The following is a 72,089-nucleotide window of genomic DNA, read 5'->3' as shown; positions in this document are numbered from 1 at the left end:
CCGAAAGGCAGAAGAACATGTGTTGTCAATGTGAAGGTTCCAAGGAAAATTATTAGTGAAGGTTATGCCAAAGTACTTGTAACTCTCAACTTGCTTTAATGGAACAGATCCCATTTGATACGCGTACTCCAGGGGGTTCTTTTTATGCGTTATGCGAAGAGAGACAGTTTTATCTGTTTGCAGCCATGCCCCCCCCCCCCCTTTCTTCCCACCACAAAATATATTATTCAAGCTAGAGTTAGGTTGCTTCTGATCATCCACGGACTAAATAGTACGAAATACAATACAGTCATCTGCAAACAGTCTTATTTGTGTTCCAGGTTTCACGACGGTAACAATATCATTATTATATAAAATAAAAAGCACTGGACCCAGGACAATGCCCTGGGGAACACCTGAAGTGACTGGTAGATATCCTGAGTTGTGATCGTCAACTGAAACATACTGTTGGCGATTATCCAGATAGTCTGTAATCCGGGTAATTATGATGTCCGGAAGGTTAATGTTTCTTAATTTTAGAATTAACTTTTTGTGAATTACCCTACCGAAGGCGTTACTGAAGTCCAAAAACACAGCATCAATTTGACTGTTGGCATCCAAAGCTTTGGCTATTAAATCAATTATTGTTGCTAATTTTGTGGTAGTGGAACAGCCTTTTCTGAAGCCATGTTGAGCTATTGTTAGCATGGAGTGTTCATCTAAGAATTCATTAATGCGGGTTGCGATTATGTGCTCGAAAAGTTTGCAGCAAGATGACGTTAATGATACCCGCCGGGGTGGCTTAGTCAGCTAAGGCGTTGCGCTGCTGAGCCCGAGGTCGCGGGATCGAATCCCGGCCCCGGCGGCCTCATTTCGATGGAGGCGAAATGCAAAAACGCCCGTGTGCTTGCGTTGTAGTGCACGTTAAAGAACCCCAGGTGGTCGAAATTATTCCGGAGCCCTCCACTACGGCGTGCCTCATAATCAGAACTGGTTTTGGCACGTAAAACCCCAGAAGGAAGAAGAAGAAGACGACGTTAATGATATGGGGCGGCTATTGTCGAGCAATAATCGATCGCCTTTCTTAAAGACCGGAAGAACTCGAGCCATCTTCCAATCTTCAGGCACTTTCGCGCATAACAAGGATGCTTTGAACAATACTATGAAGGACTTGGCAACAGTTTCGACGTATCGCCTAAGAAACGCATTCGGGATGTTGTCAGGGCCAGGAGTTGTTTTGGTTTTTAAATTGAGTAACATAAACACAATGCCATGGTAAGATATAAAGTTCGCCTCATGCTCTTCATACACTGCAGAACTCAAAGATGGGCCGGAACGCGCAGGGGGGAATACGCTGTGAAAATAATTGTTAAAACGTTGTGCGATGGCATTCAAGTCGCTAAGAATGGTTCCATTAACTGCGACAATCGGGACTAAAACACGTCGACAAGAAATGCTCGACATTTTTTGTGGGTTCGTTCGTTTTCGCGCGCGTGTGTGGGTGTGTGTGTGTGTGGGGGGGGGGGGGTGTATGTGTTGAATGTACGTTTTGTAGCGTTAGCTACACTGGCCTAGCCAAGCCCGTTTCGTGCGGCACATCAAGAGCCGTGCTGCGCATGCGCAAGGATCAGTGATGTCACACGGCTTGCGCACCGGAGCCACCGGAGCCGGCACCTCTCGCGCACTCCGCCGCCGGTCTGCGCATTCCAGAGGAGTGACGTCATAGCCGTGGTAGACGCACTGGCGCCGGCGCGCGCTCGCTGTGCAGTCGCCGTCTGACACTGCGCTGGGGCCGCTGCGCTTCTGACTGGCGTTTGCCAGTGTGGTATAGCCATGGAGAAGGAGAGCGCAAATGCTGCTCAACAGCGCAGAAGAACGGAGAAGCTTGACTCATAAGAATAATCTTATCTTAAGAATAATCTTAAGAATAAGCTAAGAATAATCAGCTGAACCTTTGCTAACGCTACGTATATCCTGGCATAGCCGAGCTAAGCCACTGCAACTTTTTTTGGAAACAACATCCTCATAGCAGTATTTGTGCACGTCGGATATATATATATATATATATATATATATATATATATATATATATATATATATATATATATTGAGAAGAGGTTTATTGGTGGTGTCCTTCAAGGACGCTACGAGCTCCAAGAATGGCGAGGCAGCGTGGAGCACCGTCTCCAAAAACACCAGCGACCAACAACGCGAGCAGAGTGGGCCGAGCGTTAACGATGCCACTGGACGGAGGTGCGTCTTCTTCTTCACAATCGCCTCCGCAGAAAAAGAGCCATCCTGGCGACCTAAGAGGTTGTTGGCAGAGGGTCATGGTAGGGCTTGAGACGCGCCACGTGGACGAGGTCCCGTCCACGCCGGCGCATGTCATCAGATGGAGAAAGTGGCTGGATGAGAAAATTCACCGGGGACCTTCGCTTCAAGACACGGTAAGGTCCTTCGTACTTTGGAACGAGTTTTGAGGAAAGGCCTGGAGTTTGGCAAGAAACAGCCAGCCATACAAGAGGCCCTGGGTCATACGTGGGACTGGGCAGTGAGTCACCGCGTCTTTCCTTCTGGCGCTGTTGTTCTTGTGAAGTAACGGTGCGCGCGAGTTCGCGGCACTCTTCGGCTTGTAGGGCAGCTTCGTACAAAGGTGGGCACTCGGAAGCATCAGGACGGTATGGAAGGAGAGTGTCGATGGTATGCAATGGCTCCCGTCGATATAGGAGGAAGAAAGTTGAAAATCCCGTAGTAGCTTGTATCGCGGTGTTGTATGCGAACGTTACAAACGGAAGTACGCGGTCCCAGTTGCCATGATCAGATGCCACGTACATCGCGAGCATATCACCGAGAGTGCGGTTAAACCCTTTCGTGATCCCGTTAATTTGCGGATGGTAAGCCGTGCGCGTTCGATGAATAATGTGGCATTCCGAAAGCAGAGCTTCGACGACCTCGGAGAGGAAGGCGCGACCTCTATCACTCAGAAGTTCTCGAGGTGCGCCATGTCGAAGGACGAAGCGATGCAGGACGAAAGAGGCTATATGCCGCGCTGTAGCATTCAGTAGAGCAGCAGTTTCGGCGTAGCATGTCAAATGGTCCACAGCAACTATGATCCACCGATTGCCATCCGGTGTCATGGGAAGCGGGCCGTAGAGGTCAATGCCTACGCGATCGAAGGGTTTGACAGGGCACGGAAGCGGCTGCAAGGCGTCAGACGCACGTAAAGGTGGTAATTTGCGACGTTGACAGTCAGGGCAGCACTGAACAAACTTTCGTACAAAAATGTACATTCCCCGCCAGGAGTAGCGATGGCTTATACGTTCGTAAGTCTTAAATACTCCGGCGTGGCCACATTGCGGATCGTCGTGAAAATAGGCACAGATTTGGGATCTTAAGCTGCGGGGAATGACTAGTAGCCATCTACGGCCTTCGGGAGCGTAGTTGCGTCGGTGAAGCAGCTGATCACGAATGGCGAAATGAACAGCTTGGCGTCGGAGGGATCGGGATTAGGAGTGGTCGATGATCCACAAAGGTAGGCGAAAAGAGAAGCGATCCACGGGTCACGGCGTTGCTCGGTGCCAATCGAGTCAAGGTCAAGAGATGACAGGGGGCGAGCGCAAGTGGTTCCGCAGGCCGAGTCGGGAGGTAGAGGGGAACGGGACAGGGCATCTGCGTCAGTGTGCTTGCGTCCACAGCGGTAGACGACGCGAATATCGTATTCCTGAATTCGGAGTGCCCAGCGTGCTAAGCGGCCAGATGGATCTTTCAACGTGGCGAGCCAACAAAGCGCGTGGTGATCCGTTACCAGATCAAATTAGCGGCCGTATAAGTATGGGCGGAACTTACCAAGCGCCCATACTAGAGCCAAGCACTCTTTTTCAGTTACGCTGTAATTGGCCTCTGGTTTTGTCAGCGTACGACTCGCATATGGCCCATACGCGCTCAATCTAAAGCCCCTATATATAAAAAGTAGCTCCAACCACTTCCCTCCTCCTCCGTTCCACTGTCGCGCTCAGCGCAGCCAGCGCGATCAAGGCGCGATATCGACAGTGGCGTCGCCTACGTCGGGCCTGCTGTCGCAGACGACAGATAACGCGCTACCAGAGGAAATCTCCGGAAAACTTCGATCGCGCCCTGCGGAGAAGTTTTTGAGGCGCGATTTTGCTTCGTCAGTCAGTTAACTGGTCTTAATAATGCCGTTTTGGAAGTAGCAACGCGACGATGCGAGACGGCGCAAGTACCAAGCGTGCAGCAAGCGTTTGCGCTCGCCGGATGGTAAACAAAAAAAGTCTTTTGCCCTCGCCTTGTCGGTTGCGGCAACTTAAGGCGCAGCAGCATGCCATCACAACGAAGTTCTTGTCCCTAACACGTTTGATCCGTTTGTGTGTGCAGCACTTTCGTCACACAGGCCCGAGAGTGGCGGTCGGAGCGCGCTGGAAAGAAAAAAATATACAAAAGCGCAACGCTTCTTCCACGTGATACGGATTGGCCAATGGGGGAGCGGAGGAGGCTGGGGCGACAGGAGGCGGCGAGGATTGAAACGCCGGGGTGAGCGCGGTCGCGGCATGATCTAAGAATGGCGCTACTTTTTATATTTAGGGGCTTGAGCTCAATCCGCCCCTTCGCTCCGCACACCTCCGCCCTCTTGCGGACCGGGGCGGAATCCAAAAGGCGGATCGTGTCGAAAAAGTCGTCGTTTGTTGGATCCTCACGAGCGGATTGCACGCGCACTCCGATTGGACGACGCGATCTGTTGACAGCTGGCAACTATTCGACTGAGCAAAGTGTTCAAGGTTGGCAACTACCTTTGACAGCAGACAACGCTGTCATATTTTTGCAGATGCGACTTCAAGTTTCAGCGTCACGGTGAAAATGCGACTCTAGGCTGTCACATTTTGTTCTGTAGCAGCATGTGTTGCATTGGCGCCGTCATCCTTGTTCTAAACACCGCACAGTCATCTTATTTGCGCCACCTTTTAAAAATGTATTGCAATCGCATCATGACCCAACATGGCACGTATCCTCGGACGATCACTGTCAGTGCGCGCTGCCTTGGCTGGTTGAGCAAAACCTCTCGAATCATCCCACGTGCCGCGTTCTACGTTACGCGAAAGCGATAGTATCGCCGAGCGATTCGACCAAAATCCCTGTGTTCGGTGCGATGGCGCTTTTTCTGTAGTGCTAGTGACAGTTTCCAAGAAAACAGAACACACGCACAACTGTCGCGGAATACAGCTGCATAGTCGACACGACACCCTCTTTACTATTCAGCACGCGTGTGAGGCTCCGAGTGCACCTTGCTGATATTGACACGTGTACATGTTTATCTTTCATCGGTGACCGCTTTTCACCGACTAACAAATGTTAAACGCTATCGCTAGGCGCAGGACTTGCCTGCATGTTTCCGAAGTTTCTCGAACCTTATCGATGCTTCTATCCGTTGTCTGTTGTCACCGGCGCTTACGTAATCGGATTGTATGACCGACGCGAATTGTCTAGAACTTCCTAGAAGACAAGCGGGCACCAGGGCCGCTGTATTGTAGCGATGCCTTTAAAGGAATAATGCCTTTTCGCGCTTATCGCGCTTTGTCAGTGGTCAGAGCGATGGTCCGCTCACGATATCAACGTTGATAACGCAAGCGGACCATCGCTCTGACCACTGAAAAAGCGCGATAACCGCGAAAAGGCATTATTACTTTAAAGGCATCCCTACAAAATACCGGCCCAGGGAATAATCTGAAACCTTCGATGACTCATGCATAAAAGCCGACGCGTTTCGCCGCTGATCAGATTTTCGACGATCGCCGACTGTGTTCGCCGCTATCGTTGTGCTTCGAGTGTAACTTGCTTTTGTGGGCACAGGTTCGCCTAATAAAGAATCAGTTTCGTCATACAGTTTTACGACTGTGCAAGCAAATGCTTCCATTTGCTTGTTCATGCTTTTTTTTCACTCTGCCAATTTTGAGAGTGCTTAAAAAGCACTTGGTTGCATGAAATGCCTTTTCCTTTTTTTTTTTGCATATATAAAACCACCAAAGACGAAGCGCGGCATAAAACATGCCTCTCAGAAATTGAATACTTGCTGCTTGTAAGCTTTCCAAACAAAATAAAACCTTAGATGGACTCGGTCATAGATGAAGTTCTCACAGTGTGTAAAAAGGTTGCGCATAAGTGCTTAACTTGACGCAGCAAGGAATTGAAGGTTAAGCAGCAAGTGCACAATTCATTATGACCGGCATAAAAGCAATATGTAGTCTGTTTCACACTTAGGGGAAAACAGGCGCTCCGAGTTTTCCCCTAAGTGTGAAACAGATTGTGCGTATTGTGGTCACCTTATGCAGACACATACTCATGAGATGTTTTCAAGCAGAATATTTATTTGATAGCTAATAATAATTTATATTGCTGATAAGACAACTTATTTCAAGTGAAATCAAATAATTACATTCTTTCTTGTCAGCCTGGGTGGCCAATCTGTTGCCCCTTTACTACTTAGAGTGAGAGAGAAAGCTCTTTATTGAAAATTCGGAGTGTTCAGCAAGCATATTTTCGCCTACATGCTACTCTGCAGCGAATGGGACGAAGGAGAAGTAAGGCCCTAGAAAAAGGTAAGCAAAAGAAAAACGAAAAACAAAACATGCAGCTCGTGTCATGTTATCAGAAGTAGAGTAAGTGTTCGAGGTGATGAAGGTAGACGGCCAATGCAAAAGAAAATAAGATCACAGTCCTGATGAGACGATGCTCGTGAGTCTTAGTTTAGACAGCAAACCTCAATACATTAAAGCAATAAGTCGAGGGCTTAGTGCTGTTTTGATGGGCAAGGCCAGGAACCCAACACCCATGTCAATGTCAGGGGGCCTTGGTCCAGCTTTTCCATGTTCATTTTATATCGATGTCGCTCGTCTCTTTAAGCTGGGCACTCAAGCAAGATGTGCTCTAGAGATTGCACGGCACCACATGTAGTTGTCACAACATAGGTTTGTGGACTCGCCATTGCAAAAAAGAAGATTGTTCATGTATGCAACATTCAGTTGAAGCCGGTGAAACAGGGTCTCCAGATGCTGTGGTAGACATTGCGGTAGCCTTGATTGGAGTTTTGTGTTGATGTAGAACAAAAACTTGCAATTACCTGAAGTTGAAGACCATCTTCTATGTCGTTCATTGAGTACATATCGGATCGCCAAATCTGAAGCCTCACTTTTACTGAAAAACACGTTTATAAATTTTATGTGATCATGTCCTTTGCGGGCTAACTCATCCGCCTTTTCATTACCTATTATGCTGCCCTTATACTAATTCAGCATTTACACAACGTAAAACACATTACCAAAGTGCACAAAAATTGAGCAGTACCATGATGCTCCCTCTCTCAGCCATGGCAGCAAACAAAGATGATCGACTTGAGACTGTTTGATACTGTCAGCATCATACATGAGTGTTCTATTTCGATGACTCTATATATGTAAAATAAGTTCACACAGGATGCACATGATAAGTGAACTATTGTTAAGCTCTACTCAGGTTATTTTAGTGAGTTGGGCATGGGCTACGCGTTGTCTATGTATTTATGCAGCAACAACCTAGCTAGCTGATGCACAGCCAGATTTTAGTAAAATGAGAAAATGCATACCATAAGAAACAGTTGGCCAGTACCTGTATTTTATTTGACAGCAAACCAAGATTATTAAATGAATTAGCTTCGCAGTGAGCTCAGTGATCACTCGTGGTTTGAAAAGGTATCTGATCTTTTCACACCAGTAAGTGGTTTTGTTTTTGTCTTTCTTAATTAGTAGCTGCTTTAACATGCACATGACAATGAATTGAAGGATCATATGGTGGAAGACAGGCCCGCACAAAAAGTGAGGAAACATTTATTGCCAATTTTTATATTCATCACAAAGCAACGAATAGTTATTTTGGTTCAGCTTTGTGAATAATGCGCGACGTGTTCTGCATAAAAGTGAAAGATTGGTGCGCTCCATTATCTATCTATTCGCTATTCAAGTACCCAAATGAATGGTACCCCCATGAGCACCGTGAAAGAGATCACTGAAATTTGTAGTCAGGAGGCCACAGTGGCTCAGCCTCTGTACCAAACATAAAATCGTTCCAGAAGAAAACAATACTGGTGAATTGGGTATGCATTCACATGTACTATTCAAATGCGCACATCACAAGTAATCTTTCATTGCTTTCTGCATTGTTCACCATTGTACAGACTTTATTGCAGCGCTGTGTGTTTGTGCAGTAAACTAACTTGACAAATCAAAGCTGTTGTTTTTCAGTACACTGAAAGCAACTTTGCGTGTGGCTTAGGTAATATAATGCTCCTACATATGGGTCAGCTTACTATCAGTCGATTTCTTTACTAGTTGTTCACTATTACGCCTGAACTATACGGTGTCACCAGGCACTGCTGTATTCCTGCAGGCACGCCAGAACAGCTTGGCTATGCACAAGCATCCCTTTCCATCGCGCTTAAATTAAGGTGGTGCCGATTTGCTGGCCGAATGTACTTATCAGCATAGCTGCCCAGCATTCAAAAATGCGTTTGAAATGTAAGGGTGATTTCTCGGCTTTGCTGGTGTGACATTTTACATTTATAGTGCAAAACCACATCACTGAACAGGAAGAACACCACACAAATACTCGTGTTGTGACCTCTCAGTCATAATGCAAGTTGTTTCCCGAGGTTTCCTCTGTGGTCTTCAGCTGTAAACATGTGAAGCAATCTGTAAATTCGAAAGTGTATTAAGTAAACTGAGACACTATGAAATGCACCATAGCACTGCACGACAAGCAACATAACACTCAAGTGTACACAATGTTTTGTCACATCAGCTCTTTGTGGTGCAGCTCTTTGTGGTGCCTATATATATATGCCCTATTTGTAGCTGAAAACAGCATGCATTTCACATTTAGAGCTCAAGATGATCAGTGCAAGAGAATTTTAATGCGTCAGACATTGACACGGTCACTTGTCCATTGCTTTGCACGTTGATAGCTGTGTTTGGTGCAACTTGAGTAGCATATATATAATAGACTGCTACATAAAAACCCGTTTTTCACTTCTACTTTGACATTCCACACTCCGACACAGAAGACAAAAGTACAGACTGGAATTTTTATTCACATCAACATTCAAAAGGCAAGCAGGTTTTCGGCACCAGACGTCTCCATTTTTCTCACATGGCACTTATTGCATGTTCTGAATGTGCATTCATTGCCGGTGAAATATCTTCTAATGTGAATATACTTTGTTTGACGTATTTACACCTGTATATTTTTTTACTTACCCATAAATTCTCTCTGCTCTACATGTACAGATACCTCGTTCAGTAGGGGTGCGTGTGCGGTGCCTTCATTAGAGCCGTAACTGTTATGAAAGCTGTGAATTCATAACATAAAACAAGAAACCAACAGGCAAGAGCATCATGACAAGCCAGCTAAGATGGTGGCACTATTGTACAGCTTATTTCTCCCTTGTGCTGTCATATGGTTGCAATCCGATAAGCTTACAAAGGTTTGTGTCATTCCCATTTCAAGTGATGAGTGACAGTTGCATAAGTACTGTACATCTTCATCTGCCTATATCAATGGCTTAACTATATGTAGCAGCTTCAGCTTTGTGATTATTGGTGTAGCTGAAGTGATGTATCATACATAGTTTCCGCACACAATCTGATTGGATTAAAGCATGCAGGAATTGGGCTTGGAGCTATTGGTTCAGTGGTGGCTTTCCACTAAATTCACTGTTGAATAGATTTCACTTCATCGAAAGGCCCAAGTGAAAATGAGCCTAGAACTCATGACACCAAATGCAGTCACCATTTATGATTCAAGAACAACATGTGACAGAACGATGAGCAGTGGAATTCTCTCACTAGTGTACAAAGTAGTGTAGCTGTGTTCAGTATTTCAGTGCTGGTATACTAAACACAGAACTTTATACGAGTTGTTTAGACGGCATAATCAACAAGACCCCTCTATTAAGTGATGGCAAAGGATAAATAAAAAGCTGCTGCCTCAGGTACTTCATTGGCCTAAAATATGCATTCTCACATGCAGCAGATACAGTTCATAAACTGGTTTACATACAGGTAAGAAGTGTAACCGCATCACGTGATAAAATTTAAATAAGACCAGCTGAATACCATATAGAGCATCTTTCATGGGTTCAAGGTGTAGTGACATGTCTTGACATTAGAACTTGTGCTGTTTTATTCACACATCCATGTAAACGCAATGTACGCATACAATTTGTGTTTACGTGTTACTGTGTGCATAAAATTAACAGCACAATTTACACAATCAATACGTAAATACGAATAAGTTTTTTTACTGGATTAATCACTATTAGTATCGATTGTATGAGCGACGCGAATTATCTAGTACTTTCTGGAAGACACGCGGGCACCAGGGATTACTCTGGAACCTTCGCTGACTCATGTATAAAAGCCGACGCGTTTCGCCGCTGATCAGATTTTCCACGATCGCGGACTGTGTTCGCCACTATCGTTGTGCTTCCAGTGCAACTTGCTTTTGTGGACACAAGTTCGCCCACTAAAAGTCCGTTTTGTCATTCACAGTTTCCGACTGTTTTCTTCACCGTCACCACTATGTGACAATATGCGTAATTAGCAAGTGCGCAAATATGTATCATGAATGAGTAACAGAAAGTTTTTTTATACCTTCTAAAGTGGTTCCACTACGTTGTTCACGAATCGTAAAACTCAGAAGTAGGCCGTCAAATTGGAAATTATTGACCGAATCGACTTGCAGTCACTTTCCGGAAGTGATAAGCTGCAGCATTCACGTCACTGCTTCAGAGAAAGGTTGCACAGAGGAAAACGATTGTGTCACCTACAAACGCGAGCGTGAACTTTAGCTTCCTGTAACATTTGACGATGTAGCTCCTTAGACGAAGCTAACTGTAGCACTAAAAATCTAGCACTTACACTGCTGTGCTTGGCAGAAAGAAAGGCAGCCATAACAGAGTCATAAAGGAAGCTCACGCTAGCCAATCAGGGCTCGAAAATATACCTCAAGATTAGATATGGGTTGTACGCTCATAATTCTACCAAGAACGGGCAGCTACATATCTCCGGATGCAGAGCCGGGGCCAGGATAACTGGCAGTATCACTCAGTCGTTGAGTGCCGACAAACTAGGCCAAGGACGTTGCTGAATGAGTGGCGAAACAAAAATGACCAAAGCAACGCAATCACTGCCAACTCGCAGTGTTGCGATCGTTCATGCCATGGGCACTGTCAGTTGAACTCCAAAAGACCCTTTCTCAATCTATGTGTGAAGCGCTGTCATCCTACCCCAGGGGCTCTGCAGATTTCACCCTCAATAAGACTAGTTTTGAGATTTTCTATGGCTGCCGCCTATGCTACTGATCACCTCGAGAACTACCTGCTGCCTTCCATAGTAATCAATTACAATGTATGTAATGATATTCTTTTTAGGCAACCCAGCTTATAACCGCGGTTAAGACAACTAACTGGTCGTACTATTATCTTTGCAGAGCCGCATCACTTGAAACGCAGTAGAAAATGTAGATGAAAACAGCCTTCTATGACGCCCATAAAGTGCGCCTATTACTAACATCTCTCCAGACTACAGCTCCTTCAGACGCAGTGCTTGAGTTCACAGGTCACGTGGTCTTCAGAATGATGAAGCAGGTTGATCATCTAGGCTCTAATGTGTTTTGAAGAGCATCGTGACTGATTGAAAGAGTACAGTGTCCTGATATCAGTTTTTACCTTCTTTTCTTTTCAACTAATCCGTTCTGGCCTTCCTCCATCCTTCAGTGTCGAGTAGCCAACAGTTTTATTATATCTGCCTAGCCTTTCTGCCTTTCACCTCTTGTTTCTCTCTCTCTATTGATCGGTGGCAATGTCAGACCAAGCAACTTTGCTGTAGAAATCTCTCCGGTAGATCATTCTACTTTGCGCAACACCTGTATCATCGGCACATGAAAGTGCCTAGACTATCACCACTGCCGTTTGTCGGAGTAATTGGCACGAACATTTTGTTCTACTTGTAAATATAAGACAGCAGTCAACACTGGTCCATCATCAACAATGCACCGACAGGCAACCGCTCTCTGAGGGTGCCATTCAAGGCTGGTTACCCGTAGGCCTACGGCTACAAAACTGGCACCTAATGTTATTTTTGTCGTGCCGAAGTGTGGCGAATTGAAGCTAAGTCAAAGAGTTCCTTCAGGAAACACCTTTTCCAGAGTTCGTCAGCACTGACGCAGCAGGCAGCCTGTCTCGGTCCATCACCGTGACCGCAGGTCAGACAGTTACAAGAACACGTTCTAGTTAGCGTTAAGGGAATCCACATTGCCAGAAAAATGTGAGGTGCACGCACGTTGGCGTTGTGCACTTCGGATTGTGCCTGGATTGGGTGTTAATGCGATTAGAAATCTTGGGCTACCTCACGACTATTCCGCTGAATAAGTTTTTTATTTATCTATGTCTGTAGTAGCTTGATCGCAAACATGGGTCTCTGGGTAGTCCATGGTCGCGTGGGTAGCGCGTCGAGCGTCTGTGCTGAGAGAGGAGGGTTCGTTAACCAACTGTCGGACCAACTTGGGTCACAGGGTAGCTGGCACAGTTTACCTATCTGCCACTCTTCAAGAGACCTCTTTGACACCGGCATGGGTCACTGGGGATGCGGTACAGGATATGTAGCATGGGTACGCACCACTCTTAAATTATTCTATTTCACGCTCACTTCCACTACTGTCCTCGTGCTACCCAGTCTGTGCTGCTATTCAATGACGCTCTTTGATAACAACTTGGGTCACTGGATATGTGCCAGCAGGCGTATGCCGCCTTTCAATGAACGTCCTTGACGCCAAGTTCGGAAATTAGATAATTGCCGCTGGGAATGCGACGCTTGATAATGACAAAACAGATACATTTAATTTATCCGATGTTCGGTGGAATCGAAACGGCGCTGAGCAGAAAGCTTACAGTCTCGCAGAAAGATGGCGCAGCAGGTGCAGGGGGCAGCAGCTTGAAATAACAGCAGTGCAGCAGAAAGGATGGTTGGGTGGATAAACTTCGTTGAGGTTAATTGGGTCGCGCTAGTTACCCAGCCCGAAGCGGCAAAGCGTCCGACTGTATTTCGAACAGCCGTATGTGCCATGAGAAAACCTCCTAAATGTATGCCGTGCTTCGCAGAATCGAACTCACGTCACACGCTTTCCAAAAGGACAGCAGCTGGACGCTTAAACAAGTTGCACCACAATGCACTGGGTATGTTTCGCTTTTCAGTGAACGTCTTTCACGCCAACGCTTTAGCGAGCTGGGTTATGACTGCCTTGGGTATGTGCCCAATTTATGTCAGTGAACCTGACATAAATATCAGGTCTTCAGTGAACCTCGGTACAACTTCGGTCATGGATCATTATGTGCCACTGGGTGTGCGCCCAGAGAGAGCACAATTTTCAACTTTCGCACGCACAGGCGCGCCACGCATCTCATGTAGGAGGTCACGCACGAATTTCTCGGCAGCACCGCTACGTGGCGGAGCGTGTCCACCAAAAAGCGCGAGAGTAGAGCCCGCCAGCCGCCTGACGTCAAAAGTAGCGAAATATTTTGATCCAGTCGCCGTGGCCTGCGATAGGCCGGTTGGTGACACGTGACCTTTTTGGCTTCGCGCCCCGCCCAAAGGCTCCAGCCGTGGTCGGTGTGCCGGCGGAATGTAGGGATGTCTGTGTTTTCGAGCGTGGAGTTGGACGATTTTGGTAAGCATAAAGTACTTCACGCGTGTCTGTTGCATTGGTGTTGCAAATGAGAAGTGCCTATATGTAGCTGATGCTTGAGTGACCGCAGGAATTATGTGTTTGAATTCAATGTTTGCAGCGTGACGTGCTAATATGCCGGGCTGCAGTGCCTTCGGTGGGCGCAACCGCGCGGAGGATGACAAAAATTATTTTGGATTCCTGACGGTGACAATAATATCAGCAGAAGGAAGGTTCGGCGCCACAGAATCGGGCGCCAGTATTTTGTTCCCACTGAGAACACCCGGATATGCGAAGTAAGTGATTTTGTAATGTTTATAAAGCGTAAACACTATCGTAGGCGTAACTTCAAGCATGCCTTTCGCTTCGCCGGTGTGCTTTTATTCGTGCATATGCTGTTACATGCGCATTATCATAGCAACGCAATAATCGTTTCTGCCTTCTTTATACTGTATATTTGTACGTAATAGTCATTGGTGGCGCGCCATGCATTTCGGAGGCCACGTACAGGCTTCGTGGAGGCACCGCAAGATGGCGCCGTGTTTGAGGAATAGAAAGAATATGAAGGAGATGTATACAAGAATGCTTGGTTGCAACGCATGCATAGCATACCTGAGTTACTCAAGAAGGCTAGACGACTATTTGTCACTGCCTTGGTTCAAAGGAGATGCCAAAAATCATCATCATTATCATTATTACCTTCATTTGTCTTATAGAGGAGTCCCGCTGTAGTGCACGCCTCGTGGTTAAAGCGTTTCGACGGTTGCAATAGGTCGTGTAGCTAGATTGCTTCAATACTAAGCACAATACTGTCGACAGCCATCGTGAAGTGAGTTCTGTCAAATTCTTTTACACCCTACACAATTTTAAAAAATCTCCTCTGGCATTTGATTCATAACAAGTGACCCAAGTTGGACCAATCACTGGTTTCAAACCCTCGCCCCTCAGAAAAGCAGCCCGACGCTGTACTGGTTAGATCATGAACTGCCCAGTGAAGCATATTGGCGGGAGAGTGGTCAGAGGCAAACACATACAGAGAGCCCCCTGATAGTGCGTGTTCTGAAGTTTCACCTGAAAGGTGAAGCATCAATTGCGATAGCAAATTTGTAGAGAGCTATACAGAGTAATGATGTTAGCTTTATCAGCTGTATAAACTTGGACATGCAGCAGCACCGGCAACGCGCAGAACTGCTGTCGACGCCGTCGGCGTTTTGCCACCAACGCCGCACGCTCAAAATGCGTGCGGCGTTGGTGACTGTTGCCGGAGCCTCTGATATAAATAGGCACTTGGTGCCGCAGCTAAACGTCGCCTCCCTTCCCTCCCCCTTCCCCCCCTCCCCCACGGCCTCTCGCGCATCGGAAGAAGGCGCGTTTGCTCTACATATATGGTGATTGTAAAGGAGGAAAGAGACGCCTACTTTTGCAGCCCTTAAGGAAGCACGGCGCAGAACGCGCGTTTGTTCTCCGCCGTGCGTTCACTCCCCGTGAAAGAGCGCGTCCCTCGCGACCTTTCACTCGCACATACAGCGTTCAGCGGCGCGCGGTCACGATTTCATCTCCATTGACGTCATACGGAACCTCACGGCGACGGCGACGGCGACGGCAGAAATCTGCTTTTGAGTGTCCATATAATTGCTATCGCAATAAAATCTCCTCTGGCATTTGATTCATAACAAGTGACCCAAGTTGGACCAATCACTGGTTTCAAACCCTCGTCCCTCAGAAAAGCAGCCCGACGCTGTACTGGTTAGATCATGAACTGCCCAGTGAAGCATATTGGCGGGAGAGTGGTCAGAGGCAAACACATACAGAGAGCCCCCTGATAGTGCGTGTTCTGAAATAAAACTAATTGGATTAAATGAAGACGCCTCCTACATTGCGCTTTTCGGTGGTAGCATAAGATGCGTCAGTACAGGCTGCAATACTAATCGCCCCCCGCAGGGGCATCTGCGTCAGCAAGCGTTTAGTGCATTGCGACACCACGCAGGGGGTTTGGACCCCCCTCTGCGAAGCTTGGGGATCTTTGGGGTTGAGCCGATGCGTGTGTTCAGACCTTTAAGGCCCACCCCTCGGGGGAGGCAAAACACCCCTTTGGTCTCGGCTTCACGCAGAAAGCAACCCCCGTACTGACCCACCCGCGGAAAATCGGTAGTTGCCTTTGCCTGCACACCTCTCTGACCTTCGTCATTCTCTCACCCTTTCAATCTTTCCTGTCCTCTGTCTATTTCTTTTTGCTTCATACTTTTCGGGCAGCAAGGGTGTAACATGCCACCCTTGGTTAACATATTTGGTTATAGCAGTGGCGTACAGATAGCGTTTACAGGACCTGTCCTTTCCAGGTTTTGCAGCCTCCCCTCGTTGGCCTCCATGGTGGGTGGCGGGAACGGCTGCCGCAAATTTCATCTATACCTATGGGAAATTCTTACCCCCTCCCTCCCTGATCGCCGTAAGAAACAAGGGCGCATTTAGTAAGTCTTCAAACTTTTTGGCCGGCAAATTGATAATTTTCCAAGACTTAGTTCATGTTACTTCGATAAGACCATGCGTGAGTTTGACGTTCGAAATTTTGAAATTGCAACTTCAGGCGCTTACTTCTCCAGGAAAGGCATTAACTCGGGAGTCAAGTATACATTTTTTGGGGGAACACATGATTACCTTCGTTCAAACCTCACAGCTAATATGCGTACGCGACAACGGAGATCAGCCAGGAACAAACTTTGTGATGGTTACGGAGCAGCAGAAGTCACAAAAAAAAACATCCCGGGGACTACATTTATTGTTGAATAATGTTTTTTTAAACGCGTTGTTTTTTAAAAACACGAAATGTAATGGATTTTTTCTTCTTTTTTCATTCACCAGCGTTAACAACATTCCAGTAAATATTAAAGCAATAAACAGGCTCTGTACGTTTCAGTGGCTTTGGCTTGGGTCACTACGAACGGCTTCCCAGAAGACCTTGACCTTGATTGCTCATATCTGGTATTTATCTAGCGGAATGCAATCAAGCAGATAACAACGCATGAAAGACCTCAATTGGAGATAGCGAGAACGTGCGCTGAAGCTGCTGTTGATTCAGCGAAGGCAACGTAAAGACGTAATCATTCTCATCGCCAGGAACGGCTTCGCTGGAGCAGCCACACGGCGGAATTTTACGTAGACAGCAGCCACAGCTGGATACCCTTGAAAACGTGTGCTAAAAGTCCTCTAATAGCAAACAGTGAGTCTCATAGCTTTCTTTTTCTATACATCTGCTCTTTGCGTACTCAGGTGCGCCTACAAAAATTCCCTCTCTTCATTTTTCTTCTTTTTTTTTGTCGGCGAAATACCTAAACCTCGTATAAAGCTGCCCGAGAAGTTCCTCTGATTCTTCTGCTACGCCTAGCATTGGGGACTTAACAAAAAAACTTTTTTTTCTCCGACCGGGCAAGTTCGCTAACTACAACTTTCATTAATAGTTAAACCAAGAATGGAGCAGTTGCTGTCCTAATGAACTGAACTGTGCCAGACACTCGTATATCTGTGGGGACGGATGAATCGTGACGCTAATGTAGCTCCAAAATTTAAAAGAGGAGAGGCGGTAGCACAGAGCGCTACACTCACAACTAACATCTTTATTTCCACAGCACCTACACTTAAGTTGGGGATATGCTCATGGTGCTGCCATCATGTCTTTTCACCAACTAGCGAAGCTAGGAATTCTTCTTTAAAAGGCGATAACTTACAGAGAGGCAGGTTCAGCTATCGGAAAGTATGACCAACTGCATCGTCATTTTCTTCGTTTGATTCATATTCTGGTGCTGATTGCGTTAACCCGACTAGTTGTTGTCGGCGTATTGCCTGCTTTAACGTTTCGGTGGAGACCGGATATATTATTATGTAATATACTTTTACGGCCACATCTGTTATTTAGGACTGATTTCGCATGTTCGTATGAATTACAGACGCACAAGTACTTTCTCGTATTCGTTTCAGCTCACGTGGAGTATATTTCACACACGAGATTTCTACACTAACAAGTTAACAACACTGAAAAAATGGGCTTAACGCTTCCTAAGTACTCATATTACAAAATTTACTGGGCACCCAATATTTCATAGGAAGCAGTGTCTACAAAAAAGAAGAAAAAAAGGTCAGCATTGGTCGATGTATAACCTGGACAAATTTTTTATGTGAAAAAAGAAGAGGGCATGTATGCAACAATTAAAGATTGAGTAACCGCTATTCATATTTTGAATCAGACTTTTTTTTAGGTGAAAGCCTTAGGTGGCTGTGTTGGTGGTGTGCCTTTGGCGGTTACCGTCGCGAAACTGCGCCGTAACGAAAAATTGGCTGACGCCAAAAGACATGCTCGGATTGACCTCAGGGAGATTCCTGTATACAAAGTAAATTGGTGGCTTTGAAAGGAAAATTTCGTACATTTCGGTCTGGCTGGGAATCGAACGCGGGCTTCCAGGGTGCGAGAAGAGCACGTTTCCCGGAAGCCACGGCTGTTTTCCCGGCTCAGGCTTACTAAAGGTATGCCTAGCATGTGTCACGACGCAGCCGTCTCGCTGACTAATGGTGTGGCCTTGTGTGTGCACTAACATGCTGAAATTTAGGTACTACGTTAAGTGTTCATATGTGGCGTTCAGGAGATCGCCTTAGTGCCACCCACGCGTGTACTTCTCATTGCAGCTCGTTATGTCTTGCAAGGAGTGTAGCCCCGATTGTATAATTAAATGTATTACCAATATGGGTTACAAAGAAGTCTAACCCCCGATTGTATCACTTCATGTGTTACCAAATGTGCAGCAGGCTTTCGCCTACGCAGGTTTCACAATAGTGTAACACCTGCCGAACTTTTTACTTCAGAATTTCCGTAGGTAATATACTGATTACTTGACTCTGCTATCACTTCACCCCATGTGCAGTGATCTAAATAGATTTACCCCAGTAATGTATCAATTCATCTCGGCTTCACACATTCGTTGCCGACTTTCAGCCCCCTGAAGTTTTATGATAGAATTCCAGTATTTGCAAATAGTGAAGTACTGGCTCTGAAATTCAGTTCACTTCCTTACAGACTATCATCTGCCATGCCATGCCTTCTCCAGTGATGAGGTACAGCAAAACCGTGCAAGGCGTACCTGTCCCATACTTCTTCCCAGATGACGCCGTTGTTTCGGCTCTGTCTTATGAGCCGCGTCCAGGTGATATCTTCGTCGCTACATACCCAAAGTGTGGCACAACCTGGGTTCAGTACGTTTCGTACGGCATCTTGCACGATGCTCAGCCACCGGCGGACCTCTCGCAATTTTTCGCCGCGTCACCGTTTGTAGAGCTTTTCAGTGTCGACGCCGTTGAGACCATGTCTAGGCCAGGCACCATCAAGACTCACCTTCCTTGTGAAAAAGTAAGATTTTCGTCGCGCGCCAAGTACATCTACGTCGCCAGGAACCCTTACGACGTCTGCGTCTCTTACTACCATCAGATCCGGACGCTGACGGTCGCCGAAGAAGATGATCTCATTTCCTTCGACGAGCACGTCAAGCGCTTTGTATCCGGCAGCGGCAGCTACGGATGCTACTTAAAAGACAGCCTCATTCCCTGGTACACTCGAAGGGACGAGAGCAATGTTCTCTTCCTGACGTACGAAGAGCTGCACGATGACACCAAGCAGCAGGTGAAGAGGATTGCCGAGTTCTTAGGCCCAGAGTACGGTCGACGCGTCTCCAAAGACCCTGCAATGTTGCAGCGTGTGGTCGACATGACCTCAAAAGAGCGCATGCGCCCCCTCTTCAAGAATTTCGCCATGGACACCATCGAGTTCGCCGTACACCACATGAAGCGTAGAAACGCACCCATCCCCCAGAAGCTGGATGGCCTGCTGAACTTCTTGAAGAACCGTGCCCTTAGACACGAGTTCGTGCGTCAAGGTTCCGTGGGGGGCTACAAGAAATTTATTTCTGAGGATCATAGGAAGACACTGGAAGATTGGATTTCGGCAAGCACGTTAGACAGTGAAGTCATGTGCCTTTGGTCCACAGTCCTTCCGTAATACGCTAGGGTCTTTCGTAATAGAGTAGTGCTTTTCGTCCTCCCAGAGCAGATGCTCAAGAAAGATCCGTAAAGCTGGATGCAGGACCGGGGTATTTCATCGCCAATCATTGCCGAAGGTGTCAATGCTATGTGTCTATGCACGTCACAGGAACTCTCGGCCACTGCTGGCTTTAATACAGTCTATTAGCACTTGAAGACATTGCATGCAATGAGAAGGGCACAATCGCGTTAGGATTACTTCAGTTCGTAGCTGAAGTACGAAAATATCGGAACGTGGGTAGAGTTGGGACTTTATCCAACTTGGGAAGCAGGCCAATTAACTTCCCGGAAGTTAGGGTTTACGAGCGTGCGAGATAGATTTAGGTTTTTTTTTTTTGCCCTATTTTCCACCCACATTTTCACAGCTTTGGTAAGCCTTCATTGAAAGCCTAGCGTCCTTCTGATATTCTGCATCACTGCACAATTTTTTTACTGCTTCATTAGATGGTACTCCACTTGGTCAACCGACTGGCCCTCCTTTCCACTTGAAAAGTCCGTAAGAAAGCTTTTGCACAGCTCGATTTCGACGTCTGCAATACCCAAATAATGTATTTCCCTATTCGCAGTGCATTTCATTCTTGATTTGCCCATCGTGACCGCACACAAAGGACGGAAATGAGACAAGAGCTTGTTTCCGTCGTGTCTTTCCGCCCTTTGACTGCACGCTAGGGAATGCAAACTAGCCCGGTCTCACACCTCGTTTCATTCATCTGGTTTCGAGCCACATATCTCGTCTAAGTCTTACATTGCAGGGAAATATAATTATCATTCAAAGATGTTTGAGTGCGTGTACCGTTTACATGTTTATGCACGTTTAAACAGCCCGACCACTAAGCTATCACCGCGTGTAAAGCAACATCACAATGCATGCACACAGAGTTTTCTGTCTGATCGCCCGCTACAAAGGGCAAGGCACCAATAACGATCATCAACATCAACAAATTTCCTCCGACGTGCTCAGGCTGCGCCTAGCAATGCACAAGGGGTCCCTGGCTGAGATTATTATGGAAGTCCCGGGCCGGGCCCGGCCACGGTACCACGAGCCCGGACTGGGCTCGGGCTTCATAGAGCGCGCCTGGGCCGTAAAATCATGTCCATGCAGTGCTCTACTACTACGGGGTCCCAGACGAGCACGTTTGCCCGACGCCACGGTGGCGCCGTAGTTGTGGCTGCCTAAAGGTGGGCCTAGTGCATGCGTCATTAGGCACGTGACGGCGCAGTCAATGGGGTGGAGGTAGTACCACGTCATGAGTGCATCAAATAGGCGCGTTCATGACGTTCTGAGGCCTGCAAACGCTATAACGCTTTCGCATTCCGGCATGTAAGCAGTCCTAAGTGTCTCTGTCAAATTTTGGCTCAGTTCCAGTTTGAGAAACTGATATTACGTCGACAATTTCGCTTTTCGTCACGCGTATCGCCACGACCTTTTTCTCCTTATTCGCCATTCCCCCGCAGATAGTGAATTGCTCGCTGGCGCAATCACATCTGGAACAATGGCTCGCTGTAATTGTCAATAAACGGTTTCTCACTCTGTCTTCTTTTTATCTTTCTCTGCAGGTGAACACGTTTGTAATATTTCTACATAAAAAGTAGATAAAACACGAAAAAAAAGCTATTGTATGGAAGTTAACCAGACTGGCGTCTGTGCTGCGCGCGTGGTAACAGCTCCGAGCGTGAAGCCTCAAGAAACAACCAGCCACGTGCCTTATCAGTCTACTAGACGAGACCGAAAAGCGCATTTAAATGTAGGTTCAATGTATGTAAAATATATTTTCTTACGATTCCCGATAAAAGAAAGACGCGTGATGCCTCAGTACTAATATTTATGGTTTTTCGTACAACCTATGGCAAACTTGTGAAAAATAGAGAGTATGCACCCCCAGGAATGGAGGACGCTTAAGATTCGCATTTAAGAGTGGAACGCAATAGCATTCAAAGATCCCTGGTTCCATATCAGGCTTTTTTCACGTATATTGAAATTACAGTGTGACGCTATCATGTCTCTAGGTGGTAGGTAAGTCGTACTTTGTGATTTTTCTGATGAATTTTACTATGAGAAATTTAATGTTTGTTCACTAATCCCTTGCGCCATGCGGAGGGCCTGTGTGGTAGGGGTGGTTCGAGATGAATTTCTCCGCCACGGATGCCACAGACGCCTATACTTAGGCCGACACCAACACCGGCGCCAACGCCGGATTTTCAGCGATACGGGGCCCTTAACGCTATCGTGTAAAATGTGGTTCGGGTGACGCAAATGTGCTGAAACTCTAGGGCTTCTGTTTTAAAACGCTCCTCCTTCTCACCATTGCCTTCTTTGTACGCGAAATTAAGCAAACTACGTCAGTAAGCAAAACCGGAAGCCGTTCAGCTCCTATACCTGTAAACAGCAAAATTATACCATCGTGTGTCGTCATCATCATCAGCCTATATTTATGTCCACTGCAGCACAAAGGCCTCCTCCTTCGATCTCCAATTACCCCTTCATTGAGATAGCTGATTCCAAATTGCGCCTTCAAATTTCGTAACTTCATCACCCCACCTAGTTTTCAGCCGTCCTCGAATGCGCTTCCCTTCTCTTGGTATCCATTCTGTAACTCTAATGCTGCACCGGTTATTCATTCTACGCGGCGTTACATGGCCTGCCCAGCTCCATTTTTTAATGTCAGTTAAAATATCAGCTATCCCCATTTGCTCTCTGATCCACACTTCTCTCTTCCTGTCTATTAACGTTAGGCCTAACATTTTTCGTTACATCGTTCTTTGTATGGTGCTTAACTTGTTCTCGAGCTTCTTTGTTAACCTCCAAGTTTCTGCCCCATATGTTAGCACTGGCAGAATACAATGGTTGTACACTTTTCTTTTGAAAGACAGTGGTAAGCTCCCAGTCAGGGTTTGGGAATGCCGGCCGTATGCGCCCCAACCCAATTTTATTCTTCTGTAAGTTTCCTTCTCATGATCAGGATCCCCTGTGAAACTATAGATCAGACTCCTTTACAAACTCTAGAATCTCACTAGCAATCCTGAGTTATTGTTCCCTTGCCAGGCTATTGAGCATTATCTTTGTATTCTGCATATTAATATTCAACCCGACTCTTACACTTTCTCGATTAAGGTCCTCAATCATTTGTTGTAATTCGTCTCCATTGTTGCTGAACCGGACAATGTCATCGCGAAACCGAAGGTTGCTCAGATATTCCCCGTTTATCCTCACTCCTAAGCCTTGCCAGTCAAAGAGCTTGAATACTTCTAAGCATGCAGTGAATAGCATGGGAGAGATTGTGTCTCCTTGCCTGACCCTTTTCTTGATAGGTAATTTTCTACTTTTCTTGTGGACAATCAATGTAGCTGTGGAATCTGTAGATATTTGCCAAGATATATTCACCTATGCATCCTGTACTCCTCCGTTGCTTAATGCCGCTATGACTGCTGGTATCTCTACTGAATCAAATGATTTTTCATAATCTATGAAAGCCATATGGAGAGGTTGATTGTATTCCGCAGATTTTTCTATTACCTGATTGGTGACTTGGATATGATCCATCGTAGAATATCCCTTCCTGGAGTCAGCCTCTACTCTTCGTTGACTGTAATCAAGTGTTGCCCGGATTCTACTGGATATTATCTTCGTGAATATTTTATATAATACTGAAAGCAAGCTAGTGGATCTATAATTTTTTACGTCTCTCTTCTAGTGAATAAGTAAAATTTTGCCGTTCTTCCAGCTCTCTCTGCCACACTTGAAGGCCTAAGGCATTGCGTATAAAGGGCCGCAAGCTTTTCAAGCATACCTCCTCCATCTTTGAATAAATCAAGTGTTAATCCATCTTCTCCAGCAGCTTTTCCCCTGGTCATGTCTTGCAAGGCCCTTTTAACTTCATCGCTAGTTATAGAAGGAGCTTCTGTAGCCTGTTCATCAGTACTTCGAATGAAAGTAGCTTGGCTGCTCGGGGTAATGTAAAGGTCGGTAAAGAATTCTTCCGCTGCGTTTACTATGTCATCGAAATTGCTGATGACATTACCCTGCTTATCTTTCAGTGCATACATCCTGCCTTGTCCTATTCCAAGTTTTCTTCTGACTGATTTCGTGCTGCGTCCATATTTTACGGCTTCTTCAATCTTTGCCACGTTATAATTTCGAATATCCCTTACTTTCTTATTGTTGATCAGTTTTGACAGTTAAGCGAATTCTATCTGAGCTCTTGAGCTGAGCAGGCTTTGTTGTTTCTTTTTAGGTCCTTTGTTACTTGGGAGAGCTTACCTACTGGTTGCCTTGGTGTCTTACCTACCACTTCAATTGCTGCTTCTGAGATCATCCTAGTTGTTTCTCTCCGTCGTCGTGTGTATACACGACAGCGAAGAGAAAAAAGCATACATAGAAGAAAAAGTGAACACTGCGATCACACTCATGGCTGCATAGGACTAGCAGGGTCCTTTAATAATTTTCATCATGAAAGAAAGCACTGAACGACCATGGTGCAAGTGTCAACCACTGTAGCAAATCAGCGCGACCATGGTCTCACAATCTTCGATCCGGAAAACACTTCAGAGTTCAGCCTGGTCAACGTGCTCGACAGAGACATGCGTTCGAGGATGCATTGTTGACTGCTAAATGTCAACGTCTTGCCAAAGCCGCATGACATCAGTGCCGCAAGTCCTGGTGGCAATCCACTCCCTCAACGCTGTTCTGTTGTACTCGGAGAGGAAATTCTTATAGCCCCCAACAGAACCGTCACGTATGAATTCGTGCCTTGGTGGCTAGTGCCTGACAAATTCCAGTAATTTATTTAATTCCGGTGTTATACAGGCATTCCTGCTCACCCTTTGTTTCACGACAAACTCGATGTTTCCTCTGACGTAGCTTTTAAAAGCGGCCGCATGCGTTCTTTTGTAGACAAGTCCACGATGCCCTGCAAGAAACCTGGGTCAGTGGAGATACCTCGACCGTACACCGGTCCTAAGAATTGAGCCACTCTTTTCACTTGTATCTTGGTGTCAGCGTGGAGTTGTTCGTAGGTCAAGAACAGCACATTACTCTCGTTTCTCCTGGAATACCATGGAAGAAGGCTGTTTGCCAGGTAGCATCCGTTGTTACCTTCTCCAGCGACAAAGAGTTTAACGAACTCGTCGAGCTCTATAAGGTCTTCTTCGCTGGCCGTCAGCGTTCTGATATGGTGGTAAGCTGATACGCACACGTCATACGGGTTCCTGGCGACATAGATATACTTCGCTCGTGTGGAAAACTTCAGCTTGTGGAAGGGCAGATGACTCTTGATGGTGCCCGGTCTGGGCATGTCGTATACGGCGTCTGCACCATACAGCTCTAAGAAAGGTGACTCTGTGAGCAGTCCTGCGAGGCTGCTCGGCGGCTCACCGTCGTGAAGGATGCTGTACGTCATATACTGGACCCAAGTGGTACCGCACTTTGGGTAGGCGACTATGAAAACGTCTCCTGCGCGTGGCTCGTACGCCAGTGCCGATGCAACTGCATCATCCGGGAAAAAAGCCGGAACAGTCACCCCTTGCACGGTCTTGAAGTATCCCATCAGCAGAAGCCTAGACGCAAGCAGACTGGGTACAAAGAGAGCAGAATTTAAGGACATGTTAGACACTGAGTTCTGAAACAGACGCTTTTAGTGCTTAGTGCGCACAAATATGCATCATTAGGAAGTTGGAGGACGTTCCTGGCATCATCTCTGCGAAGTGGCGCACGTACACTGTTCACGAATCATGACGCTAAGTCGATGGCAGAATAAGAAAATTATTCAACAAACCGCAAGCTATAACGGATAACTGGGCATGAAAAATAATACGTCAACATACGCTTTAACAGATGGTCGAGCCTGCTTTTAAGACTTGCGTTGACTTTACGGAAGTGACATGCGCCAACATTTACGTCACTCCTTCAGAGCAAGATTGTACAGGAAGCAAAAACTCGGTCGCTTACCTTTTCCGCGCTAGAAAACACAGCCGTGGACTTTGTCTCGTTGTTACTATTTAACAAATTAGATCCTCGAACGGAGCTTGTCGTTGCGCCGACAACTAACAGCTACGCTGTACGGAAGAAATGCCAGCAACTGAACAAGCTGCCACTATCGTGTTGCAGTTCTCAGTGGTTGCAAATATGCCTCGAGATAAGAGACCGGTTAGACAGACGTAATACCACCCACAACGTGCATTTATGTTCTCCGAAGGCCGAACCGTAGTCAAGGTAACTTGCAACATCAGCCAGTCGTTAAGTAAAGATAAAGCAAACTAGGCCAAGGAAGTTGCGGAATGAGCAACGAAAACAACTCGGTTACTGACTGCCAAAGTTTTGCGAGAGCGTGCGCACGCTCAATTTAGCGACAAAAAAAGCGCTGTAGACTGCTGTAGGAGGAGGAGGACGCAACTTTATTTTGTTATACTGGCTTAGTGAGGGCTGGCGACTAGGCGATGCCTTACAGCCACCTCCTCGGTTCTTTTGATGGTCCGAAGTTGAACCTGCAGGTATCGCTTCAGGTATCGTTCATGAGTATTGCTTCCCACGCTTCAGGCGAGGGAGTGGCAAGGAAGTCTGGGGGGTGATCTTCCCTGCAGTCCCAGAGAATGTGATTTAAAGAGGCTATGGACCCACATAATGAGCAGTGTGGGCCTATCAAGTCAGGGTAAAAGTGTGTCTATATTTGTGGGTTGGGGAAGGAGTGCGTTTGGAGTCGGCGCCAGGTGACTTCTTGTCCCTTGGTGAGCTTGGAATGTGGTAGGTGTTTTGTCCGTCTTACGAGGCGGTAGTGCTGTGCAATATCGTGGTATGTTGTCAGTGGCTCGCTGAACAGGTCCCCCGGCTCAGAGATTGGACCCACCGCTCGGCTGACGAATCCTCGAGCACACTGGTGGGCCGCCTCGTTCCCCGGGTTCCCTGCGTGAGCCGGGACCCATATCAATTCAATTGGGGTGGGTTCTTCTTCACTGTCTTCTTGTTTGGGGGAGAGTAGGGGGAGCAGTATTCGTAGCGTGGCTTTGGTCACGATTCCACATGCAAAGTTGGATATGGCGGTTTTTGAGTCACTGATTATAGCAGTAAACCCGGCCGCTGCAGCGAGGGCAATGGCCACCTCTTCTGCTTCCGCCGGGTTGAGGGCACGGACAGAACCGGCCGTACTTATTGGTGTTGCTCGGGGCGCAGATTGGTTGTTGTCGTTGTTGTTGTTGATCTTGGGAAGAGTAATTACGCTGATTGCGTACGTGGTATTTGAGCAGCGTCGACGTAAGCTGCTTCGGAGTTGGACGCATGGGTTTTGTGCAGGGCTTGAGCTCTTGCTTTTCGTCTGCCGTCGTGATGACCTGCCAGCACGTTTTTTGGCAGCGGCTTGATGATGAATCTCTTTCGGATGTCGGGGGGAATGTGGCAGGATTTTTGTGCGTTGGGGATACTCAGTGCTCGATACGGTCCAGGATCCAACGGCCCCATTGCTGTTTTGTTGCTTCCCTGTAGTCAGTGAATGTGTGCCGTGCGGTGCGCTTCTAGAAGCTCTTCCATGGTATTGTGTAACCCCAGGTTTAGGAGGTGCTCGGTAGGGGCGGTACGGATGAGCCCCAGCACCGCCTTGTACACTTTGCGAATCAGGCGGTCCAGTTGTGCTCTTTCGGTTTGGAGTAGATGTAAGTAGGGAAGAGCGTAGGTGAGCCTTGAGATGACAAAGGCGTGGATGATTTCGAGTAGCTCCTTCTCTTTCATACCTTTCTTGCGTGCCCTCATTCGGGTGATTAGATGGACCGTCTGATTCACCGCTATGCTGAGACGATCAATGGTGATGTTGTTGTGGTGATTCTTTTGTACAAAAAAGGCCCAGGACCCTTTTGTGATCCATGTGTAGTGGTGCCGTGGGTAGTGGGGTCTTTATTCTACGCCGGTCTTGGGTCGGAGTATTAGTATCTCCGATTTGCTCTGCGAGCACTCTAAACCGGCGTCAGTTACGTGCTGGACGACGGTGTCGGCTGCCTTCTGCAGGGTCTCTTCGACTTGTCCGTCGGATCTCGTGGTCGTCCAGAGCGTAATGTCGTCGGAGGAGAGATTGTGTCGCAGGCCGGGTATCATATCGAGTTTGGATGGTAGCGACTTCATTGCGAGGTTAAATAGGAAAGGTGATAGAACGGCTCCTTGAGGTGTGCCGCGATTTCCAAGATTGGTCGGTTAGGAGAGTAGATTGCCCACCGAGAGTTCGACCATATGGTTGGATAGAAAAGCACATATGTAATTGTACGTGCATTCTCTCGTTTGCAACTCGGCCAATGCTGTTTACTATGGCAGTGTGCTTCACATTATCAATAGCCTTGTGAAGGTCTAAGCCGAGTAAGGCTTTGGTGCTTGTACCACTCTCTGGTCGTAAGATATGATGGTGCAGTTCGGTGCATCCTGGGTGGATAGATGAGCTCGGAAGCCTAGCAAAGTAGGGAACAAGTAGGTTGTGCTCTTCCGTGTAGTTTTGTAGACGGCAGAGCACAAAGTGTTCCATTAGCTTTCCCAAGCAAGATGTCAGGGATATGACCTCCATTTCCTTCTCTGTTTTTTTTGCAATCTCTGTTATTTGCTCTTAATTTATTTTTAGAAATTCTGATGCTATTGGTTCAAGTTTTGAGTTAGTATCTCTCCCAAGCTTTAATGTTGAACTTCTGTGATCTCTACCCAGGTTATTTTTTCCATGTTCGTTCCATTTATTCTGATATTAAGGCGTAGTCGATGTATGACTGCCTGTTTCCGCACAGCCATTTTACCTGTCCATAACACTCATTCTCACTGTTAACTACTCTGAGGTTCTGTTTGTGACAGAGATCCAGCCCTAGAGAACCATTGTGATCAGTATATTCATCTAAGTCCTCCATGTACACATTCATATCTCCTACTAATTTTACCTGGCCTCATTATTAACTCGCCTAATGCAATCAATGAATTCTTCATTTTTCTCTCTCCAAGATGCCATCTCAAAACCCCTGTGATGCCAGTGCCACCTATCGGTGAAGTCGGGAGATACCGGGACTATGGCATTTATCCTCTTAGATCGGGGGATTTAGTAGGCTATGGGAAACAGAGTGCACTGCTTGTCTGTTTCGCCGTAGATCGGAGGATATGTAAAGTACAAATACAACGCTCTCCTGGTTGACACTGCGCTGTCTCTCGCACTTTCCGGATGCACACGCAGACAGAATCACTTAGCTGCACAGTGTATGCGAACTTTAAAGCGTCATCGAATGGCGTTACACACGTAAACTACGCTATCGCGCTATACTAAAACTCTCGTTCTGCAAAGGTCGTTTTCACCTTAATCCCACTGTTACGCTATTGTTAAACTAAAAGTGTCTATTATCCACAGAGCAATGGATTGGCCGAGTGCATCGTTCGAACCATAAAGAACGGTTTTCAAATTTTTAACACGAAAGTGTTTTATGCCGGGGTCCACCAAGACTTCACTGACGTATTTCCGTCACGGAAATACGTCACAGAACATAATACAAAGAAATAAACCAGAAGAAAAAGTTCCACAAACATGCAAAATTTGGAAATCGAACCCACGACCTCTCGGTCCGCGACGATAGATCGCCGAGCGTTTAACCCATTGCGCCACAAACGCATTTGCAGAGAACTGCACAGACGCGCCTTATATCTAACACTCCTCCGTGTACCCGCGCTCTTGCTCGGGGTGGTGCCGCCGCCTACGAGCAGAAAAGAGAAGTACTGCATTATGACACTAACGCGCACCGACAGTGAACGCTTCGGTGGTCTCAGCACTACGACGCCTCGATGCCAGCATTCGAAGGGACGCTGGCATCAAGAAGCACTACCAACGCCACTTAGGTGGCGTTCACCGTACTCAGCACAGCGGAGCGTGGCCTCCGCAATTAGCTCTGAAAATGTTTCTGAAGTTGATCGCGGAGGCTGCAATTACGACGCGCTGTACGCGCTGATTTGACTCGGTGACGATTCAGTTACGTGCTTTGTCTTGCGCGTTGTATTAGTGTGTCAGTTACGTGCTTCGTCTTTCGCGTTGTGCTAGCGTGTGCAGCGTAGTGCAGCTTCCATATGCACGACGGTTGCTCATGGTCATCGACGTTGGTAGTCGTGATGGAGGAGACGTGCCACCAGGCGTCAGCGTGGGTGCATCAACGCCTAAGGGCGCTTTAGCCACAAAACACCAATAGACATTATATATCAATGTGCAATAAACATTACACTACTTCTGTGAAGACACGTTTCACTTTCGTGTTCTATACCGATTCCTATATAAGAGGGATCAACCACATTTTTTTCTTCTTTGTGGGGTTTTACGCGCCAAAACCAGTTCTGGTTGTGAGGCACGCCGTAGTGGAGGGCTCCGGAATAATTTTGACCACCTGGGGTCAGCACACGGGCGTTTTTGCATTTCATCTCCATCGAAATGCGGCCGCCGCGGGCGGGATTCGATCCAGTTAAAAAAGATGGTGGGAGTGGTCCTCACGAATGCCCTGGCTCCAATTTTCTGCGAGTACAGGGAGAGAGAGAAACAAAGGAGGAAAGGTACAGAGGTTAACCAAGGACGTTCCCGGTTGGCTACCCTACACTTGAGGAGGGGGAAAGGGGAAGGATAAGGAGAGAAAAAAACTAATAGAGTCAGTCATTCGCAGCGTCATTCACAAACGTTCGTACAGTTCAGTATCCTTCCCGAAGTCCAGAAGGGCTTTTGTGGCCTTTTGCAAGCAAAAAAATGCAAGTCCATGGTCCAAGGATCTTTTCTTCCGATAGTGCTCTGTTATCTATCTGGTTGATTTTAGCTTGTAAAGTACGTCGTTCAGTGCTAAAGGATGGACAGTGACACAGAAGGTGCTCTGGAGTCTCCTCAAAACCACACAAAATACAGGCCGCACTGTGGGCTATTCCTATTAGGAATTAATAGGTATTGGTAAATGCGAAGCTCAATCACATGCGACACGGTAAAGTTGTTTCGCGACGACAGAGTCCAGGTGGCAGGTGAAGTCGCACGTTAGAGTCGAGAGAGTGCAAGGGTGAGTTGGTGAAACCCGTATAATTCCGTCGTAGAAGTGTGATATGGCAAGCAAGTGATTGAAGTTGCCGCGCAGCATCTGTTCTTGAGAGTGATATAGGAGCCCGCTGATGTTTCTGAAGAGCCCAACGCGCAGCTTCATCTGCGCTGTCCTTGCCGACAATTCCGCAATGGCTCGGCCGCCAATGAATTACAACGTCGTGTCTATTCTCGAGCGTGTGAAGATAAGCTTGCCTTATTTTTTACACCAGCTGCTCGTGTAAGCCATAACGTTGGGCAAGCTGCAGAGTGTTTAGGGCTGCTTTAGAATTGGAATAAATGGTGCAACGATTTGGTGGCTGCTGCAGCTTAATTGAATGCACCTTGAAGAGTCGCAAGTTCTCCTCCTGTAAACGTGGTATTGTGCGAATATTTAAATTTCAAGGAGGCGGCGTTCCATGGAACGATTACTCCGGTAGAGCTGTTATAATTGGTGGAACCGTCCGTGTAAATGTGTATGTGGTCAAAATAAGATTCGTTGAGGCGAAGCAGAGACAACTGCTTCAGGGCTAGCGGCGACAAGCCTGCTTTCATTGCAATCCCGGGAACTGAGAGCACAGGTGAACAATGCCGATGGTGGGCGTTTCGCAGACTTGAAGCCAGATGGTATGGAGTCATGGTGTCTCGTCACAATACTGCAGAATGTAGAGTCTGGTCTTCGCACTGGCAAATCGACTAAATGATGGGCTGATAGCCACCAAAGCCATCGGATGTGCGCTCTTCAAGTATCACGGACGATATGAGTGGTGATCCGATGCTTCTGCGCAATGACCATTGTTGCAGCTATCGAAGAACCTCTCGGGAGGCCGGACATGTCCGAAGTGCTTGTGCCTGTACGCTCTTCAGTGCAAGGAGGTTATTCTTACATGTGCCAGTACAGAAACACGCCACAGCCTTTGGGGCAGTCTACCTGCCCCAAATTACAAGCTGCGGTACAAGCTGCGGAGAAGTCTAGATATGTATTTTCCAGTGAGGAACCAGAGAGCGCATCCGCACCAATCTGCTAGAGATTGGTGCCCCCTGGAGATTCACCGCGAGTGACACTGTGTACGCTTGCAACTACGGGGTCGGCCACAAGTGGACACCGGGAAAAGTCAAGTCCACCTTCGGTGCCCGGCTGCGGACTGTTGAGACCGGAGAAGGTGTGGTTCGCCGCCACAAGGCCAAGTGTGCAAGCATCCTGCCGAGACATCCGTGACCACACCAGCCGAACGTCTCGAAGACCCGATGCCCACCGAGGAGAGGGCACCGGAGTCCGGTTATGTTTCAGACGTCACCGAAACTCTGCCCCAGCTGCGGCGTTCCTCCGTACGAAGAAGCTGGTAGAGAGCCACGGTTATTATAAACTATAAGGATGTTTATTGGAAGTTTATTGGATGTTTTTACAACATTTAGTTGGGCGTATGCAGCAGTTGAGTACGTAGTACACAATAACTTGTGTACGCTGCAAGGAAGCGCGCCCCAACTCTCGTATTTTAACGTGGCGTGATACGTTTTGTTCAACTAGACATGTCATATACGAGGTGTAAGCGCTTTCGGATGCTTCTCAGAGTCACCAAGCGCCCGAAGCATGCTCAGTTTCACTAACGGCGTGGCCTCTGTGACAGGCGAGCCGGTCGATCTTGGAAGCCACGGTAACGGCCAAGTGGTATGCAAGTCAAGTGGATTGTTTGAAATCCGCTAGTATGGCAACATCGACTTTCAACGAAAAGTATACGTGATTTGCGCTGGCTCGCTGTTGCTGTCCGCACCGGACGCCATTGCCGCCATCATGCAATCTGATTCATTCGAGGTATCGCGAGAGCGTCCCGCAGCAAGCTGCGCCTTACGCTCGCAGCATCTATATACGGGGGTACGCACGCCTCCATGAAATAGATGCGTTCCATTCTGCGCATGCGCACGTCTCTTCCGCAGACGCGCAGTGTGCGAAGTCTTGTTAGTACCTCGAACTAAACGTGTCCATTAAAGGGAAAGGAATACTATCACGGCTACGTCAGCTGAATCGGCATGCGGCAGCCGCGCATGCCGATTCCATGCCAAGCATGCCAAATCCAGCGCTTGGTTCTTTCCTGCTCCCCTTCCACATATATTTCCGAGAGGGGATTAAAACATAGCATTATGCCTGAAGATGCTGTCCCATTCACTTCCGGATGCACAGGGGTGGCGGTCCATCCGGTAACAGTGTCAATACGCCAACGTTTACGTGCACCAAGGCAGACGACTTACTTCATCTCAGACTACTTTCTCCCGTCGCATCATCGTGATTCGTCCTTCCTAGCGTACTACCGGCCTTTACACAAATGCTACGCGCTACAGATGGGATGCGGCGCGTCATTTGTCGCATTCACAAAAACGCCGCTAATATCCCCTAATGATTGGTCTGTTCCTAATTAATCTTCCGATTTCTCTCTGCAAATCATACATTTAAGAACCACACCTCATGTATAATGTGCCAAATGCTATACTTATTATTTATGCTAGAAAGTCATGTTATCGGCCGTTGACTGCAATAATTCATTTTCCACCTTGCTAAGAGAACTTGGTGTTTCCGACATGCTTCGAATCTTGTATTTTAATTGTGACAGCGATTATACAGGCACTGGGCACACGTTCGCGCCGTCGCCGTTGCCGTCGCCATCGTGCTGCCACGGTATGAACTGCGCGTGCTCGGTCCACACGTTGATGGCGAGGAAGTCTCCATGAGACACGGAGTGCATACGGCTGCAAAAACGAGCAAGCCATGTGCGCTCACTGTCACGCTACGCTCGTTTGGCTCTCCAGCGGGCAATGACAGCGTTCTGCTTTCCGCTGCTATATAGAGTGCTGTGTGCTACACTCACAGTATTGCTGCTAAACAGCCGTATGCATGCCGCATCGGCATGTATGCACTTTTCTGACACTTTTTTTTTCTTTTGGTTTTCTGCAGTAGGAACAGTCATCAGCCTCATTTACAAAGTTCCCAACGATTCCACATGCAGCTCACGCTTCAAGTTGAAATTGAGGCCAGGAGCAGCAGCTGGATGCAGTACGCAAAAATTAAATGTTGATGTGATTAGGTTGCCGCTTATCTCGGCAACGCTACTCAAACATTCTACTGCAATCAATAGCGCAAAGCATTTCGAGTTCCTGTGATCCCCAACTTTTGTCGTGAGTAGCACTGGTAGCTGTGTGATTCGAAGTTCTAGGTAGGGTTTTCTTTAGTTACCAGCGTTCTGAAATATTTGCTTATCCAGTCATCATCATCATCAACCTATATTTGTGTCCACTGCTGGACAAAGGCCTCTTCCTGTGATCTCCAATTACCCCTGTCCTGCGCTAGCTGATTCCAACTTGCGCCTGCAAATTCCCTAACTACATCACCCCACCTAGTTTTCTGTCGTCCTCGAAGGCGCTTCCCTTCTCTTGGCTTTCCCAGTACTGAAAGCCAATTTCGCTAGCCAGTAAAGTTGAGTCACATGGTTTTCCTTTTTTCGCTAAGTCTCTGATTTGTTTCCAATCCGGTAACGAAGAAATGACGCAACTCCTAAAGAGCTGATCTTGGTTCCTGTACACGTGCTAGAAAATGTGTTTAGGTTGTCATATAGTATGCAGAATTTTACAGCAACACTGATGAGAGTAATTGACGTGGCTCTTGTACAACCGTGTGTATGATTGTCTTATATGCTCGGCAGAAGACGTTGCTTCAAGTCTGAAAAGAAATGTATAAAGCACACATGCAAACCTTACCTTCGAACAAAGCGTCGGCTCAGTTTTTCTATTATGTCTAAATGCAACCAAAAAAATTCCGCCACAGCTCGACTCTAACATGTTCAATAGGAATACGAGATTTCAGTTTATGCGTTCAGTTAAGCATGTTCAGCGCTGGACTGATATTGCAGTAGTTTACTATAGCACGATGGGTTCTTTATTCTTTATGTAACGCCGGCTACAGTCTGTAATTCTCTTCAAGAAACAAAAGAAACCTTGCAAACTCTTAAACAGTGCATCTGGTTCACGCTTATCGATTATCGTGTATTTATTGCTGCATGCAGAATTATCTCCCATTTTGTGGTTTATTTCCTTCCAGACGTTTTTCAGGAACTGCCCCCTTGGACAATGGCATACCTCAAGATCGTGCGAGAGGTCGCGGTGCCACGCTTTTTTCAAGATGATGCTGTTGTTTCGGCACTGTCGTACAAGGCATGTGCACGGTGACATTACGTCACCATGTACCCGAAGTGCGGAACAACTTAGATCGAGTACATATCATACGGCATCGTTCACGACGGCCGACCACCGACAGATTTGGTGCAATTCTTCAAGGACTCTCCATTTCTCGAGCTCTTCGGCGTCGATGCCCTGGGAGTCACTGCAGTCACTGCATTTATTTTCAATAAATTTTTCTATTTCTACGGGGGCAAATGGCTGATATCTTTTTCTTGATTCATAGTGTATCAAGTAATTTTAATATTCACCCACGTGCTTTCACATCATTCCAGTAAGTACAGTGACCAACAAACAGTCACTGCACGTTTCATTCGCTTTGGCTTAGGCCCCTAAAAATGGCTTTCACAAGTCCTTGGCCCTGATTCTTGATCGCTGGCCTGCCATGTAATGCCACCAAATGCAAACGAGCACCTAGCGCAACAAGGGTCACCGACCGTTGCGACAGCGGAAACATGCCCTCCAGGTGTTGCCATTCTGGCCAAGGCCAGTTGCAAACGTAGTGGTGGGTACAGTGAGGAAAGGCTCTCGGAGAGCCGGTATAATATCGTGGAAACTTGCAGTAGATAGCAACGCAAGCTTAACATCCCAGAAAATATTTGGCATGAAAGATTGCGATTATGAATGTCCTCAGCTTCCTCGAGACAAATGACCCAACTGGAATTTTTCGGCCATTTGAACCATTCGGTGGAACTCTGCTTTACCCGCCCGTTAAAAAAACTATGATCGACATTCGTGTATGTCCGATTTTGCACTTGCAAGGAACTTCAGAACACCATTATTTTTGCCTTGATCCCCAGCCAGAAACGAATGTAATGCCTGAAAGATCGATTATAGAGAGACTAACCGAAATTGCAGGACAGATGAACAACTGCTCTTTTATGTTATGCCTCCCACCAACGCTAAGGTATTTACTCAGTTAACCTGACTCGTTGTTCATGTTCTATAGCCTCCTATAACCTTTTTGTCGAAATCATATGTGCAAAATAACAATAATTATAATTTGCCACCAGACTTGTTTCATACGATTGTTTCACAAGCAGATATGAGGGACTTGTGTTCATGTACCTTCTGGTATTAGCTTCAACTTGTATCACATATAGCTTATACGCAAAACATATTCAATAAGGGCACTACAAAAAAGGTGACCTCAAAGTTTCTTAGCTGGCCGTACTACTAAATTTATTAGGCATTCGTGGAACGCATTTTCGATATTGTCAGTAGTATTTTAGACCAAGTAAAAACATGTTGCTCTATGGCTATTATGAAATAGGTATTCGTGAAACGCATTGCCATATTTCAAAAAATGTACATTCTGGTGCGTCACGTGCCAAGACAACAATATCGTTATGAGGCACGCCTCTAAGAGAGTCTCCGGATTAATATCTGACCCCCATCGAAATGACGCTGCCACTGCCTGTGCATAGCACTGCGACGCCCAAGCCACTACACAGTCACGGCGAGCATAGCCATATTGACTGAAGCAGAAATTATTTTTGAAGAAATTTCTGTAATTCAGTATTGCCTCAGGTTAACTACCAATTAATTACTAGTCTCGGCTCTTGATTTCAACGTATGCGTGGTGAAATAACCAATTTTTGTATGGTGTTTCAATTCCTTTCCCTCAAATGTAATTGTTGCCAACTTCCCGCCTCTAAAATTTCATTAAATAAACGCGTTGCTCACAATTAGAGACCATCTCACCTTGAAGTCCAGCTCACCTTCTTTTAGAGCATCATCAATCAAACTGCCTTCTGCAGCGTTCGCGTACAAATCATTTTTTTAACGAAATGGTATTTTTCCTTACCAGACTGGACATGGGGTCATTTTCCCTAGCCAGACTGGTCCCTTACCAGACTAACCAACGCTGGCTAATAAGGTTGAGCGTCGGCTAATCAAACCCGAGCGCACCAATGGCCAAATGTGTTCTTGGTGTATCACAACTTTTCATTGCTGCTAGAAAGGTGAGACAAAGCTGCAACAGCGACTAAATTACGCGATTAAATTGTTCACTCAGAAAAGGAATGAATCTTCCTGTAGCGAGGTGCCTTGTCGCTAGAGTCACGTGATCTCGTTTTCTACGCAGTGAAAAGGGCAGGGCCTGTCACCTCCTGCTGGCGGAATCCAATATAAATCTGACAGCAAGGTCATGGTGGAGAACGATACAACTTGGTGCGCACTGCTAAAGCCACAGCCGAAGCCAGAGCCACAGCGGAAGTCATAACCGAAGCCTCAGCCGATGTCACAGCCGATACCACAGTCGGAGCCATGTCAAGTCATACAGCGCACCGCTGCAGAGTGCACAGCGCGAGTTCCTGACCAATTGCCCGAAGAAGACCGGTAAGTACTTATGGTGCTCCGGACTCTAATGAATAGTTTTCGAATGCTCTTGAATAAGCTGCATACTCCGTCAGCGCGAAGTGCAGTGGAACGGTGGATGCTATGAATTCAGTGCTTGCAAGTCTTGCGTAAGCATCATGAATCCCCCGCATCATTCTATTCGCACTGAAGTCAAAAAGGCCGCGGTTTACTTTAACGATATACTCCCCACGTAATGCAACGTGATGCTAACGACCACTCGCCCCTTGGTCACCGCGGGTGACTTCAACGCGCAACACCAGCTAAGCGGAAGCGCCAAGATTAGCTTCAGAAGGCAGAATGACGGCAGCCCCAGGTATCGGCGGGTCACTTGCTCGGACTTGACTGATTTCAAGGCGCTTTGCGGCGTCCACACACAATGTTCTCCCTCCCGCTTTCCTCTTTCTATCCCCCTATCCCTTCCCCCAGTGTAGGGTAGCAAACCGGACGTTCGTCTGGTTGCCTTCCTTTCCTTTCTTCACCCAGGTTTCTCTCTCTCTCACTCACTTTTATTATGCTTGTAGAAGAGATCGGTAAGCTCACTGGAATTAGTACTCTGAACTTGCTTATCACATGTAATGTATATCCGCGCCTGCGTTTTGTAATCTTCTTTTCTTCTTTTCCATTTATACAGGTATGTGTAATGAATTTTAGCTTGATGTCAGCGCTCGTCCTGTCCTTTTCTCGCCTCGTGTCCGCGTATATTTTGCTCTGTGAAGCTTAACAAGAAGTCACACAAGCTCCCCAATCTACCACGGTTGTGGAGTTGCGTGACGGAACCACGCGTTGTAAAGCGACAAACCCTTTCGTTACACATGGGCACTATAAATTGCTCTGCGTATGTAGGCTAACTCTTGTAAGTGCATTTCCTAGGAGACGAGGGTTCGTCTCCTATGTGCGAGGAGGCTAGAGAGAATGTTGTTTACGGGTGCTGGTCTAAGAAAGGAAGACAGCCTCTGTGCACGAAGGACAGGTCACCTCCTCGCACCACACATGCTTTATCGTCGACTTCTATACCCTTTTAATACGAATAGCATTCTTAGCATTGGCAGACCAGTTTTCTATCCAGCTATATAGCTTATATAGGCACCTAATGACTTAAAACTAGTTTCCTGTCGGCGTCGTGAAACTGCTGGACGGCCCAGAGTTCGGGAGCGAGTTCTTCGCTCCAGATTGCTTCTTCAAACTGGCGCTTGTCCGGTTCGGAGTTTATGTGAGCTTGCGAGCACGACCAAAGCAAATGATAGACGTTAAGGGATGTATTGCAATTGGGGCAATAAAACTTGTCGTAGAGCTCAGGCATGTAGTGGTGCAGTCTGTTTTGCGTGGGTATGTGTCTGTTTGTAGCATTCTTAGTGTAACTGCTTGAGCGCGAGTGAGCGTGCGTGTAGTGGGAGCGTCTTTGTTCTCCGAGTGGTCGGTAAACCGATGCTCAGTGACGAAATTTGACAGAGCGATGTCGTGTTCGTGATGAAAGGAATCGACAAAGCTGTACTACCACGCGAAAATGTGTATTACACTGAAATTAATTCATTCTCTCTAGTAGCTCCGTGTATCAAATTCCAGAGCGATCGACGGGCAGCCATCTCCTACTCATTTCGGAACGCGGCAGTCTACGGCTATTCCTAAAAGAATTCACTTTTGTTCGGCATATTGTGACCTCGCGTGACAGACCGCCGACAAACGTGGCGCAGCCCGAACACTATTGACCAAATGCGGACAGGCTGCTGGCGGAGATGGCATGGAATCGGAAATAAATACTTTTAGGTTATTCAGTATAATCGTACACAATAAGAGTGTACGCGTCATATAAGATGGGGGGCTCTCGCGATTTTCCTGACGTCGCGTGACAGACAAGCGACTTGGGGGTGGCCCGAAAAACGTTTGACCAGTCATGGAGGGCTGGTTGCAGAAATGGAATAGAAAAGTTTCGACTAGCTTTACGTTATAGCGCCCTAGCTATCTCACATAAAACATAGGCCGACCCAGAAGATAGTGCAGTCCAAAAATCTTCTCCGATCCAGACGGTAGTGTAGTCTAAAATACGGGCGTTGACGTGAGCGATAATAGAGGGTATGGGCCACTCTTTTTTGTCGCCAGCTTGGGTATGTACCACGGAGTATGTTCAGCTCTTCCAAAACTTAAGTGCCACTAGTTATCCCTACGTGGATAACTAGTCGCACTTAAGTTGGCATGTCAGCAAAATCAACATGACCATGGATGGATGGATGGACACAACTTTATTAAAAATCGGGCGAAGTTTTTTGACCCGGGTTCACGTCACTGTACGAAACTTTTGGAAATGCATAAGCTTTTAGAACGGAGATAACAACCAAATGGTGCGTTATTTCACGCTTAACACCCAAGCTACAGAACAACAGGATCTAGGTATGCGGAAACTTCTAACACCAGTCAGCAGTCACCAGTCAGGCAGAATGCACTTCCTGAGTAAGGATTTACCATGATCCAACTTTAGTTTGCATGAGTGTCCCCAGCAGACCCGTGTCAAGCTGCATGTTTTGAAACAGAGGAGTGGGTTTCAGCTGGCACTGAGTTAGACGCTGAACTCTTCTTATTTCTGGGGTTTTACGTGTCAATACCAGTTCTTATTATGAGGCGCGCCGTAGTGGAGGGCTCCGGAATCATTTTGACCACCTGGGGTTCTTTAACGTGCACTACAACGCAAGCACACGGGCGTTTTTTGCATTTCACGTCCATCGAAATGCGGCCGCCGCAGCCGGGATTCGATCCCGCGAACTCGTGCTCAGCAGCACAACGCCTTAGCTGACTGAGCCACCGCAGCGGGTTTAGACGCTGAAGTGATGCAGCGTCTAACTATATACTTTATCCTGGCAGTTTTTTTCTGTTATTGCTGTTCATGTTTTGCAGTAGAAGTATAACGCATAGCCTGTAAAAAATATACATTAAGACCCATGCCTTTGATAGTCTGTCACGGAGCGGCATATTTTCGAATGGTTTGGACGCTGATTAACGACACGCCGAATTACGAGCGTCAAACACGTGGGCTCCTGACTGTGCAGCGTATAATTCATTCGACATCGACACGCCGAATTACGAGCGTCAAACACGTGGGCTCCTGACTGTGCAGCGTATAATGCATTCGACATCGACACGCCGAATTACGAGTGTCAAAAACGTGGGCTCCTGACTCTACAGCGTATAATGCATTCGACATCGACACGCCGAATTACAGGCGTCAAAAGCGTCGTGGCCGCTCGGGCTGCCATCTCGATTCCAGACGCGTCACACCGATTACGGACCCCGAAGTGTGCGCGTACGGCCACGTGGTAGTGCCGGGCTCAACCTTGGCCCTTGACATTGGGAGAGAGGCTAATCTGCGGGTCTTCGTCCATAGTGAAAGGGCGCGGCCAAGATTGTTGGGAGCTAAGAGAGCTGAATTCGGAGAATGCTACATAGCGGCAGTTTCCCTACCTAGGGAACTAGGGAAAGGAGAGGCTATTTAAGCGCATGTTTGGGCCCTGCTGATTAGTCTAGAAGCTGAACCCATGCGCTGCTGAGAAGCCATCGGGGGGCTAGTGCCGTCCCGTATCGCCTGGGCCGCCTGGCCACGTCGGAACTCCGAGGAACTTGTTGACGTACGAGACGTCAAACCAGCGTCTGCAACGAAGCTCACGGTAGTTCACCTCAAGTTAGCTCAACCTGCCTGAGAGAAGACGTCAAATCTAGACTCCCGGGAACCCCAGCTCAGCAATTCGCATCCACCTCGACAAGATCGGACCGCCAGCCTTCTTCGGGAAAGCTTTGTGCACCGACTTCCACGGTTTATGGACTTGCTGCTGCTGCCCGGCAATGCGTATGACATCGTTTGTTTTCTTTTGAACGTTGATTTCTTTTGAACTTTGTTTAGTGAATTACTGTTAAGTGTTATTCTTGTATATTTGATCCGAGCCCTGTTTCATATGTATATATACTGTTAATTGCTCGTATTTAGTTGTCTTCATCATTCTGTAATATTAAGCTCAGGTGTGTTAGTCTCTCTTGTGTTTTTCTTATTATGTTATTTTATTAACTTGTGTATATTTATCAGTCGATAGATATCTTGTTTTTTTTTTGTTTACTCCCGACTCTGACTCTTTTCACTGTGCTCGCTTGCGTACGGAACGACCAACCAGCTTGTCTACCCCGTCGATCGACTTCGCGCCGACGACGAATCGGGGACAGCTGTGACATAGTCAAAGGCCATGTACCAAGGAAGTGCATGCTACAGCTGTCGATAGTCAACGCGAAGTTCGTAAACAGGATGCATGAGTAATCCTGCCGGTGACCTTCTGCATATGTGAGACACTTGTTTTCCCTCAAACATCGGGCAACGCTTCGTAGCTTCAACAGCTTTCAACAACCTGACCAACGCTGTTCGTTCCAGGGTGCGCACAACGCGAGGTCGTGGATTCGAGTGCCTTAATTTACTCTACCTTAATTAACTGCGCCTTAATTGCTTTCACCGTATTCAACACCAAAGGTCGTGGGTTCGACTATCACCACAGGTCAAGGGTTCGTAGTCTTTTTGTACCATATTTTAGACAAGCCGCTAACGCCGGATTTTCCGCTCCATGAGGAGTATAATGCCTTCGCATTAGTAACCTCTTTGACACCAACTTGGGTCACTGTCTTTGTGCCAGTGAACATTTGCAAACTGCACGGCGGCGCAGCGAAAATGCGTGGCGCGTTCCGTGCGAGAGAGGAGCCTGGATGTTGTACGCGGCAGATGCACGACCAGTTTCGGCTATTCGGAAACTCAGACAGTTATCGTAGATGAGTTCTGTTCAATTTTAAGACATTAGCCTTCCTTAGGACACTTCACAAACTTTCCGGGGGCAAACTGTCTATCTGTGTTTGAATATACGTATGTTTCTATCTAACCGTTTTCCCTCCTGTTGGGTCCCTGGGTCGATGTAGACTACAAAATTTATCCAAAAGTCTTATCTAATCAACTCCAGTATGCAATGGCATTACTTATTGGACCTCACCAGGCTTGCGGAATAAAAGGCCGTTCCATACAAACAAACTTGTATCTAGTCCGAACAGCTCCTCAGTACTGCTTGTCCCACTGTGATCACTTTGCATTGCTTCAGATCGATTTAGCAAAAGCATTTGACCGAGTGAACCACGCGTTCCTTTTCAAACTTTCAAAACACTTTCAGAGGGCGATACCCTTAGTCCAGGGCTCCACTGGCTTCCGCTTCCCGCCTGACCTGGCCGAGAAGTGCTAGCGGCGCCTCTTGGTCTTCGCCGGCGAGTCGAATCTCTTATTGCTCCCGTTGAAAGGTATTTCCCGGCAGGGCCGGTTCGTTGATTTTGGGGGGCCGAGATTCGCATTCCCAAGTGATGTGGGCGAGAGTGGGCCTGCCTCCGCACCACATATACACATTTGAGATAGGCTGTAGAGGACATGGCGTGCAGTCGGCGTAGATTTTGATACGTCTGTCTGGATTCCTCGCAAATCGTGGGAGTCCCCGTCATCCCGATCTGGGTGGGGGAGCGCGAATTCCCATCGCTCGCGACGCTGGTGTTCTAGGATGTCACGCGGTCTTTCGAGAAACTGATATTGGGATTTGGGTTGCGCTCGGTGGTTAAGTTCGCGAGCTGCGCTATCCGCTCTTTCTTTACCAGCCAGGCCCTCACGGCCCGGGCACCAAATGAGCTTGTTCTGGTGTATCTTATCCCCTAGGATTTTCGGAACGCAACGTGGCACTCTCCCCATCATAAAGAGCCGGCATGCTACCTGAGAGTCTGTGATCACTACCGGGAGTGTGCCTAATATGTTTTTGGCACTAAAGCCAGGGCGATCGCCATCACCTCTGCCGTGTCCGGCGAGTGTGTGGTTGCAGTTGCGCAGAATATGAGACAAGCTTCGCTTTCGTTACCAACTGCCGCTAGTGGGTATCTGTTTTTCCCACAGCTTGCCGCGTCGGTGAAGATCACCTCAGAATTATCCGCACACTGTTATTGTAGATTCTGGAATCGCGCTTTTAGGCGGTCTTGAAGGTATTGGGGGCTCATGTTTTTGGGGGATACAAGCAACTGCTATGTTCGCCCGCACTTAATTTAGCAGATCCGTTAAGTCTTCGTTTGTGCACCGCGGGTGCTGGGGGAAGCCCAGCCTTCTTAATATTGCTCTGCCCGATTGGGAGTTGCGACCAACATCCACACTGCCGCCCGCAGTTCAGAAAAGGTAGGCCTAGAGCTAGTAGTCAACTACATCACCGAGACACTATAGTGTCTCGGTGATGTAGTTGACCCTCAAGTGACCACCATCGCCGCGGACGTGGAATTGTTCACGTCGGCCGGCTCATGCGTTATTATGTGCCCATCGTCTCTCTGTCACCGTAATGGCTCCATTTAGTAGCCTTTTCGTGGGTGTCCCATTTGGGAGCCACAGTGCCGCCTTGTAGGCTGTTCTTATCATGGCGTCTACCTACCCCTCCTCATCCTTACTGAGCTCATGGTATGGTAGACTATATGTTAGCTGGCTCACTACGAGGGCCTGTGTGAGTCGAAGCATCTCGGTTTCTCGAAAGCCTTTCCTATTGAAGGTGACCCTATGTATCACACGGGATATTTGTTTTATCGTTGTTCTTAAGGTCTTGATGGTAGGATGAGCTTTGCCATTGCTCTGCATCCAGAAGACGATAATCCTCGCTTTTGGACTTCGTTGATGCGTTGAGTATGCAGAAAAAGGTCTACTGTCCCGTTACTTTTGTATCTCCGTTCATGTAGGCTTATAAGCTCGGACTTGTCCGAGGCTCATTTCACGCCGCTGTTCCGCGCGAAATGAGAGACTACGTCAGCTGCCTTTTGCAGTGTCTGTTCTTTTTGGCCGAGGGAACCGGATGTTGTCCACAGCGTAATGTCATCGGCGTATATAGCGTACCCTAGGTTGGGTATTTGGTCGATGGCTTAGGCTTGTTCTCTCATGAATATGTTGAAGAGTAGAGGTGATATTATCGCACCTTGCGCTTTGCCTTTGTTCGGGATATAGACTGTGTACGATCTCTTCTGGCCAAGGCCGATGGTGGCTGTGCGATTGGCTAGAAAGGAGTGGATATTGTTGTAGATCTTCATGACACAGCCAATCTCGTTTAATTATGATAGAATGGGGTCATGCGCCATTGTGTCAAAAGCACTTTTCACATGTAGTGCCAGGACTAGGTATCCTCATTATTGAGGCATGTGGTTCATGAGCTCTTCCTTTAGCAAAAGGAAAACATCCTGGGTGGACAGGCCCTGTCTAAACCCAAACATGTTTCGGGGAAACAGATTTTGTTAGTTCATGTAGGCGCTTAGTCGCGAATGTATTGCATTTTCATAGAGTTTTCCCGTGCATGCCGTTAGAGATACTGGTCGCAAGGATTGCATGGTAGTGTCTTTGCCTGGTTTCGGAATTAGGACTATTTTAGCCTCCTTTCAGCTCTGTGGGACTGCGCCGGACTCTCAGACTTCCTCCTTAAAGAAACTGGTGACTTGGTCTAAGAGATCATCGCTCATGTTTCTCAGCATCGCATTCGTTATTTGATCCCGTCCCGGAGCCGTATTCCGCTTTGCTGCCTGCTCTTCCGGGAAATGCTTCCCCTACGTTATTGGTGCATCTGACTATTGGTTTTCTCGTCCGTTATATTCAAGGTTGCACGCAGGGATCTTCTCGTTTCCGTGATATCGCGCATTTATATATAGTGCTTGCAAAAGCTCCTGGTCCGTTCCTCCGTAATCGCTGCTAAGTTTCTGAAGGATGCGGTTGGTAACCATCTTGGTCACATCTGGTTCTAGCATGCTGCGTAGTATAGCCCAGGTCTTAGTCGAATTGAGTGCGTCTCTAAGCGAGTCGCAACAACAAACCCAGCTCTCCGCCTCGAGGTTCCACACATACTCATTGGCTTGCTCTGAAATGACCGCGATTCTCCTAAGGAGCTTACGGTTGAGCTTTTTCTTTTTTCCATCTTTTCGTAAGCCCTCGCCTGCTGACAAGAATGACGAAAATGACGAAAAAGATCCCTTCAATTTCGCTGATTCTCTGATGCTCATTGGAATCAAACCCACGTCACAAGAGTTCCTCATCGACAGCAACCCGACGCATTAGCAGGCAGCGCCGCCCACGCAATGTGTATGTGCCGCTTTTCAATGAAGACTATTTAAACCAACGTTAAAGCAAGCTGCACCATGAATGCACTGGGTATGTACGGTTCTTGAATGAACCTCTCGCCAACCCAGTATGTGCCACTGAGTGTGCGGCACGCAACGGAACAATTCTGGGTGTTCGCGGGCACCGGCACGCCACGCTTGCCGTCTATGCTAAGCATGGAATTCTCCGCAGTGCTACTAGATGACGCAGCGTGTCCACAAAGCGCGAGAGAGCAGCCTGGTTGCCCCGTAACGCGTTCCTCAACGTTCGCATACACCTGCACGCCATGCATTTCGAAGGCCACTGTGCTAGATGGCACCGAGTGTTCTTAGGGAAGCACAAAAGTGGAGACCCGCTGCAGTACACGCACCATACCTAACTCGTTTCCACGATGGCAATATGTCGTCTCGCTATACTGATCGAATGTTAAACAGATTACCACTGATCTAATGGTTTCTGCCGGATTTTTAAGAATTCTCATGGCTGGAAAACACTTCACATCATCTATTGAACTGTACGGCAGACGTGCCTCCAGAGGCCCTGCGATGTGCAACGCGTCGTGGACATGCTCGCGAAAGAGCGCATGGACCCGCTTTTCAAGGAATACGTTAGGCAGAAGGTCGAGTTTGAGGTACGTCACAGACGACATAGAAGCCTCCTCGGGACCTAACAACTGCGAGAAGTGTTAGAGTTTCTGAACAACCGGCCAACAAGGCACAAGTTCGTACGTGATGGTTGACTAAGAGGCTACAAGAACATCCAGTCTAATAATTACTTAGAAATGCTCAGGGAATAGATTTCTGACTAGACATCCGGCAGCGCCGTCATGTGTCTGTGGTCCGTCGTAAGCCTTCCTGGATACCATGATCGGCCCAGAGGTAACAGCGAGTGGAGTTGAAAGAGCACTCTAGCACAGAATAAATTAGGCTGGCTTAGCTTTTATTTATATTTATTTTTCAGTCTTTACTTTGCTCCTCTGTGCTTGCACTGTTCCGCAAGTTCATATAAATCCTAGCCAACTCGCCCACCATGCCGTATGGCTTATGTGGATATATTGACGCATTAAAACCGATGCAGTGGCATTCTCTTTATAACATATTTCTCAGCAAGCACCGTCTTCCACTTTCCAGAAGCCGTAGCAAAGGAGCCCTACTAAACTACTCCTAATTCTTTTGAAGGCTTGCGAAGGCGATTTCTCAGGAGTGCGTAAAACCCATGAACGCGATTGCTTTAATTTATGTCACACATTAATTGGGAACATATGCCGATTGGTAACATATAGACGCCGCGCGAAAGGCATATTTTAACACACAAGTAACATAGCACTCGATTGCACGTCCCTTGAGCGAACTGTTCAAGTAAACGTGCAATGGCTACATCGTTGAACCGAAGGCTAGATTACGTATTTGCCGGTGGCTTAAATTCACTTTCACTGGAGCGAACGATTCCTCAGTGTCATTAGAAGTTTCTTGTGGTGAACTTTTGGTGCACTGACATACAAAACGAATGTTCATGCGACACACGAGGCCGTGGGAAACAGAATGAGTAGTTATTCTGACTATGAACTGCATGCACCTATTGAGGCATCCACGAATTTCTTTTCGTCGGGCATGACAACTTGCCAGGAATCATTCACTGACTACATCTTCGTATCAACGAGTCCACACTTTTCAATTCAGTCAGCAACATTTAAAATAACTCCATTCTCGGTTTTTTTTAGTCCGACCTCATCTCAAGACTCCTATGTAAGCAGTTTTACACAAGCAGAAAAATGTTCACTCCGTGTTGACATTTAAAGTTGGACACACGTCGTGTCCAATCACCATGCAGTTGCAGATGTGTCTGTAGACCTTGTAAAAAGTTATCTATAAATAAGTGACAGCAATGTCGAAACCTGAAAACACAATAAAATTATTCTTGTTTCGCGTCCTCACGCTGTAAGCAGCGGGCTGTTATAGACGCCGCAATAAAGGACTACAACTTAAATTCTACGTCATGAACCTAAATCCGTGCACACAGCCGTGTTTACAGGGCCGTCCCATCGAAATGGCCCAGGCAGCACGCCAAGGATGACCTAGTGCAAGCGCCAGCACGAATATTGGCTGAAAGCCGGCATCGCTACCCGCTCCAGCAATGGCCCAGTGCTGAGTTGCCATCAGAGGGTCTTTTTTTTTTTTTTTTGCTCGCGACTGGCAGAGCCAGAATCCGCACATAGCCGGCTCGGCCACTCTTAGCCATTTCAGCATCCCACCTTACCAATTGGCAGCGCCAGTATTAGCCAATAGGCGGCTCTGCCGTTTTTAGGCAACTTAGCGTCCCGCATTACCTACTGGCGAGGCCATCATGGCGGATTAGAACATAGAGTATACTGGTTGCTCTGCTATAGGTATATTGGTGATATTAATATTCCGTACCATTTAAGAGTGTGCAAACGGGAGGTGAGATTCTGCACGATGATACAGTACAAAATGCAATCACCTACTAAAAGGTCTCCATAGAACGCTACACAGATTCTTTGTCTTAAAAATGGATTGATTCAGCTTGTTGCTTGTATCCCCAGTCCGGCAGGGCACTTAAGGTCTGTTTCTTTGGCAACAAGGGGTTGGTGATAGGCTGGCAGAAGAATCACGTGGAAAAGCCTGAATGAGTTGAACCGCTTCGCGTAACGGCGCCTCCTGCCACTAACAGGGCCGACGGCGTCTGGCAGCGATCTTTTTTTGAAGTCCAACGTCTCACGGATAGTATTTGGACACAGTACATATATTTATGTCATCACAAAACTACAAGCAGTGCGGAAAGTATGCATGGAGCACAAAAGTCAGAAATTAAATGCATATCACCTCTAGCTAGCCACTCTTCAAAGCCGCGTGGTAAGAAAGGCCCTCCTGTCTTTCTTCCCATATAGGCTCTTCAGTTCAACTCCATGGCCCTCAACGGCGTTCATTATATTCGACGCCACTTTCCTTTGGCATATGCCCCACATTCGAAGAAGTTGCCTACGCTGAAAAAAAAACTACACCAAGGCACGCAAATTAAACAGAAGAATATGCTGCATCAAATTATGCCATTTGTGTTCCAGATCTAACTATCCATTTGCGGTGAGTTCTATTTGTCCTTCATCAAAACGTTTTATGGTAAGTGGTAGTGGGCAACTGTACTAAACTTTTGGCAATACATAAACTTTTAGAACGGAGTTAACAATCAAATGGTGCGTTATTTTATCCTAAACACCCAAGCTACAGAACAACAGGATCTAGGTATGCGGGAACTTCTGAACACCAGTCAGCTGTCACCAGGCACCAGTCAGGCAGAATGAACTTCCTGAGTAAGGATTTACGACGGTCCAACTTAGATTTGCATGAGTGCCCTCAGCCGACCCGTGCCGAGCTGCATGTTTTGAAACGGAGGAGTGCGTTTCAGCTGGCACTGAGTTAGATACTGAAGCCATGCAGCGTCTAACTGTAACTATGATTGAGCCTGCCAGTTTTTTTTTTTTTTTTTTTTTTTGCTGTTTCTGTTTCACAGTAAAAGTAGAACGCATAGCCTCTATAAAATGCACATTAAGAGCCATGCCTTTGATAGTCAAAGGCCATGTGCCAAGGAAGTACATGCTACAGCTGTCTATAGTCAACGTGAATTTCGTAAACATGACGCATGAGTCAACCTCTCGGTGACCTTCTGTGCATATGAGACGCTTGTTTTCCCTCACACATCGGGCCACGCTTCGTAGCTTCAATAGCGCTTTTCCTTTACTTGGAAGCATAGTTCAGTGCCGACTCATTAGCAAGCTTTATCAGGCCTAACTAGAAACGCACATAAAAGTGACCTACCTGAGGCAAACGCACTGGTCTGGCAAAGCTACCTAAATCACAAAGCAAAAAAGACGTGACACACTTTCAAAAAGACAACTCGCATGTTGCGCAATTAATGCAATCAGGCCATAAAGATGTTCGCAGAAAAAGAACAGCTATGCGGCAACCAATCTCAGCATAATGCACTACTCTGACCTATGAGAGTTTTATTCAACACTATAGCCTCACAGCTGTGTACCAAAATGCCAATGACCGCTTGAATGCGTCTTTCAGTTAGTGCACCCACGATGGAGTGACCACAGGTGAAGCGTTGTCTTAGTGCCAAAGTGGGGCACTTTTAAAATCCGTTAACCATCTTTTTATTCGCTTTCAGCATTTTCAGTCCGACAACATGTAGCACGTTTTTTATATCAAAAAATGTGCCATTCATCATTATAAAAGCTTGCGCTGACATAAAAGCATCGTCCCCAGTAAGTTCAGGACCGGGCATACAAGTGGAGTAGCGTTTGCCGAGTGGTATTTAATTTATACTGCTGCAGCCTTACAAATATCGGCCACTACTCATTAAAATACACAATTCGTTGTCCTTCAGTTATATCTTATCTGGCCAAACAGACGTCCGTTCTTGGACTTTATCTTAGAATACATGTCTCTCCAATATTAAATCGTGCAAACTAAGTTGGCCTTTAACTTTCGTACCAGCTGCTTTTAACAATAGCTTTCCGGGGGAAAAGCTGCCGTGCTGCTTTTATGCGTTTCTTCAAAATGAATCTCTATCTATAGAGCTGAATTGTGCGTCTCCTCTGGCGTGCCGCAATTGCTTCAGGAGCATCTACCTGTAATTTAACAACAGGGCAATAGAAGTCCTTGATTTTGTAAACTCTTTTTTCTTAACTGCAGTTTCGGCGACGTAAGCTTATATGACTGTATCACATCTCCATTCAGAGCATAGGTCCGCAGCCGGTCGTCGAACAAAAAGGGCAAGCAGTCGACGAAAGGGAAACTTCGCAGTGCTAAAACACTTTTACGTCAGCCTTCTGGTGAAGCCTTTGTTGTAGCGCAAATACAAAGATCCCAAGAATGCATGACCGGTGCACTACGGGCGCTTCAACTTCTGCCCGCCTCTCGCAAATTAGCAGCGCAAGAGGTGCTTCGAAGTAACATTCACGGCAGTCTCCACTGGTGGTGGTGGTAACATTTATTTAGGTCCTGAAGAATCTTCACCCCGTTTTATCTCCACTGCCTAAAATATTTACGGTGGAAAACTTGAGAACTGTGTTCCTAAACTACGAAGTGAGTACTTATCGTTTCTCATGTTTATTAATGGTGGAAGCCTAGCTACTAAAGATCCGGTTCTAACAATATAATAGCCATAAACAAAGCACGAAAGAAGAGAAGGTTTTAAAAAAAGTAACGCAAACTTGTCCTATATAAGCAATCCTATCTAAGCAAATTTCATAATGAATGCATAACAGAAAGTTGCAAATACGTCGTGTGTTTCAGCCCAGTCGTGCCATATCTTAAGACATCCACGTGTGCGTAAGGAGAATGCGACCAACTTAGTATTGTTGACTGTCGTCTTGAGCGACTCTCCTGACTAATAATTCATTTAGAGTATTATTTAGCAACCCGTGAATAGTTTTACCATGAGCTAACGTAATCTTTAGCAATAAATTGTTAACCAGCTTTCAAAGCATGGCTTTAAACGCCAAATATTCATTGGATAGGTTGAAGAGCCCTATTTATCATTTATTTCGGCCGATGATAGCCACTGTGGTTTTAATTGCTATGGGCTGCCCAGTATATACATTCAGACAATCTTGACTCATTATATATGCATGCATGCCGCGCACAGGCTTCACGACAGCGCCGCTAAATGTCACTGAAAGATAACATACTCGAGAGAGGAACCCGGCTGCATAGCACCTCACACATGACGCCTTCCAGTGGCGGCAAATCGGTGTTTGGCTAGATTGCTTTGGTGCTAATCGAATTACCGTCGACATTTATTGTTAGGTAGGTTCTGCCGCAATCTTTTTTTTTATGTTTACCGAGATCCCGTCACTTGTTCCCTTTTATGTAGATCTGTGGTTCTCACTCAAAGCACGATGTGGTGCTATTTTTGTGTCGTTTCGTTTCAAGCTCCTCCCCTCATGGTGCACATCCACTGCCATAGATTGACCACAATTCTGATCGTATTACAAATCAGCTGAGGTATTGCTAAAATCGAAATATTTTCGGGACGAAATCAACGAAAAGAAACGCACAAAGAACTTGTCAATATAATCGGCCTTAAACATCTAAATATTCATCCACAGCTGAGCAAGCATCCCTGTCACAATGTCGCAGGCGAGAGTAGAGGCTCCCAGAAAAAAAATTCCCCATTTTGTTCATTCTGATTCGTTCTCCACTAGCTCTGCTTCTGTTGCAAACTTCCTGCCTTCTGTGTAGCGGGCTTCGAACTTTCTGTTACCAGCTTCATCATCATCAGCCTATATTTATGTTCACTGCAGGACAAAGGCCTTTCCCTGCAATCTCCAATTACCATTGTCCAATTACAATTTTCCTGCTTGATCTGACGGCGAAGTCGACCAAGCTAGTTAGGCGCGGACAAAACTACACGAACACCTGCCCGCTGAGCGATTCTCTTTATGCTGTGAGAGACCATGAATGTAAGGTATGACGGCATACCTGCTTCTGCCGCCGTCTGGCTGCTTCACGGTGGACAGTTTTGCACACTGTTCAATTAGTTTTTACGTGACGCCGGTGAGGAGTGGACGCGGGTATCCTGCACTGAGCAGCCTCTCCACTTGGGAATAGAAGCTGGTGTGCACCTGGTGATAGCAGGAGCGCTGGAGAGTGTTTCCCAGCGTGGCTGAGGCAACACCTCCCTTGACAAGCTTACTGTGGGCCGAGCTGAACGGAAGAAGCCCCGGGGCATCTTTGACCGAGGAGCATACTCCCAACAAACGTGATCCTGCTTGCATGTTAGCTTGAGGTCCAGGAAACGAAGACTGCTTTTCTCAGGATAATCTTTAGTCAGTGTGAAGAAATTGAGGACTTCACAGAACTTCACGTAAACTTCCTGGAATTGAGTAGGGGCGTCGTGGTGGCCTTGTCGAGAACAATTAGAAAATCGTCCGCATAACGAAAAACCTTCTGAACAGACACCTGCAGAGACGATAGCGACGCGTGCAAATGCCGGTCAAACGTAGCCAAGGCCAGATCACTTAATACGGGCGCAATACAGGAGCCTATGCAAACTCCCTTTTTCTGAATGTGCAGTTCGTCCATGAAGTTGATCACCGTCGCACGTAGTTATAGTTTCAGGGCTTCCAGGAAGTCAGTTGAAGAAATGGCGCATTCGTTTTGAAATCTCAAGACACCATACGTGTCGATGGCGTCTTCAACGACCTGGTAGATCACGTCCCGGGGCAACGAAAAATATAGGTCCTTGACGTCGATCGAGAAGAAATTCAAAGAACCAGCGTGCTGCTTAGCCAAGTAATCAAAGACGGTCAATGAGTGCCTTATCAGAAAGGGATCATCAACAAGAAGTACCCCTAGGTGCTTCTTCAGAAAGTTTCCCAGCAACCGCTGGGAAACGCTCGGAGACAATAGTGCGAAAAGGGCAACCGTCTTTATGAGCTTTTCCAGAAAAAAAAGGTGTTCAGAGTGAGGCGTTCGCTTTTCTTTAAAGAAGCTGCGAGCTTAGTCAACCCCACCCTGCTGCGCAACACTACACCTTCCTTCTCGAGCGCCTCCGGACTTGACTTTTCACAGTGCACGATCCGCAAACGCTACCATGACGCGTGTGCGCGGTAAATCTTTCAGGCTGCTGTCATTGCAAGGAATGGTGCGTCTTGCGTCAGCATTCCGTCTGTGGCATTGTCTGAGGCAGAACTAGCAGATCTCAGCAACCGTCATAATTCGCTGGAAATCTAAATCTAATCGCTGTCTATCTTTTGCCCATGCGCAGTCATCTACCCTCCTGTTCTTTCTTTTTTCTTTTGGTATATATGTGTTCCTTTCTGAATAAAGAATTCAGTCGTCAGTCAGCGCTGGTGGGTGTCTCCCTTATTGTCTTCTTGTCGTGTTTTTTTTTTTTTGCGCTGTTTGCCTATCGAGTGCATTTCTCGAGTTTTGTTTTGGGCAATCCTGAGAGTGCCTCCCGCATTCTGGTTTCGGAACTCCTGAAAAGTCCCATGCTTGGAAATCTGTAGTGCAAGCCTGTCGAGTACCTTGTTTCTAAAGAACAGAAAAGCTAATCACCCAACGTCCTCTGACCTATGATTTAACAGCATTCGATGTTAAATGAAATAATCCATTACTCAGTGACCGAATGTAAATAAACCTTGTCTTAAGGAAATTAGATCGTCCAATGTAACGTTACATTGTGGCACAGGTCATTATATTATGCACCACTTCGAGAAGCTCTGGAATAATTTGGACCACGTGTGTTTTTGGACGTGCACCCAAAGAATGGTATACGAGCGTTCGTGCATTTTGTCCCCTCCTTAAGGCGGCAACTTCAATTGTGAATCAAACGCGCTACCTCGCGCTCAGCTAAGCAATGCCGCAGCCACTCCACCACTGTGCCAAGCAACAGCTTTTCCGGTCACCTCATACCATCAGTCAGTCTTAGTCCTTCAAGAATATCTTAGCAGTTCATAGGCGACTACGAATCTAAGCAAACTTTCACTTGGAAGCTCACTCAATTGTGGTGTGGCAGTCAATTAATCCCTGCAGATTCTTAACTGGAGCTCGAAGTGACGTTTAGAAAACACTTCGAATTGAGTGTCCGCCTCGGCTACGGGAGAAAGTTGTCTCTTAAAGCACGCTGCCCCAGGCCACACACTGCACCTCTGCGTACAATATGAATCTCTTCCACGCACCTTCTCATTTTCAGCCACACCTAAAAGATGTATATTTCTTATTACTTTGACTTCTTTTATTTCATTAAACAGCTTCTTCTAACTCAATGTCTTGCAGACACTCAAGTCCACCTGGCCGGTATGCCATTCTGCAAGAAGGTGCAAGGCGTGAACGTACCCCGCATCTTTCCAGACGATGCCGTTATTTCTGCACTGTCCTACGAGCCACGTGAGGATGACATTTTCGTCATCGCCTACCCGAAGAGCGGCACAACTTGGGTTCAGTGCATTGCGTACGGCATTTTCCACGATGGCGAGCCACCGCGTGACCTCTCGCAGTTCGTCTCGGAGACACCGTTCCTGGAGTTCGTCGGTGCAGACTATGTGGGCTTAATGCCGAGACCCGGCACAATTAAGACACACTTGCCCTTCGACGAGAAGAGACTTCGATCTGGAGCAAAATACATCTACGTCGCGAGGAACCCTTACGACGTTTGTGTATCGTCCTACTACCAGATATTGACACACACAGTCAATAAAGAGGACGTAGGAAGTTTCGACGAACATCTGAAACGGTTCGTCACCGGCACTAGTACTTTCGGTAGCTACTTGCAAGACAGTCTTCTACCGTTTTACTCACGGAGAAAGGACGGTAACGTTCTCTTCCTAACCTACGAAACCTTGTGCGACGACATCGGAGCAGAAGTGACAAAAATTGCGCAGTTTCTGGGTCATGAGTACGGTCGACGCATTTCCAGGGACCCCGCGATGTTACAACGTGTGATCGAAATGTCTTCGAAAGAACGCATGCGCCCTATCTTCAAGGAATTCCTGAGGGCAACCATCGATTTTACGGTCTGTCATAGGAGCCGCAGAAATGCCTCGATCCCTCATGCACTGCTCACTACTAAAAAATTCCTCGACCACCGTCCTCCCAGACATGAATTTGTGCGGGATGGTACCATCGGAAATTATAAGAAAGTCTTGTCTGAGAATCAGGTAGGCATGCTCAAAGAGTGGATATCAGCCAGTACATCAGACAGTGATGTCATGAGTCTTTGGTCACGCGTTGGCCTTCCTTAGAATCGTTCGTTACACGGACAGTTGATGCTAATAAAGCGTGTCCGGTTTCAACAATGGCTAGAAGACATTGTACTCTATAACTCCTCAAATAAACATTAAAAAGTGACCGTTGTTGCATTGTTATTCGTACAGAAACACAAAGAGACTATTTATTGAGTATTTACTACAGCATGCCCGTAAGAGACCAAAGTTGAAAAATTAGCTCGCACCAGGAGTCCAGAGGCCGTTCTGTCGCCTACCCTGTTGCGACCAATCTTCTTGCTGCTTGCGGTATTGTAATAATGTTTAGACTGCTTAACTATTGAATGCATATAAAAAGAGCACATGAACGAGAAAAGACAACAAAAGCCCGATCTTTCAACTGAGCCTTTAATGACACGTGACCGTTACATACGCTCAAGAACACACATAAATAAATGAGGAATAAATGAACTAACCTTGTCGCAGACAAATTAAACCAAAACATCATACACATGTAGGTGCATATTATTCAAGCATGGGCAATCACCATGTTTTAAAAAGACACGTGTTTGGCTCGCACAAGCTGGCGCGACATTCAGTATATGAAAAAGCTCCTTTACTTCTCGTATACGCTGACCTTTGTGTCTTATGACAGTGCCCATCTTTGCAAAATCTGGTGTTCAACCGCAAGAACGACAATGGCTTGACAAATAGAAAATTGGTGTGCCTTTTAAGCAATTGCGGAGTTCTTTTTTTCAGGTAGTCATTGATTATTCTTGTGCGCAAGGATTCTCTTGAGACTATGTGCATATGCCTGTAATAGGCGAGCCCAAGGACACTTTCACATCGGAGGAAAGGGGAACAACTTCTTCAGCTTTATTTCTGCAAAGTACACTCGTACAAAAAATCAATGAAAATGAATACTGCCTAAACTTTACTCGGTCTTATCAAAAACACAAATATGAACCTTCTTAAGTTTCCCGTGCCTAACTCGTATGATCGTGTGATACATTGGACATTACGGGGATATGTTCTGCGACACATGATTGATTACAGAGGAAGAAAATTATGGCCAACGTTTTTCCCCTCAACTTCACACTCGTTTAACACTGTGCCAGCACATTATTGTAATGCCACATACTGAAAAGTATTTTCGTGTGTTTCGATTTTCTGGCTGGCGATGACCGACCCTGTCAGCGCAAGGAGGCGCCACTCGGTACGTGTAACAAATATGAAAAAATTTAGTTTTACTCCTACGCAGTCGTGATTTTCAACTAGAAATATTCAGTATAATTACCTGACTAACGCGGTTCTCAATACAAATATAGATGTTGGGAGTGATTAAGGCCTACAGCATAACTAAAATCACAACAAAAAAATCATGAGCCATTCCACTCTGTGAAGGTGGATGACCAGTGAAGTTGTTTAGCAGATGACACAGAGGTGACACACAGTTTCATCAAAAGTACGAACACACTTTCTTGTCCTGAGCGTCAGCGGCGGTCATAGCGACGAAAGGCACACATACACGCACGCACACACATTTATGTGATCAGTCCTGACCAGCGGTACACACGCGCACATACATTTATTCTTGATCGGTGGTCATTATTTGTCGTGATCTGCACCGGTGCTTGCCGCCCGCCGCCGCCGATTGCATCCTTGCATCAGTTTTCGCCGTCGCTCGTCTTAGGCGCGCTGCTCCTCAGGAGTGCGTGCTATACGCAGGCTATATGTGGGTACTATATGTGGGTAGTTTGACACAACCACTAAGGATTTCGCGCAGTGTTGATAATAAAGGTGGGCCTCCATGTTTTACCACATGCGCTCAAAACGTTATCTGCAGAACATGAAACAGTAACGTGTACACTTTGCAAACACAATTAAATAAATGATGCTTACCATCCCCGCGCCGTAACGGGCCACACCGAAGGACTACAATATAATGCTGATCAACTATAATTCGGCGTCTTGAACCTAAACCTGGGCACACATCCGCATTTACATGGCACTCCCATCGAAATGTAGCATGGAACAGAAAGCAGGACAACGTTCTCAGCAATACCACTGATTTACGTAGCTGATGGACGATGATAGCTGTAGAAAGCGACAAACTCTTTGGGTAACTAGCAGCGAGATGGAAAGAGCTATGTGCGTGCACCGATTACTTCGTCCCACATATAACAAAAGCGAAGGATAGAAGGACAAAAGGCTGTAGTCCAAATTGCTGTAGTCCAAATTGGCACATTATCAGTACAAAATTATAAACGGCGTCAAAGCTCACCGACAACACAGTCTAAGAGAACGTGGAATTGAATTTACGAGCGCTTTCTGACCATATCCAGAAAAACAGCACAACACTATCTTCGTACAGCGAAGCTGTTAAGGGCTAGGTCACTGATGATCGGGTCCGCGTGTAGAAGAAAACTGTCATCATCAGCATTGGCTCGAGCGGCTTTTATAACGCACGGCCCCTCCTCCCTCCCGGCCGGCTGAGCCCCAGTTATCTCTCTTCTGTTGCCTCAGTCGACCTTCTTTTATGCCGCGTTTCTGTGTGAGTAGAGTTGGGTCCGGATGCGAGGCTAGCGCGGCCAGCCTGCCGGAAGCTGCGCCCGACTAGAGTTGAGCCCTGCGGCGAGGCTAGTTAGGCTAGGCCGGCGGCGCTCCTACTTTGCGTCCCTCCACTTCGGCTTCTGCGTGTGCTTTTTCCCTCGCCCCTCCGGCTGCTCTGCGTGCGTCTATTGACAGGGCCGCTGATAAATGGAAGGCGAGGACGTCGTGGCGCTGCGGCCCGGTGGCGGAGAAGAGATAGGCGGCTGCCACGCATGACTGTGCGTGTGTAGGCCCGCTCTCCGACTGCGGCGCATGCGCGCAGCCCTACCGGCCAAGGCCGCCTGTGCCGCCGTCTCTCTCCGGGCTCCCGCCTGTCTACGAAAAAAGTAAGTCAACGGAGGAGTGAGGTGCGAGAGGAGTTCGCGTCAGTGTTGGGTGCATATACGTAGCCTTGGGGGAGGGGGGGGGATGTTTAGGGACTCTTCTGGCAACATCGTACAAAAGCGTGAGGAACGCGCTAGGAGCGCCGTGGACACAAAGTCAGTTCTTTCAGAGCCGAACTTTGTATAGCCATGGTGTAAGTGTTAAAAAAATACCCCCTTGCGCTACTCGGAGCCGGCACCGAAGCCTCTTTCCCGAGTACGTAGTGAAGAGGTTGGTTTACCATTTTGTAGCCAAATTCAGCATAGGAAATCCCCAATATAGCTAAACCCCAACATAGCAAATCCCACCAGGGCACCAGCTTCGCTGGAATTCCCTCTTGACAGGGTGGAAGGGCTCCGACTTTTTTTTTTTGTAGATAGTCCAGGTACATGCTTGGAATTAGTCCAGGTACGCTTGGAATTTGAATACCAGGCCACGTGTGTAAGCAGCGTATATATATATATATAATATACGTTTCACCGTAGTAAAAGGTCAGCTGAGGTCTAGTGTAGTGTCCTGTGTACTTCGCGTTCTAGTTCCGCTTCTTTTTTAAGCTGCTAAGCAATATCGCAAGTCGTAAAGACAACACGCAAGTTGCACAATTAATGCAATCATGACCGAAAACACACCTGTGCGGCAATCAATCCACTAGGCACCATCCTTACCTTTGATAGCATTTCATTTATTCAACTATCTAGCTTCACAACCGTGAACCATGAGTTTGTGAGGGAGTGTGCCCACGATATCGTGAATACAAGTTAAGGTGATGCCTGTCGTGTTGTCTCAGGGCCAAAGTTGGGCGCACTCAAAATTCGTTAAACTTTTTAATGCGATTAGTATTCTTTTCTCACCTCAGGCGTTTTGAGCCTTTATATCTATCTATCTATCTATCTATCTATCTATCCATCTATCCAGCCTCTTACGCCGACCAAGTGGCCCAAGTTGTCGCCATTCCAACTTCGTGACCCCAATCTCCCCATGACGTCATCGTCACGCCCCGTACACCGATTTAGCGGCCCAAGTTGTCTGGTAGCTTCAGGCCTTAAGTGTATGTTCGTGATCCTGATGCCGGTCAAGCTCGTTGCAACATCGTCATTCCAACTTTGTCATTCGACTCTCGTCATGTCACCGTCATACAGTCATCGTGCATCCATAGTCATACCACGGTCGTCGTGCAGTTGTGGTCGTGCCGTCGTCGTCACTTCAGCTTCTCCATGCGACTCTCGTCATGTCGGTGACATCAGGCGATTGTCGTCGTACGCTCGACGTCATTGCGTTGTTCTCATACCATTGCCAAGCCATCGTCACATTTGCCTAGTCGTCAAACAGTCACCATCATGCAGTCCTTATATATCATTGTCCTGATCGTGCGCAGGTCGTTCCTCGTTCTAACTTCATCGTCCGGCCCTCGTTACGCCGTCATGGATATGCCATCGTTTCCACACAGTTGTCTCCATACCACTGTCGCTATGCAGTCGTCATCACGCTCTCGTTTTCCGATCGTCCCCACTTTTGTAACGTTGTGCATTTGTTATCGTGCCTACGTCGTCCTACCACCTTTGCTGATTGACCGACGTCAATCCCTCTTCGTCATTCCTTGTCATTCGTCGTCAGACAGTCGCCATCGTGCATGCGTTGTCGTACCGTATCGCCACGCCATTGTGATCATGCCACGTTTTCATTCAAGATTTGTCGTCCTGTTTTCGTCATGACATCGCCGTCATACACTCGTCGCCATCAGAGTGTCCTCATGTCGTTGTTCTCACACAGTCGCCTTTATGTCATATTTGCTGTTTCATCTGCGACATTTCTTCTTCGCCATTTTCATCACGGCGTCGGCGTCACAGCTTCATAGTCATGGTGCCATTCTCATGACAAAAATTCGCAAGCAAGTGCCACAGCACAGTGGGACGATACGAAAGCAACGGGAGTCTCAAAATGGCCACTAGAGACGTTAAATAAGCGTGAATTCAGAATTAATGTGTGCCGCTAAATGTTTTCGAATGCGAATCACATTACCATCGACAGCTATCGAGAGATGAGTTCTGCCGTAATTTTTTTTCTGTAGCTCTCAACATCTTCAGCCGGACATCAAACACGTGTTTCTATATCAAGCAAAACTGCAATTCATCATAACGCCTTGCACCGACATAAAAGCATCATCCCCACTAAGTTCGGGTAAGGCATACAGATGCAATGGCGCTTACCGCACTTTATATCACAGTAGCTTCACAAATATCGGCCACTACTCATTGAAATTCATGTTTCGTTGTCCTTCAATAGTACCGTATCTGGTCAAACAGGCGTTCGTTCAAAGACTTTATCTTAGAATGCATGCTCTGCGATAATAACTCATACAATTTTAGTTCACCTTTAGCTGCAGGACCTCCTGTTTTTTTACAAGAATTTTACCATAACCAGCAAGGACCCAAGGTTGCGTTAACCAGAGAGATCAGGAGTAGGATAAAAGTCCCCAATTTACCCAAAAATATGCACCCGGAATTCAATCAGGGCAGGAGAACGAGCAGAGCTAAAACTCTACTCAAAGCCTATGGCAATGATGAGGAAGCGCTGTTCGTGGACTCCGCGGAATATTCACATCACCAATCATTTACAGCAGTAGCAACTAATACAAAGCAAGAAAGCGTACGCACGTGTTAAAACAAAACCAGTGTCTCTGAGCTTGCGGAGAAGGTTGCTAGTGCTCTGGCTATCGCTTCTCCCAAATATAGATACATTATTAGCGACTCTCAATCGGCTATACGAAATTATGCCAGAGGACGGATATCAGTTGAAGCTGCAAAAATCTAAACAGTGAAACCAAACTTATATCATCTGAGGAATGTTACGACAAGGAAATCATCTGGTTCCCAGATCATACAGACTGCGAATCCACCGCCAACCCAAACCTCAACGAGTCTGCCCATCGTGTTGCGCGAGGACTCACTAACCGCGCCCGACTATGGGGGGCTCTGGCCGAGGAGATGGAACGGATGTATAGGGCTAAACTTTTCTCATTCAGTGACATTACCCATTTCTACAGAAAGTCTAGATTTACATATCCACCTCCTAACCCAAAATTAAACAGGTCTCTGGCGGTTGACTGGAGGCGACTTCAAACCAGAACTTACACGAACCCGGTACACCTTAACCGCATGTTTCCGAATTTATACCCTGAGGCCAAATGGAAGGTATGTAATGATAGAGGAGCCACCCTAGAGCACATACTCTGGGATTGTGAAATAGTTCAGAGGAGAATTGCAGTCCCCCCGGATGAACTAAGGGTGCGGTGGAGAACCGCACTGACTAGCTCTGATCTTCAGGACCAACTTTGGGCCATCCAGCAAGCCCGGAAGCTACCGAGAGAGATCTGTGCTGCCCCCGGCGCGACCTAGACCCAGGCCATCAATTTGCAGGATATTATTAAAGTTGTCTCACTCACACTCACTTTCCAAGAAAAGAAAGGCGACCGTGCCACTTAAATGTGTCCCTTCAAACTACATCTCTATCTGTACTATAAATACATATCTACCTGGCATGTCACCATTGCTTTAGGAGACGGGGCTGTACACCCTTCCACCTGTATTTTAATAACAGGGCAATAGAAGAAGACTAACATTTATTGAGGTAAGAGGGAAGGGGTTTAGGAGCTAGATGGGTGGGGCCCCAAGTCCAGGGCTCCACTGGCTTCTGCCGCCAGCAGGACGTGGCCCAGAAGCGCTACTTGCACTTCCGGGTCTGACCTAGCGAGGAGTGCCTCCCATTGCTCCGGAGAGCTTTCTACTCTATACCTATCCTGTAAAGAATTTAGTTTATCTGGCCTTTTACTACATCCCCATGAGACGTGGTAGAGGGTCGGTGGCGAGTCGCGACACCACGGACAATCGGGCCCGTACAAGGTTGGAAAAATTTTGTGCAGTCGCAGTAAATTTGGATAGACCCCCGTTTGAATTCTACGGAGGTACATTGCGTCTTCCACTTCAAGAGATTTGTGGGGGACGCCATACTTTTGCCGTGCGCCTCACTGATGAGCAAGAATCTCGCTGCGGATCCAACCGAGCAGGATCACTGTCTTCGTCCCCGCGAAGGCCATCCAGTGTCGTGTGGGGTGGTTGTTCATTGTTGCTGACGGACACATAGCTATATTGGGCGCGGATTTTCTGATCTACTTTGCCCTTAGTATTGACCTCCGCGCTTGTCGCCTTGTGGACACGACGACTAGGATGTCTATACAAGGCATCCTCGCCTTGTATAGAATGTCAACCACTAAAATGTTACCACAGATACCATCATCTGCGCTCGCCTCAGTTGTGTCAGACTTCCCAGTCATCAAAAACCTTCCAATCTTGAGCTGCAAGTGCGTCACAACGTCACGCATCATGTTGCTTTGCCTACCCAGACGCCCCTCTGGTGGCCGCATTGACATCGCAAGGAGAGAATTCAACCACCTGCTGCAACAAGGTATCATCCGTCTTTCGTCGAACAGTTGGTTTTCAGCTCTCCACAGGGTACCAAGCGTGACCCAGGTGATTGGCGTGGGTGTGGCGACCGTGTGCTCAACGCGCGCACCGTTCCTGAACGCTGTCCGCTCCCTCACATTCATGAGTTCGCAGCCAACTTATCTGTAACGGTAATATTCAGCAAGATCTATTCAGCGAAGGCCTACCATCCCATCCCTGTCGAGCCAACGGAAATCCCAAAGACTACAATTGCGACACCGTTTGGGCTTTTCGAGCACATCCGCATGCCGTTTGGGCTGATAAACGCTGCTCAGACGTTCCAGAAATTTATCAACGAGGTCATTCCGGGCACTGCCCTTCGTCCTTGCATAACTCGATGACCTCCTGGTGGCTAGTATTTGCCCTGAGCAGCATAGCAGCCACTTCCATATGTTATTTTCTTGGCTCCAGGAACAGGGCCCTCTCGCAAACCCTGAAACGTGTGTCTTTGGCGTCCATGACATTGAGTTCCTCAGATACCGCGTGACTCCCAAAGGAATCAGACCGTTGAAAAAGAAAGTTCAAGCCTCGCACGAGTTCCCTCGCCCAACGTCACTGCGAAAGCTCCGCGAGTTCTATGCGCTGCTCAACTTCCACCACCGTTTTCTTCCCAACATCGCCTGAATTGTTATTCCACTGGCCGACCTTCAAAAGACCACAAAAGCTCCGTCCCCTCAACTGTCCTGGGCGTCCGACGACGAAGAGTCCTTCTCAGCTGCCAAAAACGCGTTTGCAGGTGCCACCCTGCTGGTACATCCTCTACATCTTGCACAAATTCGTCTTATTACCGATGCATCTAGTGCGGCTGTCTGCGCCGTTTTACAACAGCTTCAGCGCAACTCCTGCTGTGCCCTCGGATTTTTCTCCCAGAAGCTGAAGCCTGCAGAAACGTGCTACAGCACGTTCGGTCGCGAGCAGCTTGCGGTATACTTGGGCGCTCGGCATTTCAGACACCTGATGGAAGGGACAAGCTTTCACATTTTCGCGGATCACAAGCCTTTGACGTACGGTTTTCGCGGTAATCACAACACTTATACCGCACGAGAGATACGGCACCTCAATTTCATCTCCGATTGAAAAACTTCGAATTGCTGGGTATCTTCTTACCAAAAAAAAAAACAGAAATACTAAGACAGTAACGCCATCTTACCTATCATTTCGCAAAGCATCACTCCATGTGAAGGGAAAATAATTATTGAAATTAGTGTGCAAATGGAATCAAACGTCATTTTAAGAAAGTTAAGTTGTGTGGTTCAACGTCCCGAAGCTGCACAGTGCGCTATGATGGGCGCGACTTAGGAGCTCAGGAATGATTTTGACCACGTGGTTTCCTTTACGAGTACCCAAAGGACGATACAAGACCTATCCTGCATTCTTATCCCACCTATAGCATGCCGTTAGCCGTTACACTCGGTTATAGAACCTGCTACCGCGTTTCGAGCTGCATAATACCATCGATACTCAGCCGTCAAGGCAGTTAAGAGGTTTTACGATCATCACATATCTTCCGCCCGATTTAAGCCCTCAAACATCTCTTAGGAGTTGGTAGGTGACGACGAATCTAAGCGAACGTCCATGTGGAACCTCACTCCATGTCAGTAATTTCTCCAGATTCATAAGTGGAGCCGCAAGTGATATTTCCGAACATGTTTGGTTGAGTGCCCCCCTGGGCTAAAAGAGAAAGTCGGCTCTTAAACATTTCCACCTATTATCCGCCCGGCTTTCTGAACACTATCAATTTCTGCCATGCGCCTCCTACTTTTCATCCACATCTAAAAGACCTACACTACTTATTAGCTCGGCTTATATTACTTCATTAACCTACATCTTTTATTTATACGTATTGCAGACAATCAACTTCACGGGGCAAGTATGGCGTTCCGGAAGACGGTGCAAGGCACCCATGTGGCAGGCTTCTTTCCTAACGATGCCGTTATTTCCGCACTGTCTTATGAGCCACGTGGGGATGACGTTTTCGTCACCAGCTACCCAAAGAGTGGCACAACTTGGGTTCAGTACATCGCCTACGGAATTTTTCACGAAGGCGAGCCACCACGTGACCTCTCGCAGTTCCTCGCGGAGACACCATTCCTGGAGCTCTTCGGTGCAGACTCCGTGGGCTGCATGCCGGGACCCGGCACGATTAGGACACGCTTGCCATTCGACGAGACCAGATTTTCAACTCGTGCGAAGTACGTCTACGGGGCGAGAAACCCTTACGATGTTTGCGTATCATCCTACTACCAGATCCTGACACACACAGTCAATGAAGAGGAGGTAGGAAGTTTCGACGAACATCTGAAGCGTTTTGTCGCCGACACTATTACTTGCGGTAGCTACTTCCAAGGCAGCCTTCTGCCTTTTTATTCACGCAGAAAGGACAATAACGTTCTCTTCTTAGTCTACGAAGACTTGCAGGACAACATCGGGGCACAAGTACAGAAGATTGCACAGTTTCTGGGTCATGAGTACGGCCGACGCATTTCTAAGGACCCCGCGATGTTACAACGCGTCGTCGAAATGACTTCAAAAGAACGCATGCGCCCTGTCTTCAAGGAATTCCTGAGGGCAACCATTGATCTTGCGATTTGTCATAGGAGCCGCAGAAATGCCTCGATCTCTCAAGCACTTCTCACCACCCAGAAATGGCTCCACAACCGTCCTCCCTGACATGAATTTGTGCGGGATGCTAGCGTCAGCAGTTATAAGAAAATATTTTCTGTAATATGACAGGCATGCTCAAAGATTGGATATCAGCCAATACGTGAGACATTGATGTCATGAGTCTTTGGTCACGCGTTGGCCTTCCTTAGAATCACTAGTTGCACTAACAGTTGATGCTAATTAAGTGTTTCCGGTTTCAACAATCACTAGAAAAAGACAGTGTGCTCTATAACTGCTCAAATAAACACGGAAGAGTGACTGTTATTGCATTTTTATGCGGGGGCAAACACAGACAATCTATTTACAGTGCATCTGCAAGAGCAGGCCAGCATCAGCAGTGCCACAATAGACTATGGTTGAAAACTTAGCTCGCGCTGGGAGCCCAGACGCACTTGCGTCATCTACCCTGCGACAATTAGTCTTTTTATTGTCGCCGGTATTGTAACAATGTTTAGACTTTGTAAGAATTGTGTAGCAGAGCTACGAAGGAGCTCGGAAAAGGGGACATAGGGGCGACGCAAGGCCTGTCTTTCAACTGAGCCTTCAATGACACGCAAAAAGTATATCGACATATATATATATATATATATATATATATATATATATACAGCTGCACAAACTGAAGAAAAAAAATCAAAGATAAGGAAACCAGCCCACCAACAAATAAAAAACAAACACCGTGCACGTGTCGTTGCACATTACTCAAATATGCACATTCACCTTATTTTCAAGAGATAAACGGTTGCCTCACACGAACTGGCGCGACAGTCATGATATGACAGGTTTCCGTTACTTCTCGTTAACGCTGATCTTCTGTGTCTTTTGAAGATGCCCGGGTTCGCAAAATCTGGTGCACAGCCACCAAGAACGACAACGGCTTGACGTATCGGAAGTTGGTATGCATTTTCACAAGTTTTAGTGTTGTTTCAGGTGAGCATTTGCGTTAAAACGTATTCAGTTCATTAATTTCTTATTTACTTAATAGGTTGTTGAATAATCCATTGTTTCTACTTACAACGAACACAATTTATACTTATAAAGAACAGAACTATGGACAAGGAAGAAATTTTTCCGTTCCGAAATTAACACTTGGAGGCACAAAACTCAGCTTAGTGCCTAGGACACGTTGGGTATTGCCTGGATATATTTGGTGGAAAGTTATTAATTTAAAATAGGGAGAAAATTACGGCTAACGTTTTCTCTCCTTCATTTCATGCGCTAACCACAGTACCAGCACGTCAGTGCAAAGCCACAAATTCAATAGTAATATGGCGTCTATGGACCATGTTTGTAAATGCTCTCGAGCGTTCAATTGAGCCCTGGTACCATAATAATTATTTATTAAATTGGGAGGCTCTACGTGCCAAAACCACGATATGATTTTGAGCCACGCCAGAGCGGAGGACTTTAGATTAATTTTGACCACCTGGGTTTCTTAACGTGCCCCCCAGTGCAGCGGCTCGAAATCAAACCCACAACCTTGTGCTTAGCACTACAAGGCCATAACCGCCAAGCCACTGGGGTCGGTCACCTTTCAAATGTACCACAATATTTGCTGATTGATAAAAAAAACCCGCTGTGTAAGTCCACATTCTCAGATGCAACTTCAAATTAGCCTGGACGTCCGCCCTTTGTTCTTGCTTCTATTCTGGCTTACCAAGTTTCGGTTGATTAAGGCTCAGCTTAAGGGATTATAGGTGTGTATATTACCATTCTAATTTCATTAGGTATGTCTGTTTTTACCCTCTTTATTTGACCCTTCGTTGGCGTACCTCTCACCTCAGAAACTTTTTGTGGATCGTATTCTCTATTTAAACCGTGGAGGGGATTATCCCCACGTCGCTTGAATGTCAACGCCAGGCTTTGCAAACGTAGCTTCTGTTAACTGTTTAGCACCCTTCAAAGTTGGCCTCTCGTCTTCCGTGTACGTGTATTTTTTTTTTCATAAAAGCATAGAACATTTTTTATTGAATTCCATTTTTATGATATTACCAACATAAGGCCCATGAGAAGAGCGACCTATTGAGTCTAAAAGAGCCAAAGAAACACGCAGAGAGTCGGCTGGTAGCCAGTACTCTCGAAGGATGGATGACGTTCATCACCGACACGCACAAAGAAAACACCAAGAACGTAACGACCACCCAAGAGAAACGAGCGGTAGACACCCACCTTCTCCACCTAAGGGAAGCACGCCGAGGGCTTTCCAAAAGGTGGAAGACGCAACGCCCGTAAGCTTCTGAAGAGCATAGAACTAACGGCAGAAGCAAATTCATACGGCCAAACCCTTGTCATCACCAACCGGTGGCAGTTCTGCGACTGCTTGCGGGACACATTGAGTACGAAGGAAAAGTGGGCAACTATGCTCGACCCAGCGTACATGCGTAGAGACCAACCTAGCATTAAAATGTATCGAGAACGGATTCGCTGGCACGGCAGAGGAGGTCATCGACACCCTAAAGCAACTATATATTGGAGACCACAAGGGCATCGCTAATGGTCGGGGCCCCTAGTCCAGGGCTCCGCTGGCTCTTGCCATCTTCTCTGCTCTCTGGATCAGCTTGAGCTGGTCGTCGAGGGCCGAGCTGGACAGCAGTGCCTCCCATTGCTCCCTCGTGGTGTTCGTGTCATGGTGTTCTATGTTGTGTAGCGTGCACTCCCACGTAATGTGGTATAGGGTTGGTGTGGCCCCACACCACGGGCATTCGTCCCTGTAGGCTGTGGGGTGCAGGCGATGTAATATGTGTAGGTTTGTGTAAGTGCCTGTCTGGAGCCTACGCCAGGCAGCGGCATCCTCCGTCTTTAGTATTCGATGGGGTGGGGGATATCGCAAGCGACTCCCTCTGTGGTAGTTCAGAGTATTCAGCAATCCTGAGACCACAAGACAACACCCACTCACCCCCACAGGGTAGCAAGGTATCGCAAACTCAAAACTCGATGCTTCCATTACCAGGACGATTGTCTACGAATCAGCGCTCTCTTCCCGAAAAAATACGGCACCAGGCCCGACCAAATTAACAACGCAATGATCCGCGACATCGGCAACGAGGCCCTGAGAGCTGACACAGAGCTCTTCAACACTCAGCTATTTCAGAAGGGCGGCAACCCACCAGCAGCTGTAAAACGGCCAAAATAATCCTCATCCCAAAACCGGGCAAAATGGTCATCAACAACCTTCAATTACTACATGATTGCAGTCATTAGACACGACCGGCAGATCCTCGCGGCCACATCAAGATGCGATCGGTAACCACCGCAGAGACGTTGGGCGTTGCAATGGCGATAAACGATGCAGACCGAAAATAAATACCCACCCACGTGCTCACCGGCTCCCAAGCGCCGTGCAGGGCCTATCTCAAGGGGGTTCTGCGCACTGCAGCCCCAAGGCTGCTAAGAAAACCCCTCCAACAGCACCACGGATTCACCTGGTGTCCAGCGCACGAAAGTATGGAGAGAGAGAGAGAGAGACAACTAGTATGGAGAGAAACGAGGCGACAGACTCTGCCGCTTGAGAAGCAAACAACCAATTGATCGGCGGACTCGGCCCTCAGAGTCCCTCCAACCAACGCATCACCGGTCACCCCGAGGGAGATTCTTGCCGCCCAGAGGAGCGAGCGACGAACACTCGCCCCTCCACGCCCCCCCCCCCCCTCCCCTACACTCACATGCAGTAAGGGACGGAACGGGCGCAGAATTCCAAACAACGCTTATCCTAACCTCCTCCGACAGAGTAAAATCGCAGCGGCGGCGCCAGCGCACACTTGCCTTTGGTGTGGTGATCGGCCCACGCTGGGGCATATCAAGTTGGAGTGTGGGAGGCGCCCTCACACTGTGGACTCGCCACTCACACTGACCGCATACATCTCGCTGCCAGAAGAGACGGGACTCAAAGACTGTGATCTGGAGGGGAAACAGCTCTTCTACACAAAGCCCAGCGAGCAGCCCGCGCCAGTGAAGCTCTAGACCAAGGGCCCCACCCTTAGGCAGCCTTTTCCTTTCCGTTATTTACTGTCTTGTTCAATAAAGTTTTCCACCCACACACCTAATGGCTGAGGGAGAGCCGCCGTATTTGGCGGTGCCCGATTGAATTTTACCAGCTCAAGGGCCTTTTTTATTGTCCACGAGAATTCGCTCAGTGAACGTCCCTGCTTTCCGACAGCTCCCCCCCCCCCCCCCCTCACCCTCGTATTGCGGCTGCCGAAGCTGAGAACCCAACTCCTGACCTGTTCCTCAGCAGCAGAACGTGACTGGGCTGATGTGGCAGGTATAATTGACAAAATGGTTACCGATATTCTTATGGTTATCATCGTTTATCTTTCCTTTTCTAAATATCAGGGAAGAAGTTTCAGCAGGCTTGAGCGGCTCCCTCCGTTCTCAAATCATTTACTGCGACACCAGCAGTTTGTCGCAGCTGACACCGCCAGCTTCTCAAGAACTTCTTTGCGATGCGCTCGACGTAGTGTTCGTACTCCGCAGTACTGCCAGCCGTGGCCTGCAAAATACGTGCACAAGAGCAAACAATCTCCGAGTATCCATGGCGCACATAACGCCGCACGATTTGGCAAGAGTGTATCTTGCACGATAGCTCACCAATTAGCGAGTGAGTCGTGCTCCAAACCACACGAAAGAGCAGAACAAGACACAGGACGGAATAAAATAATTGCACCCAATTTCTTCAGCGTCGTTCTCCGTTGTGTTTTCACGTATCTGTGTCTCCTTAGCAGGCACAGAAGCCGTAGGGCACACTATCTTTCAGAGTTAAGCGACAGGGTTGGAATAACAGATCATATGGCCATACTCTACAGATGCACCGCATTAAAAGACACTGTACGGCCAGCCAGAAAGCCTGCATAACACCCGTTGAACATTAAAACGTATTTTCCTCGATCTGTTAGCAAAAAGTTAATTGAGCATACTAAGGTACCTCTTATAAATCTGTTGACGCTAGGCTCGCTGCACAAGAAATGTCAAAAAATATAGTAACTGAAGAATAGCGGAAACAGCTAACCATAAATACTATGCCCCTAGAGTTATTACGCTTACAGCAAGAACGGATTCAAGGAAAGCTGTCGTCCCTCACCAGGTAAAAATAGCAAGCAGAAGAGTGTGAGCGTGGGAGGTCGATTTCAAAAATTTAACTCGGGGGTTTTACGTGTCAAAGCATCGATGGGGTTCCGGAATAATTTTGATGAGCTGATGTTATTTACCGTGCGCCCAATGCAGAATACAAGAGCGTGTTTGCATTGCGCCCTATCAGAATGCGGCTGCCACAGCCGGCTTCGATCCCGTGACCACGAGCTCAGCAGTGCCACGCCTTGACCACTAGGCTACCGCTGCGCTGAGGAGAGATAGACAGCCATGCACATGCACTATTTATATTGTTACTTGGGTGACAACACATATTACAGAAATGCGCTTAATGTAACACAACTCCAAGAGTGAAGAGGTAAGACAATTTTACGCTGAAATAAAAACGTGCAAGATACGACTGCCAGCGATAATACATGAATTTGAAAGATGACCACCTGGATATATCGTACCACCAAGCCACAGGAAATTGTTTCTCCTTGAGAAATGATCGTTCGTTCTGGCGCGCATGAGGCGGCTAAAACTTTCCGGAAGCGCTTTAAAGCGCGGTTTATATACAGGGTGTTTCAGCGAACACTTTCAAAAATTCCTAAAGGTTGCCCGTGGCAGATAGCACAATTCTAGTTCTAAGCTGGTCTACTCGAAGAGGCGGACATTACTTGCGCAAGAAATTGAAATGCATGTTGAAAATGGGGGTGTTGGTCTTCAAGCAGGCCTGGACGTGGCGTTGCAGAAGGCTATTCAAAAGGCAGGTCTGCATGGTTACTGACGAGCGCGAGCTAGGGCGTCAACAACAAACACCACTCATCGTCGTCTTTTCCCAGACATCGAAGCGCGGTCATTCGCCTTCAGTACAATATATATATATATATATATATATATATTGTTTTTTGTAGCTAATGCTGCTTTTACGTTGCGTACTGTACGCCTTTTATTCATATCTTGTAACTCGTGCCTCTCCTTGCGCATCGCTTCATTTTATTTTCCGTTACTGTGTATCCCACCCTGCGGAAACTCCGGGAGTAGCCGATTGCAGGGGCAATAAATAAGATCATGCTCCCAACCCACATATTGGACGCTTTCGTGCAGGGGTTAAATAAATGTCACGAAATTTATTATATTCCGCACAGCGTTTCGCGCCATAGCGATTACCTACCTACTAGTGAAGACGGGCTAGACGTGGATACCCCAACCACGTGACCCGCGTGACCACGCATTATACTGTCTGTTGAAATGCCTACTACAGTGTTTCGATCCTGGAAATAGTGCAACACTAAACTGCACTTTACTCAACGGAAGGCAGACGAGGCGGCACCTGCACCAAACCACAAATACCAGGAAACGAGGCATATAAATGTTTGCCTTAGTGAAGGAATTGTGCTCTTGGTGAGGTATATTTGTTGAGAAGATGACATTTAGGTATGATTTGTTTTCTCACTGAGTAATTCCGCTAAAGACAAGGCCAGCGGTCCAGAAACATTTCAGGGTAGTAAAAATGGTAGGGCTGTCCTACCGTGGCTTGGTAGCACCAAGCCGCGGTCAGCACA

The 72,089-nt window shown here is 47.1% G+C and overlaps 2 protein-coding genes across 2 annotated transcripts in view; both read left to right on the top strand.

Moving 5' to 3' along the window:
• LOC119458219 (sulfotransferase 1C2) overlaps positions 1 to 21,349 on the top strand; it is a 24,748-nt gene extending 3,399 nt beyond the window's left edge. The window contains exon 3 of the mRNA XM_037720050.2: positions 19,767 to 21,349. Coding sequence (XP_037575978.2) covers positions 19,767 to 19,777 — 11 coding nt within the window. The 3' untranslated portion in view covers positions 19,778 to 21,349. The remainder of the gene's footprint in view (positions 1 to 19,766) is intronic.
• A 15,842-nt stretch (positions 21,350 to 37,191) lies between these two features.
• LOC119459574 (sulfotransferase 1 family member D1-like) lies at positions 37,192 to 55,655 on the top strand. Its single transcript, XM_037721284.2, has 2 exons — positions 37,192 to 37,412; positions 54,393 to 55,655. Exon 2 carries the CDS (start codon positions 54,416 to 54,418, stop codon positions 55,355 to 55,357), a length of 942 nt encoding a protein of 313 aa, XP_037577212.1. The 5' UTR covers positions 37,192 to 37,412; positions 54,393 to 54,415; the 3' UTR covers positions 55,358 to 55,655.
• The last annotated feature ends 16,434 nt before the right edge of the window (positions 55,656 to 72,089 follow it).

Source organism: Dermacentor silvarum, chromosome 7 (assembly GCF_013339745.2).
Source record: "Dermacentor silvarum isolate Dsil-2018 chromosome 7, BIME_Dsil_1.4, whole genome shotgun sequence".
Classification (NCBI taxonomy): domain Eukaryota; kingdom Metazoa; phylum Arthropoda; class Arachnida; order Ixodida; family Ixodidae; genus Dermacentor; species Dermacentor silvarum.
Note: the sequence above shows the minus strand (reverse complement) of the source record. Positions and strands in the feature narration are given on the sequence as shown.

What these genes read in the sequence shown, in the direction of transcription:
- LOC119459574 (XM_037721284.2), top strand. Translation starts at nt 54,416, where the DNA reads ATGCCATTCTGCAAGAAGGTGCAAGGCGTGAACGTACCCCGCATCTTT.